This window comes from Dipteris shenzhenensis, chromosome 7 (assembly GCF_047967505.1).
Source record: "Dipteris shenzhenensis isolate YYH24624 ecotype China chromosome 7, Dip_SZ_1.0, whole genome shotgun sequence".
Classification (NCBI taxonomy): domain Eukaryota; kingdom Viridiplantae; phylum Streptophyta; class Polypodiopsida; order Gleicheniales; family Dipteridaceae; genus Dipteris; species Dipteris shenzhenensis.
In genome coordinates, this window is record NC_141602.1 from 51,016,092 (window position 1) to 51,088,180 (window position 72,089).

At 43.3% G+C, this 72,089-nt stretch overlaps 1 protein-coding gene and 1 pseudogene across 9 annotated transcripts; one reads left to right on the forward strand and one right to left on the reverse strand.

Moving 5' to 3' along the window:
* The first annotated feature begins 9,676 nt into the window (after positions 1 to 9,676).
* LOC147900467 (zinc finger CCCH domain-containing protein 1-like) lies at positions 9,677 to 39,727 on the forward strand. 9 transcript variants are annotated; one of them, XM_087377354.1, is made up of 7 exons: positions 9,677 to 9,909; positions 12,385 to 12,452; positions 12,639 to 12,850; positions 12,995 to 13,255; positions 32,080 to 32,144; positions 38,312 to 39,132; positions 39,283 to 39,727. In XM_087377354.1, exons 5-7 carry the CDS (start codon positions 32,084 to 32,086, stop codon positions 39,427 to 39,429), a joined length of 1,029 nt encoding a protein of 342 aa, XP_087233480.1. In that variant the 5' UTR covers positions 9,677 to 9,909; positions 12,385 to 12,452; positions 12,639 to 12,850; positions 12,995 to 13,255; positions 32,080 to 32,083; the 3' UTR covers positions 39,430 to 39,727. The 9 variants fall into 9 exon arrangements, with proteins under 9 accessions (XP_087233480.1, XP_087233479.1, XP_087233481.1 ...); XM_087377353.1 differs by having other exon boundaries at positions 13,009 to 13,255; XM_087377355.1 differs by having other exon boundaries at positions 13,009 to 13,234.
* LOC147900468 (uncharacterized) lies at positions 9,932 to 10,936 on the reverse strand (annotated as a pseudogene).
* Positions 39,728 to 72,089: the final 32,362 nt, after the last annotated feature.

Here is a 72,089-nt window from a genome sequence, read left to right on the forward strand (position 1 = left end):
ATGTGTGTGTTCTTAACAATACATGATAGGCCTCTTATATAGAGAGTGCCCTTTGAATAGTCAACATGTGGGATCCTCTGATCCATATCTCTCCTTGTGGATATCCTTCATCCACATCTCCACATCATGTAGTCCACATCCTAGGGTGGATACTTTAATTTTTTCCTATACCATACCTTAGCCTCTAATTATGTGCTCATGGCACCACAACTCTCAACACCTCCCCTTGGTGCCATGATTTTTTGGCTATTGCAAGGTGGTTACATGTGAGTTACAAATCCATCACTTCCCGTTAGTGCATGCATTGCTACTTAAGGTGGTCAAGTGTGGTTTACATGTCAATACCTCCCCTGGGTGCTTTCATAGCTACTCTCAGGTGGTCACGCTTGATTTACAAAATATAAGGGCTGAAGGTGGAAAGGATTTTACTTTTCAATGCTTCATGTCAATGGCATCCACTTCTTTGCTTGACGTAGCTTGATGCATGATGCTTTGTTCTTCCATGTGCCTTAATTCTTTCTGTGTGAATGCCATGCTTTTTGTTATGGTCATCTCATGCACTTGACCTTTTGGCATCTCTTTTTTTTTTTTTTTTTTTTTTGCATTCATGCGTTGCTTTTCCATTTGTTGCAAAGGTCTTACCATGAGCTTTATTTTGCTTCAATGGTAGTGTCTAATTGCTAACAATGATTTTAACTTGATAGATGCGTAGAGCTTGAAAGGACGATGACTTTTTCTTTTTGGAGCATATTTGAATTCTTTCTGGATTGAAAGTTACGGCTTGTCGAAGTTTTTGTGAAGAAGGGGAGCCACTTGATGATGTGGCAAAGGCTGTTCACATGTAGCTTGTAGGACTGTGCTTAGGTGGCACTATGCAACATGGCAATCTCTTAACTGAAGTGAATTAACCCACATTTAAGCAAACTTAACCATGGTCACATCACATCTTGACACATGTCAAAATCCTAACCATTGGCTAACCTAAGGTATATAGACTTAGGTTGAATGGCTTATCTGCCACGTGTCCTAAGGTTACCACCTTAGAAGAAAGAAATGGAAGCTTTGAAGCTTCTTTGCATCTAGGATGATGGCGCGCGATCTTGAAAACAACAGTGACCTGGAGGAGGAGGATGGCATGAGATGTCTTCCGATGTTGGTGGAAGCTTGCTGCCTACCGATTTTGATTGTTTACTAAACTTTTGTCCACTGTGAAATTGATGAAAGCTTCGCTAAAGCTTTAATGGGGCGGACGGAGCTATGTAGAGGAACTTAGAGGTGAGCCAGGATATGGGTGTGTCGGTGGCTATGGAAGGAGCTCAAGTGCTGGCTTGTAGGGGATTTTCCTTGTCAGAGACACAATGTGAACTTGACGGAAATTTTAGGTGCATTCTCAGAGATCCCACGATGATAGTTCACGGGCACTAGAGCATTAAGATTTAGTTCCTCAGAATAGCGCTTGGTCTCGTGGGCATCTATGTCGAGACACATGGCAAAAACACCAAAAACGCAGGCCTTCATGCTTAATCTCTCTGATGGACTCCCCAGAGAAGTCGTTTGGAAGGCACCGACTCAACCAACAGTCCTCAACAATAGAAACTTTTTTGGCAATAGGCCATCCTTTACAGGTAGCTCAAGTTCCAAGCATGAAGCAGACTCATTGTTGGAGGACTCTAATGCTTTTGTAAGCCTTGCCTTGTAGTTCTACAATCTAAGAATAGGTTGCTTCATCTACTGGAGTCTCTGCTCATTGAAAAGGCTGTGGGTAGAGCCAATTTGTAGCTTATGCTTGGGCGGAGCAGAGTTGGCTTGCTTATTAGAAGAGCAATTGTTTTGCTCTGTGTGCTAGCAAGGTTTGAGAGCTCACTGCGGGACTCTGGCGTTGAGGAGGATTTGGAGGTCGGCCATGTGCTAGATCGTTGTGCTGCTGGCTGTTGTGGTTGTAATTGCATAGCTTGAGCGTGCCAAGGACTCTGCCTCAAAACTTCATTTGTAGCAACTACATCGTTGAGTCATGCCGTGGTCATCCCAGTCCGAGGGAGCAAGGCACTCTCAATCGAAATCCAAGCTACAACCGCCTCCTTCTTGAAATCGCGGAACACTCAATCTCAGTGGACCTAGAGTAAAGTTCTGAATAGACATAAGGGGAAATATCTTTCTCACACAAAGTTTATAACACCAGAAATCTCTCTATACTCTCAAAAGGAAATGAATGGCAAAGAGTTCATGAAAATTTCAAGAATATCACTCAAGAGAAAACATGAGAAAACAAGGTGTGCCTACAACTAATCCAAGAGAGCTAGACCTAAGCTCTGATACCATGTGAAAGTGCAGATTGTGCTCTCCTAGTGCAACATGGAATTAGCAAAAGATCAAGGGGATCAAACCATATAATAAACTCTATGAGAGACATACGGTAGGCAATACTCAATCTATTGTAATGTGTGTGTTCTCAACAATACATGATAGGCCTCTTATATAGAGAGTGCCCTTTGAATAGTCAACACATGGGATCCTCTGATCCACATCTCTCCTTGTGGATATCCTTCATCCACATCTCCACATCATGTAGTCCACATCCTAGGGTGGCTACTTTAATTCTTTCCTATACCATACCTTAGCCTCTAATTATGCGCTCATGGCACCACAACTCTCAACAACCTTTTCTTTTTCTCTTACTTTTCCAAATTAATAAATTAACTATCAAGAGGGGTAAACCTGACTATCAATGATCCTCTACAAAGAAAAGAAACAAGTCTAGCTCCAGTAATAAATAAATTGACTCAAACACTTGAAAACAAGAAAAGGAAAATAAGGAATTGAAAACAAGGAGGTAATCTATACCAACCAACTCCAAGTAAATTAAATAGAAAGGGTGGATGTGAGTATTCAGCTAATTAACCAATGAACATTATTTACGGGGGTAGAAGGATTAAATGGTGAGATAATTTAATAAGTAAGATAATTCATAGTAAAGTTTAATTGGAAAAAAATATTTAACTAAGACAATTAACTAAATAAATAAATGAAATAAGAAATTTGAAAGAAAACCTAAGATACATTAAAATAAAGTAAGAAGAAATATGGAAATTTTAAAGTAAAAAAATTAAAGTAAAGGAACTTATACGTAAATATATAAAAATTAAAAAGAAACAAAATCAAGAAAACCGAATAGATCCAAAAAAGAAAAGGGAGACACAAAATACAAAAGACTAAGCATAACTAAGTTTAAGTAACTAAGAGAAAAACCCATTAATAACAAGTTAAGAGGCAACAACATGGTTACAACTCTATATATATATATATATATAAAGCGAATGAATGGTGGTGAAGATGCAGAGACTTGTGTCTACCATGGTGGAGCCAATTCTCTACTGCATGCACGGAGGAAATTCTACAATGATGGACTATAAGCAGTGCATATAGGAAGTAAGACCGATTAAGGTCTCAATCACACACACACCCACGAGGTGATGCCAAGAGGTACACACTGATTGGTAACCGTCATGCACAAGTTCTATGTAATCAATACACATTCATCAATCAATACATATTCTATCTTACCTATGCGCACGATCTACTGATTTCTACATGGTATCAGAGGCCTAGCTAGACCCAAACCAGCAACGCTTTCTAAGATGGAGGCATGCATTCAGCCCCAAAATGACGTGAAGGGCCAATTTAAGCCCAGCATTATCTGCAGAAACATTGACCCAAAATGAAGGGCATGGGTGAAAAGATCCAAATGAAGGTGACCTAGACACAAATTTGCACACCCTTGACACAGGGCATGAGGAACAATGATCCCAACATAGGCATACTCCCAGCCACAAAAGGAGCGATAGACATTGTTCTAGAATCCCTCAATGAAGGGAAAGAAGACCCACAAGATGGGCACAATGACCCTGAAGAGGGCAATTTTGAGCCAAAGATAGGTGAAGTAAAAGGCCAATACAAGCCCAAGATTGTTTACACAGCCATCAACCGGCAGAATCCCCAAATTGAAGAGAATTACGTTTAAGGCAATCCTAGTAAACACTTTTGATTTATGTTCCTGCAATCTATTGATACTTATGATGAGGGCGTGCACTCCTTCCATCGACGTATTCAGATGCACATAATGACAAGACCACAATCAAGGGTCAAACGGAAGAAATCACTGCATCTGTGCCTTACCATCGGCACTCAATTTCATCCTAGAGAAGGTCAAGATCAAGATACAAAACATGAATTCACAGGTCCCACAAAGGCGCAATCGAGAGAATCCAGCGATAAAGATGGCTCACGCCATGAATCATCAGATAAAAGAAAAACCTCAAATGTTGCATGTAGCATTGAGCAACAGGGCCAATCTCGTAATTAATGACTTGCACAGGCTCTCAAAGCAAATATAGCATACATCGATGCATACAATTCTGATGCAAGAGAACAAGATGATGATCGTTGACACAAAAGAGAATATCACGTAGATGCTAAAGACGGTAGCAAAGATGGTGCTGATCATGATCATGAAGCAGTTGAAGATAATCCAGAACATGATGTTTCAATCGCTGATCAAGACAAAGGCAATGCAGGCAACGCATCTGTGCATGCAGACTCTAGTGAAATTGAAGATGAAGGGAGCGAAAAGGAGACTGTGAGCAAATTAATGAAGGCACTCAGCTTGCAGATCGTGATGATCTTGGCCATTCCAATAATGCTAAGATGGAACATGACATGTTGATCTAATTGTGAACTCTGTGTGACAAAGCACTCGAATTGTTGGGAGATAACTTGATTGTTGTTGCAGACGATCAAGATAAAGCATGCAGCAATCTCCAACATGTAGGAGTTGATGAATATTTCGGTGCTCAATCTGATGCAGATGACACTAATAATGTAGCAAAAGAAGGTTACACTGAGGACCCTGATCATGAAGATCCTGATGAGCATGCCGAGTCAATCGAAGGTGTCATATTCCACGCCTCCATTGAAATAAAAGAAGCAACTATTGCAGGCAAATTTGTTGAAGCCCATGCAATGGAAGAAGGCAAGGATGAACAAGAAGCTGAAGATCATGGAGTCGGTAGTGTCCAAGAAGGTAACAAAGAAGACACAATGCAAGATCATGCCAATGAAGAAGGAGAGCATCAAGCTGTTCTAGATGGAAATCTTGCTCATGAAGAATTTTGTGTTGGCCAAGCAGTCCGACATGTTCATTGAAAGAACTGCTAGTCCCACACTGAAACTGATTCAGCTAGCGTTGTTGAACCCACACCTGACGCTGATAATAGAAATGTTGCAAAGATTAATGCAAAAGACATTGACAAAGGCTCAACGGTTCATGCAGCAACAAGCGATGCAGATCAAGACTTTAATATAGGTAGTGCTCATGAAAACGAAGCAGATGGTGCTCATGCAGACAATATAGGTGACGAAGAAGCAGATTGTGAAGATAACATTGCTTATGACGTTGTTGCTAAAAAAGAAGCAGGGGAACCCCGAGCAGATAGCACTTGACAAAGCCAGATCTCCAAACATTGCATCTACACATTCAAAGGTGGATGGGAATAGATTTGATGCTTCAAACGTATATCATAAAAATGATCCAGAGGACAGTAAAGCTATTGTTGATAATGAAAATCAGGCAAAAGAAGAAGACTCCAAGATAACCTCAACACTTTCCTTACTTTTACACATCTTGGCTTGGTCTTCCTGTCACCCTATTGTACCAACCAAGATCTAGAGGAGTGGTAGGAGTACTCAGTCTGTCTCACCTCAATATCCTGAAGCTCCAAGCGAGCACACTCATACCGGTCTACTAACCACTGTGACTCTGAATCATGCTCCTGAAGACGTTAGGCCAAGTCCTACTGCAAAGCCCTCTCTCTCTCCTAAAGAGTATGATGGCGGTGCATAGCAAGGGTGTGAAGCTCCTCACTGCTCCACTAAATCGCCTTAGCTATCCACACGGCCCACCCTCCTTGCAGAGGGAACTAAGGCTACTACCAAATATCTGTAATTATACTCTACTGTACCTCCTCCTCCAAGAGCAAAGCATCTAGAATGCAGACCCCTCTCTACAGCAGGCCACAATAGGGCTGCTCTAAATGAAGAATGATAAGGGAGTGGTCCGAGAGGGTAGTCCCTACTAGAATACTGGTGGCTCCACCCCTATGCATGGCCCAATCTCCGACATAGAATTTGTCTAGTCTCTCAAGTAGGCCATCCTACCGCTGCTGCCCAAAGGAGAAACTGAGATTGCTAGGAGACATAGAAAACTATGGTTCCCTCCAAGGGTCTCGACCGCCGCAGATCGAGAAAATCAACTACTCCCAAGTGCTTCTTTCCGAAGCCGACATCCCAGAATAAGAAGCACCCCAATGCTTGTCCTAAAAAAACTCGAGATTGTTGAAGTCACCTCCAATAATCCAAGAGTCCACATCCGGGAGGGACTCCATCAACCACCTCTAGAAGGTGGGTCGCCCATCTACAAGCTGGGGCATACACATTGAGAACCCTAGTGCTGGGGCATACACATTGAGAACCCCAATCATGGAGTCCCCAACCCTCAAACCCCATCCATACTACTCTACCTGGGATGAGCTCGCCTTGATCATACACATCCGCTCCAACGAACTCAGACACCGAAATGCAGACCCCCCCACTCCTGCTAACTGGGGGGGGACCATACCTCAGGGCGTCTCCCTAGAAGAAGGTGCCATCTACGTCGAACATCTGTGGCTAAAAACATATGCTCCTAGATCAAGAGAAAGTCCACTTTCCAACCAACCACTGTCCTCTGCAAACTCCTATCAAAGTAACAGATGTTGTGGCTGCTGACACATGCTGTCGTGGAGCCCGTGCATGTTCCAACTCACCATGCTCCAACTTATGGGGAGGTGGGGGGAGTGGAGAACAGAGCTTGTACTAAAACCTTAGACCTCTGGGACTTCACTATGGGTTTAGATGGGGAGTAATATGTGTCAGTACGGCATCGCATCAAGGGCATAACTGGCTCGATGCCTACCTTAGTGACCCATTGCCTCAAAAATGAGGAATCAACCCCCTAATCTATCTGCACAAAGTTGTAGAGTCCAATAGCTGGTTTGCTTCAGCTGAATCTCAGGTCCCAGGTGAAGCACATAGATTGCAACACCCAGCTTCTGATGGCTAGCTGAGAAGCCAAGCTGAAAAGTGGCGGTGTAACCATGGGTGACCCACATCTCCCTCCCCTGGGGGCCAAGCTACTCCTCCATCATGTCAAACATCTACTGCTGCATCATAAGGTCAAATAGTGTGGGAGTCCACTGCTCCTGTCCAGACATCGAGAAGAGACCCCCAAAAAGGGCGTGACCACAAGCCAAACACTCCTATAGAGCCTACTCGGGGTTGCAAAATCAGGATATACACCTCTAGAGCCATCGGGTATCTATCAGGGATCTCAAGATAGTTCCACAGTCCTAGCCACCAAAACTCTCTAGGTAGAGGCTGTACTAGATGAGGCTTGGGACCTGGAAGCTGCAAAATGGACCGCCTGAGCTCTACTGCATGAAGGAGGATGCACCTAGACTAGGCTGCGCCTGGGAAGAGGGGACCGAGGCTTGCTACAGGGGAGAGGACTCTAGCACCCCCTTGCCTGAAGGCACGGGTCTAGAGAGAGAGGAGGGGTGGGTAACAGAGGGGGCGGAGGGGGTTGCAGTCCTGGAGGCAGGGAGGGGAGGAGGGCAAGAAGAAGGGGGATGGGGCAGGTGGTACGGGTGACTACAGGTTCAAGGGGGGGAATTGGGGGGGTGGAGGTGGGGGCTCAGGAGGGGGGGCAGCCCTGATGGAGGGTCCACCGAGACCTGCTCAATGGAGGCTCTAGGCTCCTGCTATAAAGGGACCTCGGTGCTTTGGCGCCTATGGCTTAGTCGGAATATTGAAGGTCTCCTCCTTCGGCTCCATAGGGGCAACCTCTGCCAGCTTCTCTTGAGGTTAAGGGATCGCCGATCGGGCTCTCTTGCACTCTCTGACCCTAGCCTGATACCTGCGACACTTGAGGGATGCCTTGCTGGCCTTCTCGTGTTCAACCTTGGTCCAAGTCCCCTGAGAGGGGCTCGTCCCAAGGTGTTTGCGAGTGCTGCTGATGAGAAGATCCGATTACATGGGCTAAGGTGGAACCTCCTGCTCCTGCCTAGGCTGAGGAGGATCCCTGACCTAGCCTCTCATGCAGTCTTGAGCTAAGTGTCCCATCTATTTGCATTGAAGGGCACTGGCCTGGAAGACTAGAGACCTCTTGGGATAATTATGGTCAAGGGCTTAATCTAAGGTGCATGTGTGCATCTAGGGGAGTCACATGTGTGTGTGTGTGTGTGTGTGTGTTGTAGAAGCACATCTAGTGCTATGATGTGTCTAGTGTGTGACCTAAGTGAAGACGTAAGCACAATGGGCCCCACATGGGAGGTCAACATGTATACATCTCTCCACTTGTATGCTGCCCTTGAACATAATCTTCTCATTCTTTTTCTTTTCTTCCACAGGATTGAGTTGCCGGCAGATCAAAAGGTGTATTCTCCTGTTTTCTGGGTAGACAAAACGAACTTGGAGAACAACATCGACAGCAAAGAAGAGCCGACAACGAAGCACCAATGCAAACAAACGAACATAATGACTTAGTTTACTGCATTACGTGCATTCCGACTGGTAGACAGTATATAGGACACACGATAGACCTCTCCAGGTGGATTACCCAACATAGGAGGAACCCACCGACAAAAATGGCGAGTGATTTTGCTACTCAACCGTTCGATGAGAATTTGAAATGAAAAATTTGGAAACTTCTGATAATGTAGACAAAGCTCGCACATTGGAACAGTATTACATTAAAAAAAGGGGTGCCATTGGACCATTAGGATACAATACTCTCGACGGCCATCCTGCACGGTCTCAAAAGTATTATTTCTTGAAAAGAAGAAAAGTAATATAAACAAGACACATGGGTGCATGCAAGCACTGCCCTTGAAGATCCATTTATGAATGTGAGTATATCAAACACATGACAATTGATTGCTTTTGAAAAACATCCTATGAGAAAATGTCTCCCCTTTGTTTGCATCAAAGTGGGTCATTGGAAAGATTTTAATTCAAGGACTCAAGTGAAACTGTTCCATGTTTGTCACGTATCCATGCAACTTTCAGAGGACTGAAGATGCAACCAATTCCATGGCTGCCATGTGGCCAGTAGCCCGAATTCAAAGGCGCAACTAAATAGTTGATATAGCCTGCTCCTTTCAGGGGCAGTGCTAATAAAATGGCCTATCTATTCTAGAAACTATTGCATCGTAATTCTGCAATGCTTGAGTTCATGAATTTGAAAACCACTCATCTCTTCATGAAACTAACAAGTTCGATTCCCTGCATCTCCCATAAATTCGTTAGAAGTGCTTTCAAATATCGTACCTAGGGACTTTGCACATGGACTGGTTTAGGATGGGACTAGGGCTGGAATGCGCTTTCGATCCTAGTCCCTTTCTAATCCAGCTGGCCTAGAATGCGACTAGAGTGGTTTTAACGGAACCCATCCTAGACTCCAAGGTTCATACCACGTGGTAGTCTTTAGGCAAGCAACATAGTCCCACGTGGCACACTATAAAAAGCAACCCCAAACCCAGGGAGCAGAGTGGCTTCAAACGAGATTCTACCCGCCCAGCCTACACCGTTCACTGCTGCCTGCCTGGTTCCACGGAGGGAGTCATCGTCCCCGGGGGTAGGGGGGCCGCTGCTGCTGCAAGGCGCCTATGTGTATCTTTTTTCTTGCTATCTCGGGCTGCAAGAATAAGACTTGCGCTTGAAGGTCTTTGCTTGGCTGGCAAATGAGAATAGATTTCACGGCGCCATTGAGAAGGGCAAGTGAGAAGGACATCTGAACAACTTTGCTCGGCTATTCTGGAGGTAAGTGAATCCAACGAAATGCTTAACGCTTTGGAGGTAAGTGAATCCAACGAAATTGTGGAGCTGCCTCGACGAAGCTCAAAGTCCCACTGAAAGACACGTCCATGCCTTTGACCACGTACGGAAGCTCTATGAAGTTGCTTCCCCTTTTTTGCAAGCTGATTTAAAGAGTCAACTGTCAACAATCAGTAGTCCCTCAATGACCATAGGTACGAAAACGAAATGGGAAGAAACAATTTGTGGGCTGCTCGTGCATCGGGGAGTCTTTCCTGGACCAAAATAAAATCACGGCCCCAAGTAGTAGTTTTGGCAAGCTTCTGAGAAGAGCTGTTCAGAATTGGGGTAAGCAGCGTGGACGATCTAGACGCATCGTGCCAAATGCGTCTGTCAGAAGGGAGGAATTCAATCCTGCCCTTTTTCCTTGAAAACCTGGAGAATTCTCAGCTTTGTAGAGTTAATAAATGACGAACATGTAGGCCTTTCCGTAGGTAACTCCTTGACTTTTCATAAGATCTTAGACATTTTCTCGCAAGTCAATCACTATAATGGGAGTGACTGTCAGGTGACCTTCGACAATTGCAAGACCTGTCGTATTAGAGACCTCTACTTGTGTAACAAATCATTCTACGTATCTTCTCAAAACAATGTAACCTGAATTTTGTTGAGCGATTGAGAGTTTGGGATTTGATTAGGGAGATCACTTCGCTGAAATAACGTTTTGCAAGCTGTGACCACAAAAATCAACTTAGACTAGAATTTTGATTTCCATTTGAGATACAAAAATTCGATACTTGCCCTCACTGTAGGCTATGACCTGAGTGTTCCCGCCACTTACATAAAGAACCACCGGGTCTGCAGCTGCAGTAACCACCCGTCCCATTTCAATATGGGCCACACAATGATTTACAGCCACTATAGGTTTCTTCCACAGCTGAGAGAGAATTCTTATGACAATGGCTGCAGCTTGTAGCGGGGCACCCATGCCTGGGCCTTTGGTGTAGCAAATGCAATCGAGATCATCCGGATGAAATGTTTGTCATGTCTCATTTATGAAATCAAGAAGAACCAGAAAGACTGAGTCTCCCTGCTGTAAATTGCATTAAAGAAAGTCTCTGCCAAGTTCCTAGAAAGCTACCATGTTCGATAAGATGAGGTAAAGGAACTGTTCAAGAATCAAGATTCTTGTTTTCGTTGCGACAAGATATTTCTGCAGATTCAGTCTGCGCCTGAACTAGAACGTGCTGCTTGTTGCACGGTGTTTACTTTTGACTATTGGGAGCTTTATAACATATTAAGTAGCTTCATTTGATCTTATGAACCTAAGTTCTTTTACTGCTTGGTGGTATTTGCCATTGAGAATCCCATGATTTTCATTTGAAGAGCGGCAGTCCATTTATTTAAGACCACGAATCATGATTGTACACTTGCCTAAATGCAAGAAGAGGAATGAAGTTTCGTTTATGGATCTGGAAGAAACTATACACATTAGTACAAATTGATTTGTGTGAAGGACAGACTAGTCACTGCTGAGTCTGCCCTTCACCCCTGAGTATAAATAGAAATGCGGTTTGAAGACGTGTAAATGGATGCTCATGTGTTTGTGGGTGTGGGTTGATGCGTGCTTATGTATGAGAGTGAATGTTTAGCTTCTGGTCTACTCCATTAGGTGCTGATAATATAGGTGGGGATGCCATAGTTGCTAGTTCCTTTTGTGGGTGATGGATTAAGTTTTGTGGGACTTCGTCATGAGGCTTGAAACTGCATTGTTTGGTTGGTTTTAAAAGCATAGGTTTGTGCACGTTTCTGGGTTCAATTAGATATGTGAGTTAGTATGTAGGTTGCAGGCATTTGTGAGAGAATTTGCTCATACAAGTGATTTTTGGGCTGAACAGAAGCTGCCACATGGGCAGCCATAGCACATCCTTGTTGTATACGTTTCAGGGTAGCCAATAAGGCCACCCTTATCATTGCTTAGGGCTGACTGTAAGCCCATCTTTAGGGATGGTTGTGGGGCTCACATTTGCCCTGCCGTAGGCCCATATGGAGTACCCAGCAGAAAAGTGCCTGGAGCTTTAGGTCTGGAGAGCTGCTTACAATTGGCTCCTACAGACTGCAGTCTGAGCCAGGGAGCAGACCTGGAGCCCAGTTGGCCCTGGTCTGTGGAGGTGTACAGACGGCCTGGTTGGCCAGTCTAGGGGCAGATCAGCCCCTATAAAAGGGGTCCCTTGGGGGGCAGAAGGTAGTTCAGTCTACAGCTCAATAGGGCATCGACAAGTGAGTGCATAGGAGGGAGCAGAAGATAGGAACTCAGCCATGAGCAGCTACTGACGAGTGCACGTGGCAGTTCAGGAGGATTTACAGCAGGAGCACTAGAACGTGATTCTAAATGTGAGCACTTTTCCCTCCAAAAAATGTGTCATATTTTGGGTGATGTCACGTTCATCATAACTGTAGAATTGTTTCTCTTGGTGACAGGTATTGGATTGCAAGGGAAGCAGGCCTTGTTGAAGAAAATTTTGAAGAGGGTTCTACAAAGTTGACAGGTTGGTACCATTTGATGTTGTAAACTTGGATGAGTGTCTAAATTCTGCACAGTATGTTGCAGCCTACTCACAATCACGAACACATTTCTTTTTTAAACCAAGTTATCAGATCTTGCAGCTATTTTTTGGAATGGAAAAAGTGAGCTAAGATGGCAGCTTATGCTTGAGTTCTGATATGACTGCCAGTGAACTAGTATGCTTGGCCAGGATGGACGAGTAAGAGACGACGAGCCAAAGCGTGGATACATGTGGATATTGTAAGGGGCTTAGCACATGGACTGGTTTAGGATGGGAATTTAAACACTTTTCCCCATCCTATTTCTGCTGACGTGTCAAACATACTAGTTCACTGGCAGTCTTTTGGAGCATTCAACCACAGTTGTACCCCTCAAGCTGAGGTTGTTCCCTGGATTTCATACAGTTGCTATTGCCTCAATCTTGTGTCAATCTCTCTCCCCTTCTTGCATGCTTCTACACACTCTACTCTCAGATGGTATCAGATGTCTTGGTTGACCGGAACACAAGGAGCTGATTCAGTGCAGGCTTTGCTACATAGATCTGGGAGTACTTTGAAGGGCTGGTCGTCCATTGCTGAGCTTCTACAGGGCGATCTGAGGCAGCACTACAAGGCAGCTCTTTGATGCAGTCTTCACACATAGGGGTCGGCCACAAGTCCTTCAGGTGGCTTGGTACATTCTGAGGCACTTCGGCAAGCTGATCAAGGATTGCAGCAGCCTGCCTCAAGGCGATTTGAAGCAGAGGAATCGAGGAGCTGTTTGGAGGTGCGTGGACACAATTTACAGGTCGGCACACTATTCCGAGCAGCCTTCCCAAGCCGTGGTTCCGTCCATTCGTCGGCATCTGATTGGACACCTTAACTACAAGTAGGGACAGCTAGTTGGGGTTGACAGCCTTGGAGAAGATGGCAACAACATACCCTTTCACTGCCACTTGTTTGGACAAGTATGTGTGGGTGTGTGGATTTGTATGTGTGAGAGCATACTTTTATACTATGGTCTACACCCACTGTTGGGCGCTGATGACATCAGTGGGGATGTCATAGTAGCTAGTCCCTGCTATGCGTGATGGAGTTTATGGTTTTCAATCTTATGAGTGACTCTTGTGAGATTGAAACTGCACTATGTTGTGTTTTTAGAGGATGAGTTTGGGAATGTTCCTGGATTCATGTACCTGGATTCATGTAGGTGTAAGTCATCAGGGGAGCTTTTCCTCTCCATCCCGCCTACCTTTTCTTGTTCTCCGTCTAATAGGCTGTGTTTTGTTGCCAGGATCAGTAGCAAAGGTGTGCAAGGACGGAATAGCTCCATGGGACCACCTTGTACAAGCAAGGAGAGAAACTCGATGGCACGAATTGCCCATTGGAAGCTCAACCTAAAGATCTGGTTTATACACAAAGGCCTCTGGAAGATAGTTCAGGGCTACGATGAATGTCCTGAGAACGCTATTGATTGGGATGCAGCGAGAGAGGATGCTTTCCAAGAGGAGCTCCAGGCTTGGGAGAAGTGCATTTAAGGTATCGTCAAAATTGGAGGATCTCTATGCGAGGGATTCTCGATGCGCACCGTGACTTTGTAGGGTCAGCAATTCAATCTCAAGTTCCCCACAGGGAATGCGATGCAGCCCTTCCTGATGCAGGCCAAGGTCATCCATGGCCAGCTTCAGGCAACTGGAGCTACCCTTTCATCTCTCCAATTTACTGTCCTCATCCTAACCAAGCTCCCACCACAGTACGACATGGTGTTGAGGTGTCAAGTCGCGACAAGTTAGCTTGACTTTGATGACTTGTGCTCCCTTCTCCTTGAGGAGGCATCGGTTCTAATATCTTAGGGATAGCTTTGGGTTAGTCTTGGTGGTGAAGCACTTTTGACAATGCACAAGAAAAAGTGGGTTAAGTGCCACGAATGCAGAAAGAAAGGGCATTTGGCCAAAGATTGTCTGTCCAAAGGCAAAGCTAAGGACCAGGAGTCGGCGGAGTCAGACTAATCTTCCCAGTCAAGTGGTTCCAAGGCAGCAGCTGTTGCGAAGGAACGCTAGATAGTACTTGGCCTTCTGACAGTAAGGCTTCCCCCATGGGTCACAATCAGAGAGGGCATGTGGGCGGGGTGATTATGGCCCCTATCAGTCGAAAGTCTGGTAGGCAAAGCAATGCCGTGGAGCTATGGATCAGATGTGTTCAAGGTTCATTGCTTGACGCCCCAGAGACTAAGGACCACAGTTACGCTGAAACGCGTTTCAGAGCCCAGCCAGGCTTGAAACGCCGTTTCAGGGAAGCCTGGATCGAGGTCTGAAACGTTTCAGGACCCTAAAACGGCTGGCTGAAACGTTTCAGCCAGCCTGAAACATGTTTCAGGGCACAGAAATGGCCCGTTTCAGATAACAAATCGTCTAGGGTCTCCAAATGTCGCAAAAATCCGTTCGCCAGCCCGATTTTGGTCTGTTTGATTTCGATTTTGGCCTCCTATGCAATGTTTCACTCCTTCCACTCCTTCAGCCTCATACTCTCTCCATCCTCAAGGTTTTCCAGCCCTCCTTGAGTCCCATTCACTCCTTTGTACTCCTTTCTCTTATGCAGGCTGCTTCAGCTCTCCATTATCATCTACTCCCCTTCAGCCCTCCTTCAAAGCTCGAACTCCACTCATTCAGCTCTCTTTCAGGCTTCAGCCTTCTAAGTTAACTTCTAAGTTCTAATTTGTACCGTGTTCTAAGTTCTAACTTCTAAGTGACATTGTGGTAAGTATTATGCACTATATTTTAAGTTACAGGTAGGCATTTTTATTCGAGGATCCAGGCTATTAGGTGCTTTCATCGAGGTGAATTCAATAAGGTGTTGCTGGAGGGTCCATGGTTGCATCTTCATCGGTTTGCTTCTTTAGATCATTATGTTCACCATCAGTTGCAGAGAGTGTTAAAGTTATGCATCTCATAGTGAGAGAGGGCTTATTTGTGGGTGCGCCCCGCCTAGACAAGACTAGGGTTACTGATTGATTCGTTTGGGGCTTGAATTCCACCTGATCTGAGGCAATGTTTCCTAAATGAGGCTGATGTGGCGTGGCCAAACAGGTCGTTTGGATTGGCAGCCTGTCGTCGGGCAGATCTGGCCTAGGGTCACCCAGGTCTGCTGAACTAGGTCAAGTCAACAGACCTGACCTAGGTTGGTTGATAGCCCCCTTGGGTCGCAGTTCACAGCCCCCTGGGTCAGTCTATTCACTGCCCTATATGAGGGGCTCTACTCCTCTTTCACTGGCAGTCTTTCGGAGCATTCATTACCCCTCAGGTTGAGTTGTTCACTGGATTTATACAATTGCTATTGCCTCACTCTTGTCAGTTTCTCTCTCCCCTTCTTGCATGCTTCCGCACATGCTACTCTCACAAGAAGTGCTAGGGTACTTGTCTAGGCATTTGCATTCGAGCTTTGTGTTAGAAATGAAGAGGGAATGAATCACTCAATCCTCCACCCAAGATCTCTCCAACTCTTACACACTCAACGTAGATAGATGGTCAGAGATGCAACAAACACACACTCAGAAATAACAGCAAGTATAGACGGAGAGAGAGAGTATATTCATCCATCGGATGTACAGAAAATGGCTCCAAGGGAGCAATACAAATCAAGGGTGCTGGAGAAAACGGATGAACTCTCTCTCACAAAACTGTTCCAGATCTGAGTGCTGAACACTGCCTTGGAGAAGGGATTTCTGTAATGCATTGGATGCTGGGCTGGATGCAGAAGTGGGCCTTTTATAGGCTCTGCCCAGGCCCCTTCAAATGACCGACCAGCAGGGTCAGTTACCCTGTTTGGTGGCCGACCATAGGGCCCCATAAACCGACCAGGGTTGGCCTTGGTCGGTGGCCCTGGTTGGGCCGACTTGGCCAGCCACAGGCCCCTATATAAGGGTGCCCTAGGCGGCCAGTCTGTGCTGCTGCTGGTGCCTCCATGTGAGGCCTAGAGCCCCCCTTATACCTGCTGTTGCAGGCTGCGACCAGCCCTCTGATGCCTACCTAGGTCTCTCCCCGGCCCTACTACCTCTCACTGCCCCTTGTCCCCTCAAATCGGGGGCTCACAGGTGGGCACAGTGAGATTCTAACACGCCCCCTCAATGTCACAACTGTGGACCAATCCCCATACGTCTGATGAGGTGCTCCATCTGTTCTCGAGGGAGTGCTTTCGTGAAGAGGTCGGACAAGTTGTCGGCGGTCGGGCAGTACATGAGCTCGATCACGTCGTCGATGATGAGCTCTCGAACAAAGTGGTGATGAACTTCGATGTGCTTGGTCCGCGCATGAAACACTGGATTCTTGGCAATGGCTATGCAACTTTGATTGTCGCACATCAACACTGTTGCGACGTCCCGACTCACGTCCATGTCCTCGAGAATCCACCTCAACCACAGTGTCTCACAAGCTGCTGTACATGCAGCTCTGTACTCTGCCTCGGTAGATGAAAGGGCCACTGTGGGTTGCTTCTTACTCAGCCAAGAGATGGCACCCGATGCAAGTAAGAAGCAATACCCTGTTGTTGATCTTCTGGTGTCAGCATCACCCGCCCAATCATTGTCACAGAACCCGCCTAGTTCGATGCCTTTGGTGTAGGTGATCCCGTAGGTGCAAGTACCCTTTAGATACCTCAGCACCCGTAAACCTGCATCCCAATGACTCTTCCTGGGAGAAGCAGAGAATTGGCATAATAGCCCAACTGCATAACAAATATCAGGTCGAGTATTGGTAAGGTAAAGCAAGCTTCCTACCAATCGTCGGTACAAAGGAGTATTGACCGGCTGAGATGTGTCGTGAACACTTAGCTTGAGTCCGACCTCAATGGAAGTTACTGCTGTCTTGCAATCCTCTTCAGAAGTTCTCTGCAGTATTTCTTGTGTGAAATGAAGATCCTGTCTTTGGCCTGCTTCACTTCTATCCCAAGGAAGTAGTGTAATAACCCAAGGTCAGTCATCTCAAACTTAGTCATGAGTAGCTCCTTGACCTAGGAAATCTTCTTGACATGGTCACCTGTCAAGATAAGATCATCAACATAGAGGATGAGTACCAATCACAACCCCTTCTCAATGAACAAGTAGAGGTTTGCCTCAGAAGGGCTCCGACTTAGCCCTATCTTCTGAAAGAATACATCTATCCTTTGGTACCAAGCTCTGGGGGCCTGTTTTAGCCTGTATAACACCTTCTTCAACCTGCAGACCTTTAATGGGGACCCTGGATCTTGAAATCCTTGTGGCTGCTCTACGTACACCTCCTCCTCCAGGGTTCCATTAAGGAATGCGGACCTCAGGTCCATTTGAAAAATAGGCCAATGGAATTGGGCAGCAAGGGCAGTCACTGTCCGGATAGTAACCATGCGAGCTGTGGGAGCAAAAGTTTCATCAAAATCCATGCTTTCAGTCTGAGTAAAACCTTTGACCACTAATCTTACTTTGTACTTATCCAAGCTGCCGTCCGATTTGAATTTAAGTTTGTATACCCACTTAGTGCCGATGACTTTCCGTCGTGGGGGCCTGGCTACTAAGTCCCAGGTATTGTTCTTCAGGATAGCATCCATCTCTGCCTGCATGGCAGCCTGCCATTCTGGCTTGTCCTTCGCCTCCTCGAAGGACCTTGGCTCTTCAAGCTGAGCCACCAATGCAAAGTTCACGGAACTGCTACTCTCATGATCCATCTTGGTGAATAGCAAACTGAAAAACTGAAGCAAAAAGATGTACTGACCTCCCGTGCTAGCCTGAGCTGAAAACGGAATCGCCTTTCTGCCAAGGGACTCCTTCCTTCAGAGTCCTTTGATGAAGAAGAGTTGAAAGCCTATGGCTCTGATACCAAGTTAGAAATGAAGAGGGAATGAATCACTCAATCCTCCACCCAAGATCTCTCCAACTCTTACATACTCATCTATCCAAGTTGAGTGTGTAAGAGTTGGAGAGATCTTGGGTGGAGGATTGAGTGATTCATTCCCTCTTCATTTCTAACACTTTATGCTTGTCTTCTGAAGGTGAGTGCCAATATGATGCTGACGGATGCAAGTGATAGTGAGGATACTCAAAGAAGGATCAAGGGCATGATGGGAACATGAGTGGTGACTGACCTGATTGAAAACTGTGTGTCCGTGATCCGGACGCAGCTGGGAGCAGTTCTACAGCTTCTGGAAAGGGACCATTTGGTGGAGGGCTATGTTGAGTAGTAGCGACAAGGTTCTCTTTTTACAGGTTCCAAGGATCAAGGTTGCGGATGTGGCTGGGGGAATCACGTTGAAACATACCTAGGATGCTTGGTACCTTACAAAATATCCGGCTTGTTCCTAGATTTGGAGGTGGATGATTGGATGGACCTGTTGATGCCTGAGTATCTTGAAGATCCCGGTGTGCTTGACTTGAGGGGCAGTGCCACTGGCAGCTAGTACTGGTATGTCGCCATTGTACTTACAACCGAAACTGACGAAACAGCTATGGCTTCATAAAAACCAGACAGAATTCTACTCTCAGAAGCTCTCCCTCTCTCTCTCTCTCTGAAGATGCACTAGGGCCCAGGACAAATTGTCGGGCTGGACCCCCCCGAAGGTCTTTTATTCATTTCAGAAATTCAATACAGAAGTTCAGCTTAAAGCTGTCTCGTAAGTCTCTCCTGTAAAACATGAAAAGAATTCCTCTTTTACAAGAGCTTCAAGCCCCATTCAAATTGGCAACATGCCACTTGTCTAAAATCTAGACTAAAACCTATTACAAGCCTCTAAGGGCCATTCTGGAGTCTTCAAAGCTCTCGGTCACACGAACCGCTTCCTGGATGCTTGTCAGGCTCCCATTTCGCTTAGGAAAAATAGTCCTTGCTAGTACCTGCAACAATTAATTAAAGCGCACCACCATGGTACCCATTAATTGTTAGCGCTTTGCATGCAAATAACACACTGTGGACTAATCCTAGTCACTGTGGGCGTCCCCACTGAACACATGTGCACATCTAAACAAATATATATACAAATAAATATATATATATATATATTTTCTCTGGTTGACCGGGGTCAACACTCTTGATTATAATTAAAGAGCTTTGACCAAGGGTCAAGGCGCCTTAATTATAGCCAAGTCTCTCCAACCGAGGTTGGCACATCTTGGTTAACCGGGGTTAACCCCTCTTGGCGCATGCCAAGTCTTGTTGACCGAAGTCAACATTCTCTGACCGCAGTCAGGTTTACTTGACTGGAGTCAAGTATCTTTGACCGTAGTCAATCCTTTGACCATTAAAATAACTCTTTGATCATAATTAACACATATAAAACTCTTTAATTATGATCAAATAAATGGTCAACTGTACTTTGACTTAGGATATTTACATTGTGGTGACATCCCCTCGGCTTCTATTCAGTTGACCTCAACTGAAAAGCTTCCTTGTAAACATCCAAAAGCTGTGGATGATCGGATAACATGTCTTCGTCCATCCAGTTGGCATCTAATGCCGTATAATTCTTGAATTTTACAAGATACCTGTAAAATTGCTTACCCTGAGGGCCTTTACGTACAATATGGTACACAATTTGCTCTGGCTGAAGGACTTCCTCCAGCTCATCCACTTCTGGTGGATCTTCAGATACTGGTTCTGTAGGCTCTGGTCCCTGGAATTTCTTTAGAAGACTCACATGGAATGCATTGTGAATCCTCCAATGCTCTGGCAATGCTAATCTGTATGCAACCTCATTTATTCTCTCTGTAACCCTAAAAGGGCCATAATATCTGGGAGATAACTTTGCATACACTTTCTGTTTGCCTTTAAACTTGCGGAGCCTAGCTTTTTCAAACCTCAAAAGTATCCAGTCCCCTTCCTTGAGATCTAGCTGTCTCCTATGTTTATCTGCAGCCCTTTTATGTTTCTCTTGAGACCTTTCAATTGCTGTCCGGACTTGGCTGTAAGCTGTCTGGAGGTCTCTTACAAACTGATCAGCTGCAAATATTTCATCTTTAGTTCTCAATATAGGTGGCAAAATCACCTTCCCATATATGACTTCAAAAGGGGCTTTCCCTGTAGAGCTATGTACTGTATTATTGTAAGCAAACTCTACTAATGGTAGGTACTTTTCCCAGTCTGAACTTTGGTCACCCACGTAGCATTTCAGCATATCCAAAATGGTAGAATTTGCTACTTCACTTTGACCATCTGTCTGGGGATGGAAAGAAGAAGAAAAATTCAGATTCGTCCCCATGTTATCAAATAAAGCTCTCCAGAATAGACTGGTCATTCTGGGATCTCGATCACTAACAATGGACTTAGGCATACCATAATGTTTAAAGATCTGTGCCATGAACAGCTTAGCCATATGATCTGCCTTTATGGTTTTGCGAACCGGAATGAAATGAGCTTGCTTGCTGAATCTATCTATGATAGTCCAAATCCCATCATTCCCTGACTTTGATCTCGGCAAATCAAAAATAAAGTCCATTGTAATACTTTCCCATGGTGCCCGAGGCACGGGAAGAGGCATAAGTAGGCCAGGTGCCTTCCGTCTATCGTACTTTATTTTCTGACACGTAAGGCATTCAGTAACAAACTGATGTATATCTTTCCGCATTCCTGGCCAAAAGAAATACCTCTCTAGGGCTAGAGTTGTTGCTGTAATTCCTCTATGTCCAGCATAGGGAGGTGCATGGCATTCCCCCAAAATCTTTTTCCTCATCTCCTGGGTGATGCATAGGCAATCATCTTTCATTAAATACCCATCTTTCAGGGAATAGTGACTGGTAGATTGTCCTTCTTGCATCTGCTGTAAAATTTCACCAAAACCAGAATCATGAGCATATTGTTCCCTCATGCCTTCCAGGTCCTGATGATAAGCAATAGTTACATTATTGACCTGGGGTCTTCGGGACAAGGCATCTGCCACTCTGTTCCGAATTCCTGGAGTATGGACAATCTGAAAATGATACATTGACAGCATGTTTGCCCATTTCATATGCTTCTCTGAAAGCTTGGTCTGAGTCAAAAAGTATTTCAGACTTTGGTGATCTGTTTTGACAGTAAAATCTGCACCCAAAAGATAATGTTTCCATGTATGGATGGCATGAATTACAGCCAATAACTCTTTCTCATAGATTCCTAAATATCTTTCCCGAAGTCGTCTGCTTTCATAGGCTACTACATGACCATTCTGATGCAATGCAGCCCCAACACATTCTCCACAAGCATCGCAATCCACATCAAAAGACTGATATAGATCTGGAACTACCAAAATTGGCTCTGTAGTCAATTTTTCCTTGAGTGTATTGAATGCTTTCTTCTGTGATAATCCCCATGTGAAGGCTGCATTTTTCTTAGTGAGGTCATGTAATGGAGCTGCGATATCAGCAAAATGTCTGATAAACCTTCTGTAGTAAGAACACAAGCCTAAAAAGCTTCGAACTTCATGCACAGTTTTCAGCTCTGGCCATTCCTGAATGGCACGGATCTTCGCTGGATCCATTTGTATCCCATTCTTGGATATTATATGCCCCAGATAGTGGATTTCTTCCAGGAAGAATTCACTTTTCTTGCTGTTTGCATAGAGCTGATGATTTCTCAGCTCTTGAAACACTATAGCAAGATGTTCTCTGTGCTCTTCCTCTGTCTTAGAAAAAACTAAGATATCATCAAAGAAAGTACCCGTAAAATGCCTGTACTTCCGGAAGATGCGATCCATCATTCTATTGAATGTGGCTGGAGCATTTGTCAATCCAAAAGGCATCACTAAGTATTCATACAACCCGAATGTTGTGCGGAATGCTGTCTTATGCACATCCTGAGGCTGTATCCTCACTTGGTGGTAGCCACTCTTCAAGTCTATCCTGCTGAAAACTGAAGCTCCATTTAACTGATCCAGGACATCATCAATACGCGGAATAGGGAATCTATTCTTGATGGTCATTTTGTTCAGTGGCGATAATCGACGCACATACGGAATGAACCATCTTTCTTCTGTACTAACAGTACAGGGGAACAAAAAGGAGACGAGCTGGGCTGAATCAACCCTTTGGACAGCAAGTCCTGTACCTGAGCCATAATCTCCTCTCTCTGAGTCGCATTGACTCTATAAGGGGGTCTGTTTGGTGGCTCACTACCAGGCATTAACTCTATCTGATGATCTTCTGGTCTCTCTGGGGGTAACTCCCCTGGCAAAACATCAGAAAAGCAATCTTTAAAGTTTACAAGAAACTGGAACTTATTTTTGTCTGCATCATTCATTTCAGCATGCATATCATTCTCTTTTTCTTTTACAAAAACCATGTACGCAGAAATTGCAGACTTTATTGCTTTACCGCATGAAACATCAGATACAATGGGGATAGTGTCCCCTTTATTCCTGGCAATTAGACGCTGATTTTTCCCCCTATGCACAAATTCCAGCACTCTTTCAGGAAGAGTCAACTTCACTGCCTTGCGGTGAAACCAAGGCATCCCCAAAACTACATCATAGTGTTTCAGTGGAGAAATGAAGAAGTCTTCCTGATCCACATAACTCTGAACATGAAGACGGAGCTTCCCTATCAAGGGAGTAACTGGCACAGGATTTCCACAAAACATTTGATCGGCATCCAAAGCTCTGCCTTACTCTTCCGTCTTTATTCCCAGCCTCAGGGCTAGATCCTGTGATATGAAATTATCAGTAGCCCCTGGATCAAATAAAATTAGCGCTTGCTGGTCTCTAACTTTGCCCCATGATAGCAGCAATTCTCGTTCTTCTGGGTTCAAAGCATGACCCAGTATATCAGGAATTCCCCCCCGCCATTGGCTTTTGCGGTCCTCGTGGCTTCTCTGCCTCTTTTCCCTTCGATGTTGAAGGCTTTTCTGGGCACTGGGCAGCCACATGCCCCTCTTTACCGCACCTGAAGCATTTCCCATCTCTACGGAATTCCGCTATTTGTTCAGGGGTGAATAGAGATTTGCCCTTATAGGTCTTTGAGAACTGAGTACCCCTCGGCTTCTGAGGCTGAAACCCTTTCTTTTCAGCCTTAGGGGACTCTTTCTTTTCTGATTTTAGAAAATCAGTTTTCTTTTTATCAGCACGTCCTGCATGCAAGGATGGCACTGTAGATGGATCTTGTAGCGGCACAAGACTCGCTACTGAGGCTGAATGCATAAGATCTTGAATATTCTTTGCCCCCAAAGCATTCACTACTGCCTGAATTCTTGGAGTGAGACCTACTCTGTACTTCCTCATCTGGGTGCCTTTGGAGATCTTTTTGAACGGTGCAACCTGCAAATAAGCATCCCAAAACTTTTGGTTGTACCCATCCACTGTATCTCCTACATCCATGTGCAAACTGTCCCAGTCTTGAAGAACATGGTCTCTAAACTGTTTAGGCATGAACTGCTGGTAGAAGGCTTTCTTGAAGCCCTTCCACTTTCTTGGGGCTGACCCATCTGTGGTTAGTGCACTCCACCATGCACTAGCCGTTGCTGTTAAGTGTAGGCTGACCATTCTTAACTTGGAGGATTCTGAAAATTTCTCAGTACCGAATGCAGCATCAAACTGTCTGATAAACTGCAATGCTTTGTCTGTATGACCATACTGTCCATTGTAGGTCATAAACTTAACAGATTTTCCTCCCTCTTTAAATTCCCTGGTCGCTTTGGAAGACTTTCTCTTCCCAGACTTCTCGTGTTTCCTTCTTTTCCTGGATGGTTTATCTGATAAGGAAGAAGAAGACACAGAAGTCGAACTCGAGGTAGACGGTGATGGACTAGGAGATCGGTGATGATGCCTCGATCTCTTTTTACTATGGGACCGTCTCCTATGAGATCTATGAGATCTCTCTCTCTCTAACTGTACACGAGAGTGTGCCTCTGGCATTGGCACGTCATATACTGGATTAGGCATAGCTTCTGCTGGAAACAAATGCTGAGCCCTGGGATCCTTTTTAAGATTTTCCAGCTCTTGTATACGAGTGCGTACCATTTGTTCAAATTCTTGTTGAGTTTGTGGCACATTCCTCTGTCCTGGATGTACATCCCTATCTTGTGAATCCCACTGGATAGGTGATTGATCCATATTCTGAGATCTGCAGATTTCTCACACAGTGCGGGTAACTGATGCACGCTACTTTTGCTTTTCCAACAGAAAAAGTACCTCAACAAGAGGTGTTTTGCATTCACAATCTATGCCAGTACTGGCTGTCAGTTCAAGGCATACACCCACACAATTTCCAAAACATCAACAATTTATATTCCCCTTTTTTGGCTGCTGCAGATGGCTTCAAAAGGCATCTGTTTCCCCTTCTCTGTGCACAAAGGCATGCATCTCTTTTATTTCTGCAAAACTCTGATTTTCTCTGTTTTCTGCTGATTCTCTGACAGTAAAATGATTACCAGATAGATGAATATTGATGGTAAAAACTGTCTCTGTAACTCTTTTTTTTTTTTTTTGTGAACAGTGACCAGATGGGTAACTACTGGTTACATTAACCAGATCAGTCCTGTTCTGGTCTGGTTAGATGACTGTAACTTGGCCACTAACTGAAGCAAACTGGTTAACTGCACCAGTCCAGTCTGGTTAGGCTGTCCTCTGACCAAATCCCTAACCAGGGTCAGCTAACTGCAGTTAGCTTGAACAAGGTCACACTAACCACAGGTCTGCCAGCCTGGCTGCCATGTGTCAGAGTGCCACGTCAGTTCTGAGCTGGATGCCACATGTACTGCCACGTCATCAGCCTGCACATGCTGCCACATCAGCATTCACACGTGTCTGCCACGTCAGCTCTGTGCATGCCACATGTACACCTGTGCCACATCATCTGCCCTACTGGTTGCCACGTAAGCCTAAGGTTAAACCTTGGCTGGCAAAAAAAAATCGAGATTCATCGAGCACGTCCGTCAGCGTCGCGCACGTCCGTCTTCAGGATCTGCTCCTTCGCGAGTCTTGCATACGAGACCACGCCAGCAACACAGGCTCAAATTTATCTTCACGTGTTCACTTTCTCTGATTCACATCGACGCTTCTTCTGCGCCATTATTTCATTCAGCTGGACAACGCAACTGTGTGTTCACGGCCTTCCTTGCTTGTAAAAAAAACTGGGTGTGTCTGGTCGCTGGTGGAAGAAGATATGACAGCCAATCATCCGCTACCAACAATCCACACCTACGTGAAAATTCACGGACTCTTTCAGACTGCCGTCACAGGAGAAAGCTTCCGTCAATACGGTGGAGAGCGTCACCCATCCGTAGTCTCAGGGCTTCATTCTCGCCAGTCTCAGACGGGGACTTTCACCCGTACCAGCACTTACCAGCAAGTCTTCTCCCAACTGACCCGTGTAATATCTTCCGATCACTCAGAGACTTCACATCCTGGAGCTTCGTTGGATCGTCACAGTTTGAGGAAGCTGTGAAACCATGCTCTGATACCAATACAACCGAAACTGACGAAACAGCTATGGCTTCATAAAAACCAGACAGAATTCTACTCTCAGAAGCTCTCCCTCTCTCTCTCTCTCTGAAGATGCACTAGGGCCCAGGACAAATTGTCGGGCTGGACCCCCCCGAAGGTCTTTTATTCATTTCAGAAATTCAATACAGAAGTTCAGCTTAAAGCTGTCTCGTAAGTCTCTCCTGTAAAACATGAAAAGAATTCCTCTTTTACAAGAGCTTCAAGCCCCATTCAAATTGGCAACATGCCACTTGTCTAAAATCTAGACTAAAACCTATTACAAGCCTCTAAGGGCCATTCTGGAGTCTTCAAAGCTCTCGGTCACACGAACCGCTTCCTGGATGCTTGTCAGGCTCCCATTTCGCTTAGGAAAAATAGTCCTTGCTAGTACCTGCAACAATTAATTAAAGCGCACCACCATGGTACCCATTAATTGTTAGCGCTTTGCATGCAAATAACACACTGTGGACTAATCCTAGTCACTGTGGGCGTCCCCACTGAACACATGTGCACATCTAAACAAATATATATACAAATAAATATATATATATTTTCTCTGGTTGACCGGGGTCAACACTCTTGATTATAATTAAAGAGCTTTGACCAAGGGTCAAGGCGCCTTAATTATAGCCAAGTCTCTCCAACCGAGGTTGGCACATCTTGGTTAACCGGGGTTAACCCCTCTTGGCGCATGCCAAGTCTTGTTGACCGAAGTCAACATTCTCTGACCGCAGTCAGGTTTACTTGACTGGAGTCAAGTATCTTTGACCGTAGTCAATCCTTTGACCATTAAAATAACTCTTTGACCATAATTAACACATATAAAACTCTTTAATTATGATCAAATAAATGGTCAACTGTACTTTGACTTAGGATATTTACATTGTGGTGACAGTACTAGATGATGACAACATTGTCAACACGTTCCTGAAAGCTTCTGCATGGGAACTGAAGGAGCTTCTCGGACCATAGTTTGCCAATCCACACTTATGAGCCTCCATATGAGCAGAGCAACTGGGCTGGACACCTGCAGCATGTTGGGTGTAGAAGGTGCCATGTGCATACATGATAATGCTGCCACATGGGCACAGGTGAGAGGATGGAATGGAGCGCTGCCATGTGGGCAGCAAGCAGGCTGTATCACTTGGGCAGCACACTGTTGTCCTTCTAGGATTAGATTACCCCGTCCAGCATTGAGGGCTGGTAAAGAGCCTGGATTAGGGCAAGCCTGTACAGGGCCTATTTATAGGCTGTACTGGTAGGCTTTACAGCAGTAGGTACAGCGGCTACAGTCTGCAGTACAGTGCAATAAATGCAGACTCGGTCGGGCCAGTTTGTGGGGTCTGTTCTGCCAGACCAGGGCACTCCCTAGCCTACGAAAGGGTAGGGGGGGGTGGGCATGTTGCTTCAGCCAGCAACTGTTTGGGGCTCTCGTGTGTGCAAATCATCATCCAGGTGAGGAGGAGAGAAGCCCATGAGCATAGTGAGCAGCAGGGCTCCCTTGAGCAGCTAATAAAGCCTGACAAGAGGCACATGAGGAGATCGGGTGTAGGCTGCAGCATACAAGGCTCGTTGTGGTACTTTATCTCAGCAGAGTTTGCTGCAGGTGTTGGTACAGCTTTGAGCTCCTTGTGTACTGATTTATACATTGATTTATGAGGGCTGTACATCTGAGTGTTCTCTCTTCCAGACCTGCAAGTGCTTACGATCTTCTTTTGCATGCATATGTGCTGAAGTGAGATACAGTGGGCGTTGCACTTTTGTCATATCCTCTGCACTAGATGTCTTGCGTTCTCTTGCAAGGACATTGGTTTATCTACATGTTGTATTACTTGTGATATGCTATAAGTGTAGGTCTGATTTCCAACAGCTTGAAGGCGGTTCCAGTTGTGTGTGGGCATAGTGTTACGTGCACCAGTGCAAGTCACATGTGCAAGTGACATGGCTGCACAGTCATTATTTTGCAGCATCAATTAACAGTAGATTCGCATGGTTTTGGTCGATTACAGCCAAGGCACAAAAGTGCAGATCATGGAAAGGAGCAGCTGGGTCGCCCAGGGTCAGGTCAAAAGACCCGACCAAGCAGGTCTGTCAACCAACTGTTCTGGTTGGTCAAACTGCCTGGCCAGTCAGCTTTTTTCGAGCCTTATTTAAGGGACTGTTAAACCCTCAGTCTCCTGTTTGGTTCTGGCATTTGTCACCTGCAGTTCCAGCCTCCAGTCACACAGATCTAACCCTCCTCTTTGTTGCAATCAGTTCCATACACCTTGCAACCAGGACAGATTATCCACGCAGCAAGGGCACGACCTGGAAAGCAGCAATTCAAGGTGTTTCCAGTCCTGTTTCAGTAGCATAGTTCGCTCTCCCGCGATCGCAGTTTCTGCCTCAGCTAGGGGATTTTCCAGCTCAGTTTTGTATGCCGATTGGCACTCATGAACAGACAGTAGCTAGGGCCTTTTTGCGAGCATTTCTACATCATAAATAAAGCAGTGTACAATAGTTAAGAAGATCTCTTGCGTCCTTGCTTGGGTTCTCTATTTGCAATCAACTTGTACCTTCTCTCTCTAGCTTGGATCTCTCTCTCTAGCCTTGCACCTTGGGGGGGTTACGTGATCACATACGGATCTCTCTCTCCCCCCCCCTGATCAACCATATGGTGTCTTCCACCCATCCCAAGGGCAATCATTGCTGCTGTGCGTTTTGAGGCTGCACACATCCCGAAGTGTATTTACTGCTGCTGTATGGACGATTTGCTGGCTGCATGGATGTACGGAACAGCTGGGCACGTCATTCAAGGCTGATTCCTTGATGTACGGATCACTCTTGCAAGGCATTTGCGGGCTGTGTGTGGCTAATTTTCTTGCTGGCCTGTGACCTTCCTACACTACTTGCACGCACATCGATGCCCTTTCTGGCTGAACGGTCACACTCTCCTGCCCATGATCATATGCCTCTCTCTCTCTCTCTCTCTCTCTCTCTCTCTCAACTGGTTGCAGACCCATTGAGCTGAGAGCACTGGAAAGAGTCTTCAAATATATAAAGAGGATTCAAGATATGCAAGCACATAGGCTACCAAAGAGAGCATGGGAGGCAAGCAAGAGACCTCAAAAAACAAACAAGAGCAAGATGCTATCGTCTGGATGGGGGTATGACATTAAAGGCTGGTTCCAAAGATGGGAAGTTGCTTCTTACCTAGATGCAATGCCAAGGGAAGAGGAGAAAAGGACATTTTCTACAGCCCTTTTAGAAGCACTACACAGTAAATGGCAATCAGCGAAGAAAAGGACCAAATATGAATATTATTGTGAGAATATCAACTCCAACTATTGGACCACATACTCTCAGAAAGAGAACAAAGCACACAAATATATATGCACACCTATCTCTCTCAGGGCAAGAAGAAGCATCGCAATCATCCGAACTCAGTGTGGGTAGTTGTGGATCGGTTGAGCAAGATAACTCATTTTATTCCTGTCAATGAAGATGTTAAAGGTCCAAAGTTAGCTAGGCTATTTGTGGAGCATATCTATAGATTATGTGGGCTACTAGCCAGTATTGTTAATGACTGGGATAGAAAATTTAACATCCATTTTTAGAGGGCTGTGTTTAAGAGGTTAGAAACTTCATTGAATATGAGCACCATGGATCATCCACCCCCTGATGCAAAGTACCTCATAGCCTAGTTCATTGCAGGACTAAGGAAAAAAATTTAGAAGGGTATAAAAAAGATTAGCAGCTATGAAATGTTCAGTGCTGCTCATGCGGCAGCCATTGACATCGAGGATGGCATGACCGAATCTTACACTAGCAATGACACTCTCTAGAAGTGGAGAAAAAAGCATGGGAAGGAGTATCAAGGGAACAAAGACTCTGCCAGCTATGCAACTTAGATGAAGTGGAAAATGAGGCACATGTTCTTTTGACATGTCCGCGATATGAGCATCTAAGAGAAGATTTCAGCAATGTCACGCAGCATCACAACAGTTTGGAGCGCTTGCTTTCCCATCCTCACCTCGCAGCCTTGGGCGATTACATTACCAAGGTCCTTGCATACCGTGACCAATGTATTACACAGGTAGCAACATGCTAGCTGTCCACTCCACCCTTCTTCAAAGAAGGAGACTTTTTGTAACATTCCATTGGGTCCCATGGGTCGATTTCAGGCCCCCAGAGGACGATAATAATAGTTTCTTTCTTTCTTTCTTTCTCTCTCTCTCTCTCTCTTTTCAGACCGTGATTCTTCTGCTCTCTTTGATTCTAGAGCATTCTATCTCTCTCTCCCTCCAAGCTGCAAAATTCTCATGCTAGGCCTTGCTTGGTGGATTTGCTGCCCTCTGGGGAATGTTCTAACTCAGAATAGCGCATCTGGAAGTTGTTTTGACGCCATTTGGAGGGGGTTCAAGCTCATTTGCTGCTATTTCTTCATTTGCTTCGTGACTGAGGGTCAACTGTTTGCTGCTGGGGGCCTGGACAAAGGATAGGTGTGAGGGAAGAGCTTGCCCCTCTTCCATGGACAACGGGTACTGTCGTTTTGACCTTCATTTGACTTCCCTTTGTCATTTTTGAAGTTTGTCCTTGCTCTTTTATCGTTCGAAGTTACCTCTTGGCTACTCAGGCTTTGGACAGACACCCAGTTACAGAGGGTGTGCCTAGATTGGTGCCAGAGGGACAGTGTCGAGACTTTCTTCCTACCTTGAGGTCACTTGTTCAGTTTAAGATCTGTGTTATTGCATTGTCGCCATGAGAGGCTGGACACTGGATTGTGGGACCGCCAAACCCTCTAGAGCAAGCTGGATGCCTTGCAGAATGCAGTGACAACTTTCAGTTGGACTCAGACAGTGGGAAATGCCTTAGCCTTGCCTTGGCAATTGGGTTCTAGTGTGTGCTGGGATGGACACATTTTGAAACCAGGAATTGGCTTGGATAGTGGATTTTCCAATGAAGCAGAGTGCAAGGGTTGAGCCCTTGTTGTTGTCAGAATAATAACATAATTACCGAAAGGGGCCCAAAGCATTTGGGGCCAGTCTGCATCTCTTGCGTTTGGTTTCTGAGCAGGGGCACTCTAGCCTCTCTTTCAGTAAAGTTGTTTTCTCAGTGATATTTCACTAATGGAAGTGGCTGGAAATGATGTATTGTGGCTGTGAATAGTGTGGATGTCAAGTTAGTTAGAGTATACTGCCCTTTAGCTTGCTAGAAGCTGGTTTCAAAGACAAGACGGAGTTTACAAATGGGGCCCAAGCGAACTTTCTATACTTAATGAAGAACATTGAGCTATATGCAATAGAGTTTCTTAAGACGAGTTAATTTGTGCTTTGGTTTATCATGGGCATATCTTAGGGCTCATTATAGTAGCTCACTATCTCTAGAGCCTAGTGCTAAGCTCTAATGAAACTTCCTAGCATCCTTTTTGTAAGGACCGAGTTGTAGACTTGGCATCCATATTGACCATAATCACAGCTAAAGCATCTTTAAACACTTAAAGAGGCGAAGTTGTCTTTGAGAGCTTGCTTTCTCTCTTAATGGTGATGAGGATCCACTCCTCTCCCTCTCAAGGCTTTGATGCTTTGCTAGGAGGGTCATCGTTTCCAATCACACATACAAAAAGAGCTACATGGCAATGATAATATACTCAAGGCCCAATGTTAATGGACTAGACACTTCAAAAAGCTAGTTCTTTTCACTAGCCAAAGGAGAAATAGAGGCTATCCTTGTATCAGGTAAGCTTTCACTCTTGCCATGGACACCCCCTTCGATGGAGAAAGGTAAACCGTTCCTAGCTGCCACCCTTAAAAGTGCAGGAATTCAGAAGTGTGCCTGTCCCAGCCTGTCTGTTACGAATTGTAGATATTTAAAATCTCCTATCTTGTTGGAGAAATAGGATATAGCAAACTTTTTCTCCACTAGATTTATGCATCATTGTTGGATATTCTATTTTTTCTACCTGTTCTATAAAAACTTTCAATTTGTAAGATTGGATATATTCTAGTCTTATGAAGGGGTGTTTGTGTGTGCTTATTGTTTGATACTGAAGCATATGTTTACATATTGAGGCTTATATGATACCACGCTATCATGTATCATGTTCTTGACCTTTTTTTTGGTTGCTGCATATGATTTGGAAAGTTGTCTTTAACCAGGCCGTTGTTTGATACCAAAGCACATGTTTGCACATGTTCGCTTATGATTTATTATGATATCAACTCTTGATTTTCTGTTTGGCTGCTGCAGATATATGGAAGAAACTCAAGAAACCAGGCCAAATCCTGCAGCTGATTCAGAACAACCAACAAAAAGTAAGAATTTCTTGCTCCAAATGTTTTGAATCTTAGCTTGATGTATTTCTGATGGTTGAAAACATGTATAAACACACTTATTTAAGCATTCATGGGTCAAGCTGCCTGCACAAATGCCTCCCCCTTATTTGTTTGTTCATTTATCCCATTAATTCCTCTATGTCAATTTGTATCAATACGTGAGCATGACATTTTATTCATAACCTACTGAAATCGATGCTGGTTGCATGCATTTTTTGTAATTGCTTGAATCTATGCTCCCATTGATTTATAGAAATACAATTATCCTTACTAGCTTATAGATCATCCATCGATTCATGACCGACCCTATTTTTTATCTCCATAGTTCTAATAGGAGCTTGTACAGAGATCTTGTAATAGGCTTGTAATGACGTGTGTGTGGGTGCGAGCTTGTGCTTGTTTTATAACAGAGAAACCCAAGTTGTCCTCTTGTGTCATGAATGAAAATCAGCAATTATGCGGCACTCAAATTGATGGATATTCATGTCACCACAAGTATATTAATGGACAAACTAGAATGCATTGACACATAAATTGCAAGTTGCCATGCTGGATGCACCCAGACACAAGACTCTCTCACCAAGAGTTTGGGACAAGAGACCTAGAGCAATATTGTAATGTCGTTTTTTGGGTTCCATAGACTGTGTTTCATCTTTGTGGACGATAAAAGTGATCATCATTATCTTTTGCATGTCGGACTTTTCCACAAATGATTGATTGCTATCACCTTGTAGACACCATTGTGGATAACACGCTCGGCATCAACCCCTCTGTATTTGTTAAGGATGTTCCCTGGACTAGATAGAAATGGGATCCTTCCCATTCTTTTCCTTAATAATTGGAATTGTCTCCAATTGTGATGCTTGATCTTGGATGTACTAAGGTAGGAGAACTATGCCAGTTCCTTTTGTGTCATGTGACTAGAGCATAGTTGGACTCAATTTCTTGATTGTGTTATCTCTTCAATGGGGATGAATATGTTACTCATTGATGATAACATTGCTCTCGAATCCAGAAACGCGTTTCAGGCACCCCCGAAATGTACGAAAGGTTTCAAAAACGTTTCGAAACCAAAATTCGCGTTTCAAACACCCAAAATATCCCCAAATTATTAGAATTGTACGATTTTGATAAAAGTGCCTCTGTGCATTGTTTCACTAGCTATTGGAGTACCTATTAGCACAAGGTTGACAGCAGTTATGATCGAGTATTTCGGCAAAGAAGAGGAGCCGGAGAATGTGTACCTGCAGGCGGCAAACTTGAAGCAGTCAGAAGGTGAGACGGTGCGTCGATATGTGGATCAAGCGGCCGTGCTCTTGGACCGTTTAATTGCCATGCAGGAGGACAATGCCGGATTTCGAGCTGGAATGACTCAGCATGTGTTGAGCTACCTTGTAGTAGGAGCAAGTGATGAATTCTTCCTCAAGCTTAAATGGGAGAATCCAGAGACCATGGTGCTAGCATAAGAGATGGCTCAGAAGTTTGATAAAGTTCAATCTGACCCCGCTTCAAAGAATACTGTTGTCCCTCCGCAACCCCCTCAATTCGTGCAACAACAACCTGGGGGGTTCAACTCAGGGGCATAGCCCCACTCCCCATTAGGGATGTATCCACTGCCTCCACCTCAAATGTGTGATCCTCTCATAGATGCTTACTCTCCACAAGGTGTATATCCTCACCCTCCGCCTAGAAGATTTCCCTAGCCTCGCCCATGAGTCCCCCTCCTTCCTACTCCCCCAGCCCTTCCTGCTAAGGGGTTCAACTCAGGGGCATAGCCCCACCCCCCATCAGGGATGTATCCACTGCCTCCACCTCAAATATATGATCCTCTCTTAGATGCTTACTCTCCACAAGGTGTATATCCTCACCCTCCGCCTAGAAGATTTCCCTAGCCTCGCCCACGAGCCCCCCTCCTTCCTACTCCCCCAGTCCCTCCTGCTAAAGAACCTGGAGTTAATGACCTAGCCAAGGCCCTGAATGATCTTCGTCTTGAGATGGTGGGCATCAGAAATCAAGCCGATTGCCCTCCAAGAGAATGTGCCAATGTTGTATGTTACGAGTGCCACACACCAGAAGGGTCATTATCGCACTGAATGTCCCAACATCCCAAGGGTGAATCTTTTAAGTGAATCAGGCACTGAGGATTCTGACGTAGAGATCCTTGACCTCGGGAAGAGAAGTCGTACCACCTCGGAGTCCTCTCCAAACCGTGGACCGGGCCGCCGCAGGAAGAAGGTGTCCTTCTTAGAGCCCTCAGATGTTGAGATGGTAGACCCACCAACAGAGAAGACTAAAGATCTCGCACGAGTAAGTAGTCGCCCTCGGATTTCCCTATCGGCTCAGGGCAAGAGGACTATTCGGTCGTTCAGGACCTTGCTCATCAGTCTTTGAGCATCACGCTTTCTCAACTAATAGCATTAAGCCCTAAGGTGAGATGTGAGCTGCAGCAAGGGCTCTCAACAAGGAGCAAGAAAAAGGGAAAGGCATCTCTACTCACAAAAATCTTGCATGTGTCAAGATTGTAGAGACGATAGCCTTTGCTTTGTGCACTATACCCAACAAAGATACACTTTAGTGCCTTATTTGACAACTTATGTCGAAACTCCACAGCTGAAAAAGACCCCGATACAAAGTGCCAGACAACATCAAAGCATAATCATTCTCTTTGTCTCGGACTGCAATCAATTATAACCTGAAATCCTCCTCGATTAAGAGAGGACACTGAAAGTAAATTCTTCTTTATACCTGGTATATAAAGAACATCAGTAATCCTGAAATCTGTGCCATCCGTGGAGGTAAGTAAAATGTTACCCACGCCACACATTGGATAAGAAGAATTGTTTGCACGTCACCTTCTTTTTAGCGGGTGGTGCATGCAGAGATGCTATTCCTTGAAGTGATGTGCTTGAGCCTTGGAAGCACCACTATCAAAATACCAAGTGTTTAGTGTCTCATTGACAGTGAAAGAGCATGCATCCTTCGAAGGGTCATAGCTGCAAGTTAGGAGTCATCCTCAAGAGTGGCTGTAGTATCTGGACCAGCCATTGGAAAAATCTGAAATGCAAGACAAAAAGGCATAATCCCCTTCCACAAAGTTGGCTGTAACATCCCCTCCTTTATGTGCATTAGGAGCTGATGCATCTGAGACAGCCAAACCGGAATCCTTTTTCTTCTCCTCTGCTATTTGCTTCTTACATTCACCAATGTAGTGACCCGGCTACTTGCAGGAGTAACAAATGCCCTTCCTCTTTGGCTTCTCTACATCACCTTTAGCCTTATGAGAGGGCTGTCCGGAATCAACTTTATGTTGATGTGTGGGCTTATTTCCATGTTGCTTTTGCTGCCCTTTCCCTTTGGGCCTGAACTTTGAAAGCATGGCATGCTGGCCAGCCCGTGTGGCCATGTTCTTTCTTGTTTGCTCTTCCTTGCAACAAGAGTCCTACCAACTCGGGAAAAGAAAGAGGATTGCTACCCCCCCTCAATGACAAATTCAGCGAGGTATGAAAACCAAGATAGGACTCAGGAAGTGAATTCAGAGTGGTGGTAATCATCTCTGAATCAAGAATGATCTCATTTAGCTCTCTCTTCAGGAATGAGACTCGGGCATCATTTCTTGCTGCAAACATGCTCTCTAAAATATCCCAAGCTGCCTTCGAGGTCTTGCATGATCGAATGTGAGGAATGATAAACCTTTTGACAGAAAGGGAAATGATTGAAAGAGCTTGTGCATCCCATGAATCCCACCTTTTCTGTTCTGTTGTGAAAGCCACCAAAGTAGCAGCTGCTGCTCCTACGACTTGTCCTGCACCTTGACCTCTACCCCTGCCTCCACCTGTAGGAGCGGTAGGTGTAGCCATAGTTTTTGGCCTTGTCTAATCTCCATTGACATAATCCCAGAGATGTTTGCCAACTAGAATGTTACACACCATAAAGCTCCACAAGGAGTAGTTGGTGCCATCCAACTTATCCTCCTGTGTGAGGACTCCAAAGACCTCATTGGGATTGTTCTGAGCCATATCTGCTAGACAACTCGAACATGCAGCAAACTAGACAACTGAAATCCCTTCGTGGGATGTAAGATGCACAACCAAAGTTTGCAAAAAATCTGCCCAAAATGACAATTGCTGTCACAGCCTGCTTCCTATCAAAGGCTTAAAATGCACCAAAATGCGATGGAAATGCCCAAAATCTGCAAAAAGTGGCAAAATGTCTGCGATGTGACTCAAACTGAGTCCAAAACTGCTTGCAAAGCTCCCAAATAATCTGTCCACTGCCAAATTGCATCCAAAATGCAAAAGCCCAAATTCCTGCAAGAAATTGCAACTGAAAGAGGGCAAATCGACTAAAAGCCCCAAATTTTGCAATTATATGCAAAAGCCTGAAATTTTGTCTGCAAGATTGCAAGTAGAACCAAAGAGCCCCAAATTTTTGAAGCAGATTCTGCAACCTGATTGCAATGCATGCAACAAATAAAATGCCTAAGAGTCACCTGCAAGATTCACCCTCAAGAAAGAACAACTGCGAAAGTGCAGCCTGTTTGGACGAAATTCGTATGGATGTACGGACGGTATTGTACGGTTGATTTGTATGGGCACCATACAATGTACGGCGACTATACGGGGCGAAGCACGTCAGAGTGTACGGATGCAGTATGGGAAGTACAGATGTAGGGTGCATGATTTTCGTACAGTCGTACGGGATTGTATGGACGAGCTTCTGCGGGATTGTACGGACGGGCTTCTGCAGAATTGTACGGCCAATGTTCGGAGCTGGAGTTGGAGCAAGAGTCGTACGGGCTATACAACTAACGCTGTACGGTGATTGTACGGATGAGCTCTGACGGGAGCTGTATGGACGGCTCTGATGGGAGCTTTGCGGAATGCTCTGACGAGAGATTGTACGGCATACAGGACGGAATGTAGTGGCATACGGAAATCCATACATTGTATGGACAACTAGCAGCTGCAGGAGCATGAGTAGTACGGGCAGAAGGAGCTTGGGCTGGAGGCAAGAGCTCAACGAGGCTTTGATACCAAATGTAGAAAGGTGGGAGCAAGAAGCAAGCGTGAGCAGAGAGCAAAGCGTTGAACTAGAATAGATAAGATAGAATGAGTACAAGTGAGGAGGTGGTTTTGTCCAAGTGACAAAACCACACTAACCCACTAACTGTGGTTAGGGGAAAAAACCTTTAGTGAGGGAAAGGTGTCCCTCCCTAATTCACTTATGGATTACATTGGCAACTACCTTGTCCGATTGTGCTGTCAATCCAATTTGACAAACCTCTTGGGGCGTGTACTCTCCCTCTGACTGACTCATTTAGGCTCATCACCTCCCCAATCATAACTCCTAGGATCAGCATCTCCTAAGGTCTCCTAATCATATGAGCACGTGAAATTGTGTCTAAGGCCTTCTAGAAGTCTACAAAGCAAGCATAGACTTTCTGGGACCTCAATCTCGCCTCCTCTATGATGGCTCGTAAAGAGAAAAGGTGGTCAAGGGTAGAGTACTGCCTCTTAAACCCAACTGTCCTCAAGCTCGCTGCCCCTGTGCCTCTGTAAGGAAGCTGATCGCTCTCTCTAGTACTGATCCATGAATCTTGGCCAATGTGTGACCAATCATGAGGATGTGCTAAATCCCAATGCCCATGAGGTCTCTTGCTTTGTGTGTTGGCGCAATTGTGGTGGTACTCCAAGTAGGTGGAAAGCCTTGGCATACGGCATAAATGAACATATGCGCTAAGATTGGGGCTAGGACCTCGTGTGCATGTGCAAAATGATTAGTCCACAATCCCTCATGATCCTATGCTCTCCGGTTGTAAAGCTGGCGCAATGCAGCGCGCACGTTCTGTGCGGTGAAAAAAAAGGATGTGGTGGGCTTGGGGGCTTCGCGCACGTGAGAGAGAGAGAGAGTTATGTCCTAATTCTAAACATCTTTACATTTCACTAGATTGTCTAGCAATTATTATCACCATGATTCGTGTGTGATTACAGAGAGAGAGAGAGAGAGAGAGAGAGAGAGAGAGAGAGAGAGAGAGATATGTCCTAATTCTAAACGTCTTTACATTTCATCAGATTGTCTAGCAATTATTATCACCATGATTCGTGTGTGATTACAGGGGTTTAAGTTCTTATTTTTGTTGTCTTCAGCTTGTTTCTTCAAGAAGGCCACAAAAAATAAGAATTTACGGAAGCGCCCTGCTGAAAATCCAGAGGATAATGATGATTCAGGTTCAGCTGTGATACAGCCAGGTAAAGCTCAAAGGAAAATGGATGGTCATCTTGAGTTTTCATCTCAAGCTTCAACTGCGTCCAGAAAGCTGACATTGGAGAGAGACAGCAGTGAAGGAAATGAAGTCAAAACATTCTTTTATGAATCCACCAAAGAGATTCAGACAGAGACGGATAGCCGGGCTACAGCGACCTTAGAAACTGAGACAGAATTTGACAAGGATGCACGTGCTATTCGAGAAAGGGTATTAAAACAAGCAGATGAAGCTCTGAAAGGGAATAAATCTACAGATGAGAAGGTATACAAGGGGATTCATGGATACACAGATCATAAGGCAGGGTTTAGAAGAGAACACACCATTGCTGGGGAGAAAGCAGGGGGGGCTCATGGGCCTTTGAGAGCTTCTGCACACATTAGATGGTCAGTGAGGTTTGATTATCAACCAGATATTTGTAAGGATTACAAAGAGACTGGATATTGTGGGTATGGGGATGCTTGCAAGTTTATGCATGATCGAGGAGATTACAAGCCAGGATGGCAGATGGAGAGAGAATGGGAAGAGGCAGAAAAGAAACGAAAGGGACGAATCGCTGAGGGTCTGCTAGATGAGGAAGATGGGAAGGATGAAGATGAGAATGATGGTGATTTGCCTTTTGCATGCTATATATGCCGTCAATCATTTAAAGATCCAGTCATGACAAACTGCAAACACTACTTCTGTGAGCACTGTGCCTTAAAGGTGAAACTTTCATGATATAAAGGGGACTAGTTTTATGTTGATTTGAGATATGATGCTGTGGTTGCTTTAAATTTTTATTTGACGTTGACTCCAGAGAGTTCATTTGATGTTGTTTCCTTAATGAAACTGATGCATCAAGTTGTTTTGCAGCATCATGCAAAGAGCAAACACTGCTTTGTTTGTAATAAGCCTACAAATGGTGTTTTCAATACAGCTTTTGAAATTTTGAAGAAGACATCAGCAGACAAAGGAGGCATAAGCAGAAAGCCAGCTGGCTCATCCAGACATCAAGTATGAGTAAGGCTGTATATTTTGTAATAATAGATGATTTTGGAATGTTTACAAGATTGTTGTTGGCCACTTGAATGGTCTGCAATGGGATAACAGTCAATAATGACAACGAAAAATCAAAGGGTTCTTTCCCAAATCAGAGTTCTGCTGATTTGCTAATGATGTCCAACTGATTTCATTTTATTGTTTCTCGAAGAACCAACCATACTTAAAAAGGATGAGGACCTTTTACCATTCCCGATCAGGAGTGATTTGTAATACAGCATTAGACAGAATGCTTTTTAAGCGAAGCCACATTTCATAATCTCTTCCATTTAAATTATATAATGTTTGAGTTAATAGATGCTGCATACACACTGCCTTAGCCAGCATAGAATAGGCACTTTGAGATCTTTCGAAAGATGGAAATGAAATGTTTTAAGTGTGTCCAAGTAGGCAGAAGGAAACATGGAGATGTGGTGCAAAAGGTGGAGGACAAGCTGGCAGTAGGTAATGGAGAGGGGAATTGGTGGCACATGGTACTTTACTTTCCTGAAGAGGAATCATTGGATATAAACAACCATTAGATATGATTTAGGATCCATTTTTGGCCTTGTTGGATGTGTGAACCCCAACTTGCACTACAAACAAATGTCCCAAAGTGGTCACATTAGTAGTTTTGAAAGAAGGCTTGACATGGCTTTGCCTAAGGACTTTACAGAACATAATGTCCATGTCATCATGTATTTACAAAGAAGCATGAGTATATTTAAGAACATATGGTGCATAGCTCCCCAATCAAGGCAACCTCATTATCTCTACCGAGTGCAATTAAGAAGCTCTCAGTAGTATATGCATCCTCTTGACACAGCAATTATCTATGATGACATCTACTGTATGTGGGTGCCGATCAATTTCTTCAGAAATAGAAGATACCTCTCGAGTACCTTTCCCTTTTTCTTGCTCTTCCTTGTTGAGAAACCTTGCTGCAGCTCACATCTCACCTTAGGGCTTAATGCTATTAGTTGAGGGAGTGTGATGCCCAAAGACCGATGAGCAAGGTCCTGAACGACCGAATAGTCCTCTTGCCCTGAGCTGATGGGAAAATCCTAGGGTGACCACTTACTCCTGCGAGATCTTTTAGTCTTCTCTGTTGGTGGGTCTGCCATCTCAGCATCTGAGGGCTCTGAGAAGGATACCTTCTTTCTGGGGCGGCTCGGTCCACAGTTTGGAGAGGGGTCCGAGGTGGCACGACTTCTCGAGGTCAAGGATCTCTACATCAGAATCCTCAGTGCCCGACTCACTTAGAAGATTCACCCTTGGAATATTGGGACATGCTGTGCGATAATGACCCTTTTGGTGGCACTCGTAGCATACAACATTAGCACGGTCTCTTGGAGGGTGGTTGGCTTGATTTTTGATGCCCATCATCTCAAGCTGAAGATCATTCAGGGCCTTGGCTAGGTCATTGACTCTAGGTTCTATTGCAGGGGGGACCTCTTTAGTTGGAGGGGCCACGGGAGTAGAGAGGAGGGGGGCTCGTGGGCGAGGCTGGGGAAATCTTCGAGGCGGAGGGTGGGGATATCCACCTTGTTGAGGGTAAGCATCTAAGGGAGGACCATATATTTGAGGTGGAGGCGATGGATACATCCTTGATGAGGGGTGGGGGTATGCCCCTGAGTTAGACCCCCGAGTTGTTGCAGGAATTGAGGGGGTTGCGGAGGGACAATCATCTTCTTTGAAGCGGGGTTAGACTGAACTTTATCAAACTTTTGAGCAATCGCATGTGCTAGCACCATAGTTTCTGGATTCTCCCATTTAAGCTTGAGGCGGAATTCATCACTGGCTCCTGCTACATGGCCGCTCGATCCACATATCGACGTGTCGTCTCACCTTCTGACTGCTTCAAGTTTGCCACCTGCAGGTACACATTCTCCGGCTCCTCTTCTTTGCCGAAATACTCAATCATTGCTGCTGTCAAAAATCTCATTTTTCAACCAATTACTCTATGGCGTTCCCTAGTTTGTTCTCAAATTCAGCATTTATCTCCCTCCAAAGATCCTTGAGAATTTTGTGATAGTTGAGAGAGGCCTCTAGCTTTCTCCAATGTTCAAGTCGAGTGGAATGCCACTCATATTGAAAATATGGTGCATGAACAAGATATAGGTGATGTTTTTTGGGCCTCACAATTTGGCACCCTACTTCAAAGGAAGAATGGAGCACAATTAAGGTCAAAAGGTGCAATTCTTTTGGTCTTGTGGAGATGATGTCTCCCGTGCATGGTCACCACACCTACACTGTGATACGGCTTGTGTAAAAGGTAGTAATTTTGACATGCCTTTGTACAACTAAGGAGTTTTTTATCACTCAATGTAGTAATTTGATCACTTTATTATTAAACAAGAGGTATAATCAAGGAAAATGATGAAAAAAGTACGCACAATCCTAGATATGAAGTCTTTTATTTAAGGTATATAGGCCTTAGGTATTTTTAGAATGATTGAATTGGGTGGTTAAAGAGGGGGTGGTTAAGGGGGGGTTTAAGGGGGTGATTCAAGGGGAGCCTACGGGGTTAAGGGAGGCCATTAGCCCCCTGCCTTGACCTTAGTCGCCATGTGTTGCCCATGGAGAGAGAGAAAAAGAGAGAGACCTGTTTCTTCTTCTATACTTCCCTTGGTGGTTGGGCACAGGATCATAGTTCCTTTTAGAGCTCAGTGGATTATACTTTTGATTAATGGGCAGAAGGTTGGTCTTTTAAACCTTTATGCACCCAATTCTAGAGGGCATCGTGTCCTTTTGGCGAAGGAACTGCTCTCTTGGTCACATATTGCAGATGCTTGGATTATAGGGGGGCGATTTCAACATGGTTGAAATGCCCTCAGACAAAAGGGTGGTAGGGAAGGTGGTATTCGCTCCCTAGAGAGAGCAGCTTGGGATGCCTTCTTTTTTCAGTACAGTGGCAGGGATGCTTGGGATGATGATGCTTTTCACACTCAGCCTTGGTCGAACAGGAGATTGCAGATGCCTAAGAGATGTGCTTAACAAAGCGATTTGACCTGTTGAGCAAGCATCCACGCCAAATCACTTTCTTGAGCACATATTAAGCATTTCTTTAAATGTGCTTAAGAAAACTATTTGGCATGTTGGTCAAGCTCCCTTAGGGACAATCCTTAAATGGATCATGATGCCTCATATCCAGCTGAATTTCTATTTATCTTAAGCACAATGTGTAAGTCCTCTCTCTTTTGCTTTATCAGATCGACAAGATAAGGGCAGGGTTTCGTACAATAGGACTGTGGACTTCACTTCTGATGTTACCCTCATGGAGCATCCTAAACAAAGCGGGGAGCTGAATAGCCCGTTTTTCTTTTAGTTTCAAAAGAGAGTTTAGTTGAGTATGCTTGTGCTTTTTAAGTTAGGAATGTAACTTTCCTCTTTATAGGAAGCGATACATAAGTGCAAAGGGTCCATTTAGCTTTTTATGTTTCAAATGAGAGAGAGAGAGAGAGAGAGAGAGAGAGAGAGAGAGAGAGATTGTTCGAGTTTTTTGGAAGATTTTGTTTCTTGACTTGCTTGTTTATCACCTTCCTTTCTTCTTTATTTCTTGTTTTCTTTCTCTTTTGTTTATTGACGTATTTTAGTAAGCACTGGGTTTGCCCAAGAGACTCCGCGGGTCTTTAGAAACCCAGTATAGCTACTTATGCTTAGGCATTGATGATGGCATAAATGTTGCTTTGCTTGCCAAGTATGTCTTCCTTTTGTTTTTCATAAAAGTTTTTGTTTACCTCTTTTTTATTCTCTTTCATTTTCTGTGTAGATTTTTTTTTTCCAAGAAAATTACTTTATTAAGTATGAATGAAAACCGCGAGAGCAAGATCAAATGCAGGAGTACATCATGCAATGCATGAGGAAAAAAACACTTCAAAATGAGCTAATAAAAAACCAAGGCAGAGGTTGAAAATGCCACCTCAACCTTGAGGGAGTCTCAAAGAAGAAAGGAAATCCTCTGCAAACTCTGAAAAAAGTAACTCTCCTGGTAGTGGCTGCTCTAGAGGATCCGTGCACGCTCGCCCATATGGCCATCAAAGTGTGTACTGTGTCGGTCCAAAACTGGCCATAGCCTGGGAAGGGTGAACTTGGATACTCTCCATCGCCTCTGTACACCTAGCTCCCCAAATATGCCAAGCTGTAATGCTAGCCTGAATCCCCTAAAGACGTGTCTACTGAGGCATGAGCAGCTCTGAAAGGAGTGAAGGGAACATCCTGGAGGGAACAAGACTCCACTGAGTGTCGTCGTACAATGAGAGTTGGATCTAGATCATGTCCCTTGAAAAACACCTAAGGGCCAGTAAGAGATAACCAAGCCATTGAACCCTAGGTCATATAGAAATGTGCTGTATAAAAGATACTGAAAATCTTGGCAACACCTTTCCAGATCTTCCTCGCCTATCTGCACTCCTTAAGGGCGATGCTGTACTGATTCAACTGCAATGTGACAACGAGGATAAGTAGGGTCGGCCCCAAACCTAGATCTCCACGAGTTCACTGCAATCCCTCCATGAATAGAAAGCCAAAAGAAAAGAGTGATCTTTCTATTGCTGAGGGATTTCCAAAGCCTATGCCAGAAGTTTGTCCGCACAACTGTGGAAATCTGAAAACTATCCCAATGAGGCGCTCTGGAGGGCCTCCAACCTCTACTGCTGAGCTGAAACCTTCGGGCAATTCTAACTGTATAGCAAAAGAAGGGGAATCTCTTCTCTCGGTGCCCCTCACCAATCCATTCTCACTCCCTTGGGTCCCACTACAAGAACCTAATAGGGGAACCACCATATAACCAAAGTCTCCAAGACCCTAGCGCAAGGAGAAGAGGATCGGGGTCAAGATACCACTGTGAGTCCCTGCCCCACTCCATGAAGCCTGCAATCCTAACATGCTGAAAGGCAACCTCCAAAAGAATATAATCAGAAGATCTGATAAGTCTGCCCCCCAATTGAACATCAAAGACTAGGGTATCCTCATGTGCATCCTATAGGGCATGTCATCTGTGTCAATCCACTCTGGCGGAATGGCTGCTTGTATCTGCTATATCTTGACTGCACTCCCTCTGAGGTGGCCAACTGCTATAAGTCTCTGATCCTCTGGAAGTCTCATAAAGGCTTGCTAGGAGCCTACTGTAGACGCAGGTCCCCTCTCCCATCTAGACCACTGCATATAATGTGACACTCCAAGTGGCCTGCCATGGTCATCCAAAATTGAGTCATTGCACATGACTGACTGCGTGTGAATTTCTTCACAAGAGGTGGGTATGTGAGCTCAAAGGAAATAGATCCCACCACGCTTGAGAATGTTTGAGTTATGTCAGTGGAGGTGGTTTGTTTAGTGGAGAAGACATTTCCACATTATATTCTCACAAGCCAACTACATCTTATAGTGCCTTTGGTGGATGAGATTGCTATATGCGGTACTATACATGCACGATGGTTGTTCTTCCTCAAGAACTTCATGAAGACCTTGAAGGGCTTCGTGAGACAAAATGCAAGACCCGAAGGTAGCATGGCCGAGGGTTGGTTGGTACAAGAGTCACTTGTATATATTTTTGAGTTTCTTGTTGATGTGGATAGCTCTCTCCCACGACTATGGAGAGATAATGAAGACCTAAGGATGACCTCTATTATGAAAAAGTACACCATATTCGCAACATGAACACCTTGCATGGAGCATTGATACGCATCATATTTTGTATCATGTAAAGTACCTCACAAGCTCGCCCATCTTGTAAATACAATCTTTCACGTCCTTCGATGCACTACGTGAAATGCTAATAGGTAGTATGAACTGAACCCACGAGGAGGTGGCTGATTAGTTGCTTATAATTATTCACTCACAAATTTGAAAGGAAAAAGATATTATGCACATAAAATACTTACTTGGAGCATCTTGTGCCAATCATGAGATTTCAAGCCATATAATTGCTCTACACCTCTTTTCTTGCTCTTTGTAAAGGCTTTCTTCAAACACCTCATGCATCCAGTGGGAGTACGAATTGTAGTAATAGCGCGCTTCACTGCCGCCATCTCTAGCTTTGATAACCTCCACGTTGCACGAGATAAAAAAACACGCCCATTTGGTCTCTCTTGTAGCCAAGCTTCATGCATCCTCCCTATGGTACGTAGATCCTCCCTTATGCCTATGGAATCTCGTGTCCCATTCAAATGCTCCCAAATGGTAGATGCCACATTCTTGAAGATATGCATGGGATCAAGCAAGTGATTGATCTTGAGGTGGGACCAATATGGTAAACGATAAAAGATGGAGTATCTAAACAAAATAAAGTGTTAGCGGGCAATCTTTATTTCCATCCAATATAGCACACAATAGTTACAAACCCTTACCGGCTCATGCCAAGTGGTGGAGGAGTCATGGAACCATCCCAAATTCTCATCCAATCTCCCAAGGTGAGTGATTTTACCACCTGAGAGTAGCCATGTAGGCACCCAGGGGAGGACTTGATCTTGTAACTCACATTTGACCACCTTGCAGTAGCCAAAGGATCATGGCACCAAGGGGAGGTGTTGAGAGTTGTGGTGCCATGAGCACATGTAGAGCAAAGGTATGAGCAAAGGGCAAGATGCCACATGGCATGGAGGAGATATCCCACATGTGAGCAAGCAAATGGATGTAAGTACCATCACCTATAAAAGGGAGGTTCATTTGAAGTAATATCAATCAAGCACTTTGCACTATCTCAAGATTCTCTTTATGAGTCCAAGCTAATCTATCTTGGAACCTAATTGACTTGAGGTACATGTCATGAGCACTCTCTTCATCATGTCTTCACTTAGGTTCCATCCACCTTAGAGTGCTCCATAGATCCTAAGGCGCACATGTTTTGTCAGGAGCATCTTTGACAACATTTCATTTTGGGAGGCTTTGGATTGGGCCATGCATAATGGCCACAGATTGGCCATTCTACTTTTGGACTTTGAGAAAGCTTATGACAGGGTAGACTAGCACTTGCTAGAGGGCACACTTACTCGCTTTGGTTTCTTAGATGCATGGATCAGAGGGGTATCAGCCCTCTATAGATCAGCCCATAGCCAAGTTCTTATTGGTGGAGTAAGGGGGGACAGGTTTGAGATTACCAGATCAGTTCGTCAGGGATGCCCCTTAGCCCCCTTTTTGTTCCTATTTGTGGTTGAAGCTATGAGCTATTGCATTAGAGCTCAAGCTGGTATTGTAGGGCTCATGCTTCCTCTGAGGCAGGAGAATGAGCTCTTAGACAGTGAGTTGGCAGATGATACGACTGTTTTTTAAGATGCCACTCCATAGACACTGACTTCATTCAAGACGGCATTGGATTTTTTTTGCATTGTGGCAGGTGCACACATTAATTGGAACAAATCCAATGTCTTTTAAATCAGTGATGAGGACACTCCAGACTGGGGGAACGACATAGGATTCACTTGGATTTAAAGGGGAGTCTCTGTCACATATTTGGGATGCCAAGTTGGGGTGGGCATCTCTTCGGCACAGTAGTTTGCTCCCATGTTGGAGAGTATCAGGAGGAAACTCATCTTTTGGAGTTCAACCAGACTTGAACTTGCTTCTGAAACACTCTTTGCATAGTTCCAGGGAAAGGATGCAACAAAGTAATAGACACGGAGTTGCATAATAGTATCAACCTCTATTGCGTGCTTAATAGTGATGTGATGAAAAGATGGGTGACAAGATACGAGGATGCAAAGGCAAGAAGACAAGAAGAAAGGGCCCTCTTTCGTACACACCACGGATCTCGTGTGCCATACCCTCAATATCTAAGAGCACTTCCAAAGGATATTCATTTGGATTGGCTACTTGATGAAATGGAGAAAGCAGAGAAAGATGAGGGGATGCATATCACAATGGAAGAATGGGAGTATGCTAGGGGATGCATGAGCAAGGTCGGTATATAGAATGTTATGCATAAGTTAGGAGCTTTCAATAATTTCGATTGCTTATTTAATTGATTTTTTCTTGGTGTAGTGCACTATGTTCAATGCTATATGGTGTGAGGGCAAGCATTTTCGAACACAACGGATTGATGATAAGAGAAACGCACAAGATTGCGGCATCATTGCTAGTTTTGAGGGAGCCAATGGAGCCATGGATGATTATTGTGGCATAATCCAAGATATTATTAAGCTTGACTTTCGACGCTTCTTTGTCTATGTTTTGGATGTAAAGTGGTTTAAGGACGTGGTGGAAAGAGGCCCTAATGAAATAATAAAACGCCATGCAAGTGGCTTTGTAACTATTGACTCCACAAAGTTTTGGCAAAGTAGGAAGGACACACTAGTACTACCACAACAATGTGAACAGTGTGGGGGTTAAAGGTCACGGTGCCTTAACCCCGGTTATGTACAATACTCAAACACATATATAAATGAATGAAAAAGAAGATTAGGGTGGTTCTGCACCCACCAAAACTTGTGTGGCTCTCTGTTTCTCTCTCTCCCTCTTCCGTTCTTGCTTCCGTTGAGAGCACTCTCAACTGGTATCAGAGCCCGGGTGATCTAGCTGAGCGTGCGTGAATGCTTTGAAGCTCAGTAGCTCTGTGGGAGGAAGGAGAAGCTTTGTGGGAAGCTTTGTGGGTGACTTTACTTGCATTCGAGTGTGCAGAGACCTTGGAGGAACCTTTGGAAAAGTCACTTTGACTTTGCGAAGTGGTTTTGAGAGCCTGTTAAGTGGTTTGAAAGAAAAAGTCGTTTTTTGAGCTTTTCCCTGTTCCGTTCGATGACAGAGACTCCGTATTGACTTGTAGAGGCAACTATTGCTTGCTTTTGGTGTCCACATTACTTCAGGAGCCTGAAAACACCTTCATTCCTGAATCTGGGATCATTTCATTGATTATACCTCTTTGGTTCAATACAAAACTTGGGTCTTATGGCATCATGTCTTTTTTCTATTTATTAAAAGTTTTAAAAATTTTGTGCATATTGCGAGTGACAATGTTATTTTCATGAAATATTCAAGTCTCATTTCATGGATTTATAAATTTATCACGTCAAGGAAAAATGTCAAGGAAAAATATTAAAAATAATTAAATTAACAAATAACTTAGATATAGCTAGAATTTCTAATATAGGATTATTTCAAATTCTTGCATGTTGGTGCAAAAGTATAAATTGAAAAAATAATATTTTTATGTGAATATGATAGTGCCACAAAGTGAACTTTTGATTTGGGAAGAATATTTTCAGAAAGTAAAATTTTGATTTGGGAAGGATATTTTCACAAAGTAAAATTTTCATTTGGGAAGGATTTTTGGGCTTTGTCCAAAAACAACAGAAAAAGTGTTCATAGATGCAGATACTTTGAAGGAGTTCAATTATGATCATGCATTTATTTAGTAGGTAAGGCCTTAGTACGAGGCACTCACATCTCCAGCCGCATGCTGAGATATATGCCATAGCGCATTCAACTCTTCAGGTGATTTCATTCCAGCATCCATCACTGATGCTTTCACCTATGACACAAAGCATACCTTAGGCTTAGTTCCCTTTCATTAGCCATTATCCTACTACAATGATTCTCGCTAAGAAGAATGCCCATGTTGTGGCGATTCCACCCAGAAGGTAATGAGCCACCCCTATGGCACATCCCTGTACAATACTCAGAGCCTTGGGCTGCATAGCAGGGTACAGATCAACACATTAGTCTTTAGGACATTCTTGCATTGGCTCAGTTATGGTGCATTGCACCACCCTTGGATCCAGTTATCACCACCACATTCAATCACTAAATCATTCATCAGCACATGGATACCTATGCATCAGTTCGATCTTGCCCTAGTGTAGTGGACATCATCAGGTTCAGCCATAGCATAACCTGGGGGGACTCGATGTTTTAGCATGCAATTATGGATGTCATATATAGTCCTTACTTGATCCAGATTAGTGGTTGGATCCATGACTACAAATCAATCCCTACCTCAACATTTGGCACTGCATATGCCTCAAGGACATCTTATGCTTTCACACTTGTATTTCAAGATTCTAGGCCTTTCTACTGTCAACTCTTTCTCAAAGAGCCTATGACAGATGCTACATCTCATGCCAATGGATGTTTAGCAATGCACACATTAGACGACCTTCACCTCATGACAATTGAGCATACAGGTTAGACAGGTTCCTATACCTTGTCAGTTGCACAACCTTCTTCATCAACACAGTAGTGTATCATACTTGCACCTTCGGCCCCAAATTTTTAGACCTCCGATGGACTTGACTTTCTACATATTTCCTTCCTCTTCCCTTCCACCTATCTTTTGGGTTTCATTCCCACAGGTGAAGGATGACCCACAACATAAGAGGGGGAAATCCACATTATGTATAGGATTTTCTAGGACCTAGATCGTTGATGAAGTCTAAGCATGGAGGTAGTATTCTCCCAAGCACCAGTAGAAGGAGTAGGTGTTTTTCATGACAGTTTGACTCCCTGTTAGTATTTTGCTCATAATTTTTTATTCGATGGTCCGATTTGGACAAAACTTATATCAACACGAAGATCTCTTCAAGAAGCATCATCTTATGTCTTCAGTTATTGTATTAGATTTCAAACCAAAAAACTATGAGTCTTTGTGTGTGACTATTTCTTTTTTAGATAGTTTTTACCCCATCTAGTAAACTACCCATATATTTTCGACCGCTTCTCTGCTTCTTACGAAACTATATCAAAGCAAAGCTCATTTCAAGACACATCTCAATATGTGATTGAATATTTTATATCATGTCTTTGCTGAAAGTTATGGGTCTCTGTGTCTTATAACAGTTTGGAGAGTGTTTTGAGCTAAGTGTAAAGGTGTCTATGAAGGAGGTGCAATGTTTCCTCGGAACCTACCCATCCGACCCAATCAGCCCCTCTAAACTCCTTGATATATATCAGTTCATGTTATGTTAAGCCGCAAGATCTTCTTTCAACAATGTATCACTCTTCTCATTGGTGCAGACTGGCTTGCTGAGATTATGGCCTTTGCTGATCCTTTCCTTCTCCCTATGCTAGAGTGTAACATCACTTGGGATGTTACCATATTCATTCTCATCTAAGGGAGGATAGTATGGTGTGGTCTTTTAGTAGAAAAGCTTCTTTTTAATGTGCCCTTCCCAGTGATGAATATCTCTATCACTCAATTCGAAAGCAGTAGGAAGTGAAGAGGTGCATGAAGCTTTTATTACCCCCAACTTCATGTCATAGTGTCATCCACGTAAAGAGCAAGGATGACAAAAACAACACCATCACGTTTGACATATAAGTTGGGGTCAAAGAAACAAGAGCTGAAACCTTGAGATGTGAGACACTGAACAATTTTCATATACCAAGAACGAGAAGCTTGTTTTAGACCATAAAGAGCACAATGAAGGCGACAAACAAGATGGTCCTTATAACCAGGAAGTATGAACCCTTCTTGCTGCTCCATGTAAATCTCTTCTTTAAGATCTCCATTAAGAAAGCAGCTTTCACATCAATTTGATGAATCTCCAAATCAAATTGAGTAGCAAAATCCAAGAGTATTGGAATCCTTGTACTATGAACAATGGGTGAAAATGTATCATGGTAATCAACTCCTACAATTTGTGAGTATCCTTTTGCAACCATATAAGCTTTAAACTTGTCAAAAGAATCATCGGCTTTGGTTTTGGTTTTATAAACCCACTTACATTTGACAGGAGTACAACGAGGAGGTAGTTTAGTATGAACCCATGTACCTTTAGAGATTAAAGAATCATATTCAGCTTCCATGGCCTCTTGCCATTTACCCTTTTGCACAGAAGAGAGAGCTTCTGTATAAGTAGTAATGTCCTCATGAGGAACCATTGCATGATCAATGATGTCAAATTCATGAACACAATCATGAGGAGAACCATGTTCAAAATCAATAGGCAGATCAACATAAATATCAACACTATCAGAAGCCTGTGTGTGTGCAAGATGCAAATCAAGATTGTCAACACATTGCTCTATAGATGGAGTAGTAGTGATGCCATTAGATGAAGGATTAGTAATGACATCAAAAGTAGAATCATTATCAAATAGGAAAGGAAAGGCAATAAGCAAGGACTCACTATCCTTTGCATCTTCGATAGACCACGTCTCTCCCATTAACTACTCATTAAATATGTCATCACTATTGATTATCACCTTCTTAGAAGAGGCATCATAAATTTTATAACCTTTAGAATTAGTAGAATATCCAATGAATATGACCGTCAAGCTAGGAGAATCTAGCTTTTTCCGTGTCTCTTTTGGTACATGAATATAAGCAATGTAGCCAAAAGTTCAAAAATGTGATGCAGAAGGAGTCTACCCCATCCAAGCTATGATTGGTATCTTACCAAAAGGTGCAGTTGTAGGAAGATGATTTTTCACAAAGATGGCTGTCAGAATTGCTTCTTCCCAAAAGCTCCAAGATAATCCAGAATGAAGGAGCATATATTGCATAGCATCAAGAGAAGTGTGATTCTTACACTCTGCACCACCATTTTGTTGAGGAGAGTATGGAACAGTATATTCATGATGAATACCACACTCAATGCAATAATCATAAAAAAGATTAGAAATATATTCTCTACCATTGTCACTACGAAGGGTCTTGATATGAAAACCAATATGAAGTTCCACAGCAACTATTTTATATTGGTTGAATACTGTTAAGACCTCTGACTTATGTCGCAATAGAAATACAGTTGTATATCTTGAAAATTTGTCAATGAAAGTGATGAAATACCTATAAAAAGACTTATTTGGAGGAAAAGGCCCACATATATCAGTGTGAATGAGATCCAATAAAGCATATGAATGAGTTGAAGTAGATACATGAAAGGGTTTTTGATGATGCTTGCTAAGAGCACAATATTCACATAGGCCCATGTGAGGACGAGCTGGGAGATTCATACCATCCACAAGATCATGACGATTGATAGCAAGTTACTTGGCAAAATCCAAATGAACAAAATGATGATACCATAGCTTGTAGTCCAAATCACTAGGGTAACCACATTGGCAATATCATCATTTAAGGAAAGTTCAAAGAGGTTACCATGTCAAGGAGCAACTGCAATGGTATGTCCATCTTTTTCAATGCAACATTGTGTGTGGTGAAAGACAATAAAGAGACCAAGATCAATGAGTTGTGCAATAGAAAGAAGATTTCTCTGAAGATTTGGAACATGGAGACTGCCTTTATGGATTGCTCAAAAGATTACAAAGATAAAGAATATCTGCAACATATTTCTTCTCAAAAGTAGCAATGATATATTCCCATATAGCATGAGAAGAAGGTAGGGCAAATAAATCCTACATAAGATAATCATGTAGAGCAGATGAAATATATACTGAGGAGCTATTTTATCATGACAATGCCAATAGGCAAAGTCATATTTCCATTGCTAAAAGAGAGGGCCCTTAGTCACAAGAGCATGATTCGTAGTTGCATCAACAGGTTGGGATGGACAAACGAGATCACCAAGAAAGATATCAGAAATATTATCACCTTCGAGTATCAATAACATCTTCACTTTCTAGCTAGAAAAGCCTTGTCCTTGAAACAAAGGAATAGATCGTTGGCCAGAAGGAAAGTCATTGATGATTATAGACGTTGCCATCATGCATCAACAAAATACGTGTGTCGGGGCTTGCAACAATGAACGAGAATACAATTGTCACTCGAACAATATAGAAGTCGAGATACACCCAAAAAAGATAAGACATGTGATGGGAGTATGCTACAAATAGCATACATGTGAAGAAAAGCACTATGAGCTTGTTGATCACAAAACCAAGATATTTTTAGAGAAAAGCACTACGAGCATGTCGATCACTTAACTAAGACAAGAGTACTTGGCATGCAAAATGAGGGAACTTTTCACTTGGAAGACCGATCCGGGCATGTAATATCTCAAAATGAAGAGCATGATGAGATCTATGATTTGCAAACAAAATATTTGTCTTTGCCACCGATAACTTTTTTAAATTCACACCAGAAGACCTCCAAAAAACCACATGTCAAAATCAACAAGAGAGAATAAGTGATGAGATAATGAAAGAGCTATGTAATGAAATCAACAAGTAATACTTCATGTCTTTCTTTGTTAGAGTGAGCATACAATAGCAAGACCATTGTTGCTCTGATACCATGTTGAGAGAGAAGAAGAAGAGATGATATACACACCAAATAGACTCCCAAAGACTGATTCATAATGATCACAAGTTACACGTATTTAGGTGAGACCTAGTTGAAGTTAGAGTGAGCTATATATAGCTCTAACATATATCACATGCATTCAAGGCTTATTTGTAAAACCCCTTATCTATGAATTCTTCATTAATAAAATCACCCTTTCCTATCGAATCTATATTTTTATTTCCAAAATCCTTTTTATGGAAATGTGAAAAAAAATGAAATCAAATATTCTTTCTATTGAACTTACATGATTTTCACATATAATATTGAGTGAACCCCCCCAGTTGGACTTCTTCTCCCTATTAGGCAGAATGCTCCAAACAAGTTTTTGCATGAGGTGAAGCTACGTTGATAGCTACCATGCAAAAAAGTTTCTTTGTCAAAACTTGTGAGAATGGTGTGTGTAAATTGCACCTAAGGGGTCCATGTATATATTCCAATTTTTCTTGGAATAGAGCCTGTGTGTAGTTAGTATCTTGTGTGCACTTCTCTCTCTCCCTCTTGTTGAGAGAGAAGAAGAAGAGACGATAGACACAACAAATAGACTCCCAAAGATTGATTCATATTGATCACTAGTTACACATATATAGGTGAGTCCTAGTTCAAGTTAGGGCAAGCTATATATAGCTCTAACATCCCCACTCAAACAAAGGTCTCTAGCTATGGATGAAAAAACCCTTGCGGAGCACAAGGGAAAAACTCGAGCTCCTATATACAAGTATACAAGTTGATCATTTGTACAAAAGGTCACCCATAGGTGTGTTAATCTTGGAAGAGAGAAGCTGCAAGAAGTCCAAGTTCTGATCATACCACTATGAAGCGTGCCTCACTAAGTCCTTTAGTGATAATATCTACAATCATCTAAGAAGTGGGACAATGTTCAATCATTATCATCCCTTTCTTCACTTCATGTTTAACATAATGGTAATGAACAATATGTTTGGATTTGTTATGCTGAACATAGTCTTTAGCCAGACTTATGGCACTTTGATTATCACATTTGAGAGAAGTACTGGATGATTTGCAAGCAATTGTCACAACCAAACCAATTCTCAAGCTGCTAGAGAAGCCATTACATACTTAGATTCTATGGTAGAAACAACAACACAACGTTGCTTCTTACTTGCCCAAGAGACTAAGCAACCATTGATAAAGAAGCAATGACCACTTGTAGACCGCATAGAGAAGTGAGAGCTTGCCCAATCTACATTTGTATATCCCAAAAGATCAAGAGACATCACAAAAGATAATTTTGTGTGACGTCGATAAACTAATCGAAAATCAAAAGTGCCTTTCAAATGCTTTAGAACACGTTTTGCTGTAGACCAATGTTGCATTAAGGGAGCAGCCAGATATTGACCTAGAAAATTGGCAGTAAAAAGAATATCTGGTTGAGTGTTCAAACCGACAAACTGTAGGCAGCCAACAAGATTGGCATAGGGTTGATGTGAAACCTCAACATCATGAGTCAATCGAGTATTTTTGACAGAGCTCACAAGATAAGGAGTGGCCACAGAGTGAGCATTTGTTAAGCCAAACTTTTGAATTGCATCTTGAATGAATTTTGTTTGTCGAAGTAGTGAAATTCCATTGTGACGAAATCTTTGAACTTGAATACCAAGACATGAATGAATGTCACCAAGATTAGCCATATCAAATGCTGAGGATAGGCAAGAAATCGAGATTCTTGGAAACAAGTATGGTGTCATCCACATAAAGGGCAAGAATGACAAAAAGACCACCATCAAGTTTGACCTATAAGTTGGGGTCAGAGAAACAAGAGTTGAAACCTTGAGATGTTAGAAACTGATCAATTTTCATGTACCAAGAACAAGAAGCTTGTTTTAGACCATAAAGAGCATGATGAAGCGACAAACAAGATGGTATTGATTGGGAAGTATGAACACTTCTGGTTGCTCCATATAAATCTCTTCTTTAAGATCTCCATTAAGAAAAGAAATTTTCACATCCATTTGATGAATCTCCAAATCAAATTGAGTAGCAAATGCCAAGAGTACCCGAATACCTGTGCTACAAACAACGGGTGAAAGTATATCATGATAATCAACTCTTGTAATTTGTGAGTATCCTTTTGCAACCAGAAGAGCTTTAAACTTGTCAAAAGCACCATCAGCTTTGGTTTTGGTTCTATAAACTGACTTACATTTGATAGGAGTGGGACCAGGAGGTAGTTCAGTGAGAACCCATGTACCTCTAGAGATTAAAGAATCTCAGCTTCCATTGCCTCTTGACATTGACTCTTTTGTGCAGAAGAGATAGCTTCGGTATAAGTAGTAGGGTCTTCATGAGCAACCATTGCATGATTAATGATTTCAAAGTCATCAACACAATCATGAGTAGAACCATGATCAAAATCAATAAGCAAATCAACATAAATATCAACACTATCATCAGAGGCCCGTGTATGTGCATGATGCAAATCAAGATTGTCAACACATTGCTCTGCAAATGTAGAAGCAGTGATGCCATCAGATGAACGAGTAGTAATGACATCAGAAGTGGAATCAATATCAAATAGAAAAGGAAAGGCAGAAAGTAAGGACTCAGTGTCCTCTGCATCATTGGTAGACCATGTCCCTCCCATTAATAACTACTCATTGAATATGGCATCACGATTGATTATCACCTCTTAGAAGAGGGATCATAGAATTTATAACCTTTAGAATTCTGAGAATATCCAATGAATATAACCTTTTTGCCAGGAAGATCTAACTTTTTTCGTGTCTCTTTTGGTACATGAATATAAGCAATGCAACCAAAAGTTTGAAAATGTGATACAAAAGGAATCTCCCCTGTCCAAGCTGTGATTGGTATCTGACCAGAAGGTGCAGCTGTGGGAAGATGATTTTGCACAAAGATGGTTGTCAGAAGTGCTTTCGCCCAAAAGCTTCAAGATAATCGAGAATAAAGGAGCATACATCGCATAGCATCAAGAGAAGTGTGATTCTTATGCTCTATTTTCTTGAGGAGAGTATGGAACATTATATTCATGATGAATGCCACACTCAATGCAATAATCATTAAAAAGATTAGAAATATATTCTCCACCGTTCTCACTACAAAGGGTCTTGATCCGAAAACCAGTATGAAGTTCCACAGCAGTTTTATATTGCTTGAATACTGATAAGGCCTCTAACTTATGTCGCAAGAGAAATGCATTTGTATATCTTGACCAATCATCAATGAAAGTGATGAAATACCTGTAGAAAGACTTGAATGGAGGAAAAGGTCCACATATATCACTGTGAACAAGATCCAATAAAGCATATGAATGAGTCGAAGTAGATGCATGAAAGGGTTTTTGATGTCGCTTGCCAAGAGCGCAATATTCACAGATGCCCATGTGAGGACGAGCTGGGAGATTCATACCATCCACAAGAGCATGATGATTTGTAGCAAGTAGCTTGGCAAAATTCGAATAAACAAAATGATGATGCCATAGCTTGTAGTCCAAATCACCAGGGGCTTTAATCACATTAGCAATATCGTCATTTAAGGAAAGTTGAAAGAGGTTACCATTCCGATGAGCAACTGCTATGGTATGTCCATCTTTTTCAATCCAACACTATGTGTGGTCAAAGCCAATAAAGAGACCAAGATCAACAAGTCGTGCAGCGTCATCAGCAAGATAAACCAATTTCTTGTGAGGAAGAGCATGATAATTATGTAACCATTGAGATTGATATGTCATATTGCCAGTAGCACCAGAATCAACAATAAAAGTGGAACCATCTCAAACATGAAGTATCCTTTCTGGAGAGACATCAGAACATATATGATTTGCCTCTTGATGTGTATGGGCATCTTGTTGTTGAGCAGCATATGCTTGAGTACATTCACGATCATAACACTAAAAGGATGGATGATTTCCACCACAATATTCACAAGGAGAATGATTGGACAAGTGGGGTTGCTTAGTGGTAACACCATGTATTGCCCAGCCCAACAATTAGAGATAACATGACCATGTTTATCACAATAAGAACAATGTTTCTTGGGATATTTGAGACGAGAAGAATTACCACCTCTATATGGATGACCACCATGTGCATAACCACCACGTTCATATTTGGAGAAAGGATGCTTGCGAGCAAACAAGATGTCTCTGAATCTGCATCATCCGTTGTTATCATGATAGACTCATGAGGGTCTTTACGATGCTCGCATCGTTGAGCGTACTCAATCAAAGAGATACATGTTTGATCAAAATCAATCTCGTTTTTGTTGGAAAAAATGGTAGCAATATTATCATATAATGGATCCTGGACTGTGTCGAGAAGATAGGCTACCAATTGATTTCATGGAACAAGTGCACCAGCAGCAGCAAGTTGATTGATGATATTCTTGAATGAGTCAATATGAGTTGTTATAGGAGCTCCAACTTTGTACGGAGTGATAAAAGATTACGAAGATAAAGACTCTGTGACAAATTTCTTCTCAAAAGTAGCAACAAGATATTCCCATATTGCATGAGAAGAACAAAGGGCAAATACATCCAGCATAAGAGAATCATGTAGAGTAGAAGAAATATATTGACAAGCTGCTTTATAACAAGAACACCAATGGACAGAGTCAGATCTCCACTGCTCAAAGAGAGGGCCTTGAGTCACAAGAGCATGATTCGCAGTTGCATCAACAGGTTGGGATGGACAAACGAGATCACCAAGAACAATATTTGAAAGATTATCACCTTTGAGTATCAATAACATCTTCACTTTCCAACCAGGAAAACCATGTCCTTGAAACAGAGGAACATATCATTGGCCTGAAGGAAAGCTATTGACGATTATAGGCATTGCCATCATACTTCCAGAGAATACGTTTGTCAAAGATCACGTCAAAGATCGAGAATACAATGGTTGCTCTGAAAATATAGAACTTGAGAAATGCCAAAAAAAGGAGAGAACGTGAGATGAGAGTATACTAGAAATAGTATACATGCCAAGAAAGCGCTTTGAGCTTGTTGATCAGGAAACCACGATATTTTTGGAGAAAAACAGAACTTTTCTATCACAAAATAGAGATATTTTTAGCAAAAAGCACTAGGATCATGCCGATCACAAAACCAATACGTCTATCATGAAGCCACAACATTCATGGGGAAAAGAAATATGAGCGTGCCAATCATGAAACTAAGAAAAAAGTAGTTGACATGAAAACTGACGCCACTTTTTGCTCCAAAGTCTGATTAAGGCATTTAAGTGCCCAGAACGAAGAGCACGATGAGAGCTACACTTTGCAAACTGATCTATGATCCATTTGCCATCAATAACTTTCTCAAATTTACAGTAGTTGACCTCCAAAAAACCACATCAAGTTAGACATGTCAAAATCAACAAGAGAAAATATGCGATGAGATACTGAAAGCGCTATATAATCAAATCAACAACTAATACTTCCTGTCTTTCTTCATTGCAGTGAGCATACAATAGCAAGACCTTTGTACTCTGATACCATATTGAGAGAGAAGAAGAAGAGATGATAGACATACCAAATAGACTCCCAAAGACTGATTCATATTGATCACTAGTTACACATATATAGGTGAGACCTACTTTAAGTTAGGTCAAGCTATATATATAGCTCTAACACCTCTCTCATTTCCGTTAACATGGTATCAGAGCTAATGGTGCTCAAAAGCCCTTTCTTCATGTTAAGGCAACAAGCCCTCCCTTGAGGCACCCACCATATCCTTTAATAGTGTGAGATATTTGTGAGGTTATTGCATAATGTTCTTGAGAATTCTTTGGACTCTCCAGCCTTTCCTTTCATAGTTAGTGTACTACATACATGTGAGGCTCACCAACCAAATTGAGAGCATGCCTTGCCTTATCAACATTGGTGGGTTTTGGAAGCGGGGTTTTGACTATTGTTCCTACATTAGTTGCATTAAATTGCTCCACAACTTTGCTCATGGAATCAGACTTTTGAATTTGGGATGTTGTATAGCAGATTCCAACATTTTTTTCATAAACACTTCACCCAGAGAACAAGACTATTCATCATGGATAGACATGAGTTCTAAAACAGTCCTACAAGCTCTCACTCGACGCTTCCACCAGTGACCACTTTTCTTGGATATTTCATCCATTGGACACAATTTCCTCTTACAAAGTCTTGGACCCATAGGAGTACCCTTTATGAATGCTAATGTTCTTTCCAATTTCCTGATCTCATCTTTAAGAGATGTGTTTTGCATCCGTAATTGAATTACATTTATAGTGTGCTCTCCCAACTAAGCATCTAATGTTTGAACCTTTTCCTGTAATTCATGATTTTTATTCTCTATGCCATCATACCATTTTTCTTTTGTAACCATCTAAATAGTTGTAGCTTGCATAGATGATAGCAAATGTTGATTCCAAGACTCTAACATTGAACTCCTTTTGTCTCTATTGTTAAACTATCAAATACAAAACATATCAAACACTTGAGTGAACAATACTTGATTCTCAAAACAGAGATCTTTGGAGAAAAACGTGATCAAACTTGTTCTACTCACTGGACCCTCTTGTATTATAGGAGGGTGAAGTAGATGGATCTTACTCTAGAACAAATAATATGCTACCAAACATCTCGAGAGACTGCTCTTTAACCATTGCACTATTCTTTCTTGTAAGAAAGTCTCTATGAGCTCACTTTTCATGAAAGTTCTTTCAAATGTTTAAAAAACAAAAACTTGCAAATGAGTAGTGCTTGATTCTTGAAAAAATGTGATCAAACTTGTTCTCCTTAATGGCCTCTCTTGTATTCCAGGAGGCTAAAGTTGATAGATCTTGCTCAAAAACAAATGATATGCTCTCAAACATCTTGAAATCTATTTCAAATAATCTTTTGTAGAGAACTACACATAGTAAGAGTGCAGTGACTCATGTTGCACTATTCTCTCTTGTAAGAAAGCCTCTATGAGCACACTTTTCATGAAATTTCTTTCAAAACAAGCAAATATTTCAACATTTTCAAACAATGTAGTAAAAGAAAACAACACAACTACACAAAACGGACTACAAACTAGTTGTTTCTTCAAAACCGCATCATTGAGTCTAAAATCTCATCATTTCCACTGTCTTGCATTGTTCCAAAGGATATCTCACCTCAACATCCATGAAAGCTACTTGGATAGACCCCAAAACTTCACAAGTTCTTCGAAATCATGCCACCTTACAAACCAGTGTTGAGAGATGAGAAAAAAAAAGATTGAATTTCATACATAAGCAAGTGCAATGCTTGAAAATCAATCTTCTTTTATCCTTCCTCAAAGAATCTCATGCAGTATCTCCTTCTAAGCTCTCTCTAAGCTCAAAACACCTTGCATCATTCATGGTTCATGTAGAACATTGATTGCTTAGATTTTCTACATGAAAATGATTTGAGATCACAAGAGAATCTTAGATGAGAGAAGAAGTGGCGGGTTTTGAAAGAAAAGCGCCCAAGATAGAGCAAGAAGTAGGTAGGGTGAATCTCATTCAAAAATCTTGAAGTTTTAAAAGAATGAAAGTAAAATGGGAGGGAAATGCAAGGAAAGAAAGGAAATGATGAGATTTTGGCATGAGATTCCATCCCATGATAGGCAGAACAGAGAAAGAAGCTTCCCACTCAAAAGAAACAAACAAATTTGAAAAAAAGGTTGGAGCAGGAAAAGTTAAAAATGGAGCTCAAAAATGAGGGAGAGGGAAGAGAAATGAGAGAGAATGAGAGGAGTGTGGTAGTTGGATGGGAGGATTTGGTTTTAGGACAAATAGTGCCAGTTTGGTTGGGAAACTAGGTTTTTCAGTTTGGTTACAGTTCAAAAACGTGATGGGAGAGTTGAGGTAGCAAGTGGGAGGCCTACATCAAACTTTGGTCCATTTGAATAAAGAAATAGGAAAGTCAGTCTAGGCTTTTCAATATTCTATTGCCCTCCACTAGCCAATATTATACTCAGTTTTATTCACCTCATCCTTCCATGTCACTAGCCCAAGGGCTCTCTTATAGGGCCCCTTTTTTAGTCCAAATTTTTTGTAATGAACAGGTAGTTGTAAGGCAATTTTCCTCTAGTTGCTATGGTAGCTCTCAAACCTAAATCCTAGGAACTCTCCCTCTTTCTCTGGCTTTCATAAACTCTAAAGCCCGAGTGATTTCCTCTCCAAATCTCTCTCACAAGAAATACATTTCCTAACTCAATGAAATCCCAAATGGACATAGAGATCTCTAGGGAGCTCACATCCCCTCGTACTCCAAAGCAAAATCTAGTTGCAGAAAAGATGAATCGTACCATTCAAGAAAGGTTGCAATGCATGCTTTCCAATGCAAGTCTTTCTGGTGGTTTTTGGGCTGAGGCAATGAAGATTACAGTGCATGTGATCAATAGATCACCTAGTAAGAGTTTGGATGGTGGTATTCCTGAAGAGGCATGGAGTGGCAAGAAGCCCTCTTACTCTCATTTGCATATATTTGGGTGTGAGGCATATGCACATGTGCCAAAAGAGCTTCAAAAGAAGCTAGATCCTAAGTATCTAACAACTTTATGATGAATGTTCAAAGGGTTTTGTAGGCCATGGTCAAGTTTTATGATATGCTTTTGGAAGAATGCAATGGTTAGCTAAAGATCGACCATGAAGCTAAAAGAAGACATGATGCAAGCCATGGAACAAAAACTTCACTTGTCTCAGTCACCAACTCACACATATCCACAGCAAGAAAATGTTTGGTGTCCACACTGCATGGCCAATCAGGCTAGGTAGTGGACACAAATGTTTGCGGAACAAAAGCCTTGGAACCCTGCATACTAAGCATACCCTGCTCTTCCTATGGAATCTATAGGAAAGAGCCAAGATTTGGTGTTGTTGCCGGGGAGACTAGCATCCCAAGTAATGTGTAAACATACACAGGTATGTGTTTAAAATAAAAAAACTACTTTGGACTTTCATGAACATAACACTCAAGGGCAAGGAGAGTAAAAAAAATTTCCATTTCTACCCAAACATATCAACCCCAACCATCAACCTTGGGTAACTACCATTAAGAAATTTTCTTTATTTCTTAAAAAGAAGCCACTTCATAAACAATCAGGCTAGGTAGTGGACACAAATGCGTAGAGTTTGCAATTTCGATCATTTCACCTCTTTGTAGAAGAGAAAACCGAGCTATCCATAAAAAGTTACAACTCGATAAGAGTTTAGAGTTTAACCATAAACTTAGACCCTAAAGCTAAAATCATGTCCTATAAAACCCACTCCATCCCCTCATTCTTCATCTTTTAAATTTTGCCTCCATCCTCTTTCCCATTCCGAGCCCTATGCAAGACACTCCTCCCTCTCCATCGACCACCACCCCACTCCTATCCTCACATGGTAAGTGACTTCGAGCCCATCTCGTAGCGATAACCTAGCCATCCACCCACCATCCATTGGTCCTTGACAATCCCGTTACATCGAGAAAAACTTGGAGAGCGTTCAAGTGACCACCTCTTCTTCCCTTTGGATTTCCATCAGTTTTTTTTTTCGTTCGTCATGTTTTTTTTTTCTTCTCTCTTTTTTTCCCCCCCCTTCCACCACCACCACTTCCCCCCCATCTTTCCTCCTCCCCCCTACATCTCCACCACCCCTCCCATTTCCACCACCCCTTTTCCCACTGCCCCCTCCCCTCCTCCATCTCCACTGCCCCCTCACCTCCTCCATCTCCACCTCTCTCCCTTTCTTTCTCTCTCTCTTTCCCTCTGCCTCTCTCTTTCTATCTTTCCCTCCTCATACCTCTCTCTCTCTCTCTCTCTCTCTCTCTCTCTCTCACACACACACACACATACCTCTCTCTATCTTTCTCTCTCTTTCTTTCTATCTTTCCCTCCCCCTCTCTCTTTCTTTCTCTCTCTTTCCCTTCCCCTCTCTCTTTATTTCTCTCTCTCTCTCTCTCTCTTTCCCCCCCTTCTTCTCTCTCTCTCTCCCCCTTTCCCCCCCTCTCTCTCTCTCTTTTTCCCTCCCCCTCTCTCTTTCTCTCTCTTTCCCTCCCCCTCTCTCTTTCTTTCTCTCTCTCTCTCTCTTTCCCTCCTCCTCCCTCTTCTCTCTCTCTCTCTCTCTCTCTCTCTCTCTCTCTCTCTCTCTCTCTCTCTCTCTCTCTCTCTCTCTCTCTCTCTCTCTCTCCCCCTTTCCCCCTCTCTCTCTCTCCCTTTCCCTTCCTCCCTCCCTCTCTCTCTCTCTCTCTCTCTCTCTCTCTCTCTCTCTTTCCCTCCCCTATATCTCTCCCTCTCTCTCTCATACCTCTGTCTCTCTTCTCTCTCTCTCTCTCTCTCTCTCTCTCTCTCTCTCTCTCTCTCTCTCTCTCTCTCTCTCTCTCTCTCTTTTCCTCCCCCTCTCTCTCCCTCTCTCTCTCTTTCCCCCCTCTCTCTCTATCCCACCCCCGTCCCCGTCTCTGCTCTCTCCCTCCGCTCACCACAAACCCCCCCCACACAACCAAACCCCCCGTTGACATGCCTGCCCCTGCCCCGCCGCACATGCCCACTGCTCGCCCTTGTAACTCGCCCCGCCAACCCGCCTGCCCTCAACCTACCCCGCCACCCTACCCGTGCCACCCCCTCCCCTGTTGCCCACCCCTGCCCCCCTCCCCTCTCGCCCGCCCGTGTCGGATGCCCGCCCTGCCCCCCTCCCCTCTTTCCCCCTGCACCCCTTCTCGCTCCCCCTCCCCCCGCACCCTCCCCTCCCCTCCACCTCGCATCAACCCCCCCTCCCCCTCCCCTCTTCCTGAACCAACCACCCCCTTCCCTCGCCGCCGCCGAGCGAGACAAACCCCCCCCGCGCCGCAGCCGCGAACCCCCCCACACAATCTCTGAAAAAAAAAACTAACCTAAGACTAACTGTGGGTTAGGTTAGCTGGGTTAGTTAACCTAGGTTTGGTTAGGTTAGTTGGGTTAGTTAACCTACGTTAGCTTAGGTTAGTTACTGAGAGTTAGGTTAGTCTAACTAACCTTCAGTTATTAACTAACTGTAGTTAGTCAACTTAGTTAGGTTAACCTCCTAGTTACAGTAACTAGGGGGATATAGGTTAGTTAACCTAACTAGATTAACTTGGCTCCACAACCCCTCAGTTGGACTTAAAGTTGATTCACACCACCCTTAGAACCCCCCAAAGCAAATTTTACCCCTACTTTAACCCTTTGTAACTCATCCGTTTGGGACCCAAACTGGACCCCATTTGAACCCAGATTTCACACACGACAATACGATATTACACGGTATTTTTCCAACCCATTGCAAACCATTTTGGCATCCCTAGCACTCGCTCATTTGCGCCCTCGTGTGAGCCTCATTTCGTACACATTCGTTCATATCTTCACACCATGACCTCCGATTAACAATCTGTCTGCACCGACACATTTCTCTACACATGTAGGACAATCTTAGGCACATTATGAACATGAAGGTCCCTACACAAACTAACACTACTCTAACGCTCCCAACAAAACTTCATCCACACCCGCACTTGTGGCAGAGACACCCTTTGCAAATCTTGCCCAATTTGCATGAAGATACATTCCAGCCAATGCCTCTGACTCCAACACTTGCCAAATCTGCATACAACTCCATTGCAACCACCGCCCCCACCAATCCTCTACCCAAATCCCCCCTGAGATTCAGTCATTCCCTTTAACTCCTCCATGCCCCAACATGGCTGGACATCGTCGTGAAAATGATGGGAATATGGACCTTGATGCAGAGGCTAACAATTTCTTTAATCAAAGAAATAATAACAATCAAGGAAGATGCCCCTTGGGAAAATTGGAACCTCCCAAATATAATGGTAGGGAAGGTCCAACCCAATTCCTCCAACATTTTGATGCCGCATACCGAGCAAGTGGAGATCAATCCCATGAAACCAAGGTGGCTTGGTTTCCCATGGCCTTAACTAATGAAGCGTCTGAATGGTACCTAGACCTTTTAGTAGAAGAGCGCGCCACATGGGAACTACTTCAAACAGAATTCAAACGATGCTTTCAAACGGAGAGGCTACAAGATTATCCTACTCTCCAACTAAGCAAGATCAAACAAGGCCGACGAGAAGATGTATGCATGTACCTGAGTAAGATGAAAAGATTAATCGCCAAATATGACCCACACCCAGATGCAAAGTACCTTATGGCATGGTTCATTGCAAGACTAAGAAAGAAAATCCGAAAGGATATGAAAAACATAAGCAGCTATGAAACGTTCAGTGCTGCTCATGCGGCAACCATTGACATTGAGGATGGCATGACCGAATCAGACACTAGTAGTGATGACAGTAGATCTAGTACATGAGATAAGCACTCAAAAAAAGGCAAAAATCCAAGTCCACTGCCAAAACATCAAATGAAGATTGCCTAGAGGCCATGACCATGAAGCTAAAAGAAGACATGATGCAAGCCATGGAACAAAAACTTCACTTGTCTCAGTAGCCAACTCACACATATCCATGGCGAGAAAATGTTTGGTGTCCACACTGCATGGCCAATCATACAGCAAATGAGTGCCTGGTCCTAAGAGCCAGGATCACTGCACAAGCAAATCCACCACCAAGGTTGTGGTGCCATGTCTGCATCATCGGCCGCCATGATGAGAACAGTTGCATCTTCAAGATGTGCAACAACCGGCCTCGACCTCAACAATACCAAGCGGCACCCACGTTAGTATATAGGCAACCGGCACTTGCACAAGTGCCCCCAACTCCAAGGCTAAATCCTGCTCTCGTTTGGACACAAGTCCCACAACCACTCAAGAATCCAAATCCACGACCATATCCATGAGCACCAAATCCAGCTCCTCAGGCCGTTCTAATACATCAATTACAAGCCGAGGAAGTAGACTCTCCATTTGAGTATGAAGCAAAGTACCTAGTGTACTATGTAGAAGCTGTAGAGGGTCTAATACCAGTTTATACAAATCAAGTACATCCCAACACATATCATGCACCAATCAAGTGCTACGGTTGTGGAGAAAATCACTAGATTGCAGAGTGCCCTCATCGTGGTAGCCCAGCTACTTTCCAACCCTTCTGTAGACATTGTGGCATAAGACATGCCTATATGGATTGTCCCATGAAAAATAAAGGCCCAGAACAAATAGAGGTTAAGCGTGACATCCCAATCGGCATCATTAGGGTGGACCATCCAAGTCTGGATCTGGCAAGTGTAATATCACAACCTGTAAATGTAATTACACTCCAACAGAAAGAGGCCACCAAGGACCCTAACATTCCAATCCAACCAAAGTGACTTCTGAAAAAGAATGCACAAGTGCCTCCACCTTCACCAAGCAATGAGCAGCCGAGCTCATCCACATCAACTCCCAAGCCTCAAATAAAAGAAGCTCCATATCCAAATGCAGAGGTGGAGAAGGCTCATTTTCAGGCACTTCAACAATGGGTACAAAAACAACAAGATCAATTTGAGGCTGAGAAACAAGCTCAATTTGAGGATGAGAAACATGCTCAAGGCCCAATCCATGACTTGGCTCCATAAAGTATTGATACTATTCTCGAGCCTTTGTTCCAACAATAGACTCCACAACATAATGTACCGCCATGTCAACTTGAAGGAGCCACACTCTCTAGCATCCTGAGTTGCCTTGTGTCAATTCCCATCGCAATTCTCTTACGGAATTGTCCCAATCTCTAGGAGAGTTTCAAAGGATGGATTGAACTCACAAATCCCCCTCCACCTATCATTCGGTAGCAGTGCCAAATGTTGGCTCTTTCCTATGGCTTTCGTAGGAAGAGCAGGGTATGCTCGGTATGCAAGCTTCCGAGGCTTTATGTCACCTATAGATATATTGGGGTTGTCATTGTAGTATACATGTAGCTTAGGACCTCGAGACGTGTTTTGGGAAGTGATGTAGGCTTAAGTGTGGTAAGCAAACATAGTGCATGCATGTGTAAAAGGAACGTGTATCATCATGGTTGAGGTAATGAAGGCTTTCATCTTCATTGGGGGTTGCAAGGTTTAGGAGGAGTTTAAGGGTTAGGAGGAGGTTGTAGGGTTTAGAAGAGGTTCCAGGGTTAGAAGGAGTTCTAAGGTTTAGAAGCAGATCTAAGGTTTAGAAGAGGTTCTAGGGTTAGAAGGAGTTCCAAGGTTTAGAAGGAGGTTCCAAGGTTAGAAGGAGCTTCCAAGGCTTTATGTCACCTACAGATATATTAGGGTTGTCATTGTAGTATACATGTAGCTTAGGACCTCGAGACATGTTTCGGGAAGTGACGTAGGCTTAAGTGTGGTAAGCAAACATAGTGCATGCATGTGTAAAAGGAACGTGTATCATCATGGTTGAGGTAATGAAGGCTTTCATCTTCATTGGGGGTTGTAGGGTTTAGGAGGAGTTTAAAGGTTAGGAGGAGGTTGTAGGGTTTAGAAGAGGTTCTAGGTTTAGAAGGAGTTCTAAGGTTTAGAAGGAGGTCCAAGGTTTAGAAGAGGTTCTAGGGTTAGAAGGAGTTCCAAGGTTTAGAAGGAGATTCCAAGGTTAGAAGGAGCTCCAAGGTTTAAAGTAGACCTTGTAGATCATGGAGATTAAGGGTTGAGGAAGTAAGGGTTTAGGGTGAGCATAGGAGTTGGAGAGGAGCATATATCTAAACTAGATACTTTGGAATGCATATTTTATATAGTCTATATACCTTAAATCTTACACCCTAAATCTTAAATCTTAAAGTTCCCTAGATCTTAGGTTATACAATCTAAGCTCTTAAACTTATAGAACAGTTCTAATATCTAAACCCTATCCCCTAAACCTTAAACCCTAACCCTTGTTGCTTAAATACTAAAACCTAATTTCCAGATCCTAAACGCTAGATTTTAGACTCTAAGCTCATGACCTTATATACTAAACCCTAAACCCTAAACCCTAAAACCTAAACCCTAAATCCTAAACCCTAAAACAATAATCATAAACCCTAAACCCTAAATGCTAAATCCTTAACTCTAAAACCTAAACCCTAGATCTTAAACCTTAAACCCTAAATTTTAAACCCTTAGCCCCAAATCCTAAACCCTAAAACAATAGTCATATACCCAAAACCCTAAACACTAAATCTTAAATCCTAAACCCTAAATCCTTAACCCTAGATACTAAACCCTAAACCCTAACCCTAAAATACAACTAAAATTTAATGATTTTTTTCAATTTGTGCAATAGGTTTGATATATCCCCCAACCTGTGTTGCAAGTGGGACAGGTTAATGGTGCATTCGTTGGTACCAAGCTCGTGGGGCTTGTTTCAGCCCATAAAGTGCCTTCTTCAGTTTGCATACTTTACCTTCTGAACCGGGGATCTCAAAACTTGGTGGTTGTTCCACGTATACCTCCTCCTTGAGATCTCCATTCAGAAAGGCAGATTTCACATCCATCTAAAACATGGGCCAACTTCCCTGGGCAGCTAAAGCCAAACACTGCGAATTGTGGTTAGTCGAGCTATGGGAGCAAAAGTATCTTGATAATCAAAACCATGTACCTATGCAAATCCTTTTGCCATGACCCGAGCCTTGTACTTATCCAATGTGCCATCGGACTTGTACTTGGTCTTGTATACCCACTTGGTTCCGATTACCTTGCATTTTGGTGGTCGATCCACAAGGTCCCAAGTGTTGTTCTTCATCATGGAGCCATACTCCGATTGCAAAGCCTCCATCCACCTATCATCACCCTGTGCCTCTTCAAGACACTTGGGTTCATCAGAACGGATTAGTTCTGTCATCAAAGCATAGTTGACCAAGTGTTCCTACGCCTTCTTTGCTCCTCTAATCTCTTGGACTTGTGGTGTTCAAATGGTTCCTCCTCAATGATTGGAGGTTCTCTGCTATCCAAAAGCTGCTTTACCCACTTCGGGAATGGCCTTTGCCGTTGTGGTTCTACAGGCTCTTCTTCATCTTCTTTGTCTTGAATCCTCCCAAGCACTGTTGGGGGAGTTCGGTCTGCTATTAGTAGCGGTACTGGATGGATATCCTGGTCCTGGTTGTCTGGGAAGGAAGCATCCTCCTCAAATTGATGCGGCTATTCTGAGAAGACCACATCGCGACTTACAATTACCTTCTTGGTAACAGGGTTATAGAGATGGTAACCCTTCGCCTTTTTGCTGTAGCCCAAGAAAATACACTTCCGACTCTTCGGTTCCCATTTGGTCCTAGTAGCATCAGGGACATGCACAAAACAGTCACATCCAAAAACTCTGAAATGTGCAGCTGAAGGTTTCATACCAAAAAAGTCTTGCAGTGGAGTCATCTCGTTCATAGCCTTGGTGTAGCTACGATTCAGGATGTAAACTGCAGTGTTACATGCTTTAGCCAAGAAAGTCTTTGGCAAATCTTTCCCTTTCATCATACTCCGGCCCATTTCGTAGATGATGTGCATCTTGCATTCTACTACTCCATTTTGTTGTGATGTATGTGGCGGGGGTTTCTACCTCTTCATTCTGTGACTTTTGCAGTAACTTTTGAATTTAGTTTATGTGAACTCTCCACCTCTGTCTAATCTCAACTTCTTCACCTTCCTCCCCATTTCTTTGTTGACCATTACATGCCATTCCTTGAACCTACTAAAAGCCTCATCTTTAGTCTTCAAGAAGTATATCCATATCCTTCTACTGTAGTCGTCGATCAGTGTCCTGAAGTAGTAGGAACCACCCAAATCTTCCATCTACATCTTTCCGTAGAGGTCCGTGTGAACCAGCTCTAGAGGAGCCTTTGCCCTGCTGGCCTCTTTAGGAAAGGGATGCCGATGCTGCTTGCCCATCATGCAAGCTTCACATACATTGGGCAAATCTAAAATTTCTAGTAGGTCTGCAATCATTCCACTTTTATGCATCTCCTTCAAAGAAACTAAGGTTCAGATGACCAAACCTCTCATGCCACAGCTTAGTGTTCTTCACATCCGCTCGAGCATTGAAAGCTGAGAGTTCGTAAATGTTGTTGCGCCGTGTACCTTTACCAACAACCTTCCCTTGAAGATCCAGAATCTATGCACCATTCTTATCAAATTGAACTTTGAGGTCCCGATCCGTGATTGCGAAAATGGACAACAAGTTCCTCTTGATATCTAGCACATAAAGAACATCGAACAACTGTTTTACAACTCCATCTGACTTGAGAGAAATCATACCTTTTCCTTTTGCTGGACATTTTGCATCATTGCCGACTGCTACTAGGATGTCATTCCATACCGGCTATAGAGAGGTATACCAATCCTTCCGACTAGTCATGTGGCGTGATGCACCACTGTCAATGATCCACGGTTCATCTGCAGATACATGAACTGCCTCCGTGCAAATCTCCTCAATTGCGATGAACAACTCTACTGGTATTGCATGCGCGCTGTTGCTGGACTCTTTCTTTACTCCATTCTTCGCATCCGCAATCTTCTTTCGGCACTCATTCTACTTGTGCCCTGCCTTGTTGCAATAGAAGCACTTGATCTTCTTCTTTATCTTTTTATCATCAGAAGAAGATGGGTTACCAGAGTCCTTACCCTTACCTTTCTTGGTCCAGAAAGCCGAATCTTCTCCAATCCTCATCTTTTGACACATCTCCTCCTCTAGATGTATCGTGCTAAAATCCTCAAAGTTGAGGGGCGGATTTTTGTTCTGCGTATTCAATGCCATAACAAGACTGTTGTACTTTGGTGGGAGAATCCTTATGCACCTTCGTGCTAGATTTTTGCTGGTGATGGTGATGCCAATTGCAGTCATCTGATCACGTAGATTTTTCACCCTGGTGATGAACTTCTCTGCCACTTCAGACTCAGACAACTTCTCGTTCGTGAGTTGAGTGTCTAGATTCTGAATCCACATCTGATTCATGGTCTTGTACTGATTTTTCAAGACCTTCCATGCCTCCTCCGTTGTGGTGACATGTTGAATTAATGCCATGACAGAATCACTAACACTGCAAACAATAGAACACAGCGCATCTGCATTTCTTTTTGTCCATGCGAGAATCTCATCCGCAATTGGTACTATCTGTTGTCCTGCATTGGCTAGATCCAGTCTTGCAACCGGCCTCACGTCCACCCCAGTAGTAGTGTCCCAAAGGTCATATGCACTTAGGATGGTCTTCATCTTGAACTTCTAGAGTGGATAGTTAGAGCCGTCCAACTTTCCACTTTCGTTAAACGGTGGGATTTGCAGTCTTGTGGGCTGGGCCATTTCTCACAATCTACTCGCAAACAGAAAACACACTACCAAATCTTCTTGCTAGAGTCCAGGCTCTGATACCATGTAAGAAAATAATACGTCTGTGCTCAACAGATAACAAGATCTCGTACGCAAGAGAGAAAATAAGATAGTATGGAGAATAAAAAATTTGATACTGTAGAACTGATACAATAGATGGCACTGCCTCCCAATAGTGCACTCTTGTGAAAGAAGCTTTGATGGCATGTTGGAAATAGTAGAAGACAGAGGCTGGATGTAAGGAATCAGGGTTGCTATAGCCAGTGATGAAATGGGTTTCATGGGCTTGCTCT

Coding starts and splice junctions, on each gene's coding strand:
- LOC147900467 (XM_087377351.1), top strand. Junction 32,145..38,280: donor TTCAGAACAACCAACAAAAA/GTAAGAATTTCT, acceptor GTGTGATTACAG/GGGTTTAAGTTCTTATTTTT. Junction 39,133..39,282: donor GTGAGCACTGTGCCTTAAAG/GTGAAACTTTCA, acceptor GTTGTTTTGCAG/CATCATGCAAAGAGCAAACA.